At 44.2% G+C, this 71,476-nt stretch overlaps 17 non-coding genes across 17 annotated transcripts; all 17 read right to left on the reverse strand.

Annotated features, from left to right (window-relative positions):
* Positions 1 to 7,741: 7,741 nt before the first annotated feature.
* Positions 7,742 to 7,823, reverse strand: trnas-gcu (transfer RNA serine (anticodon GCU)). Its single transcript has one exon. It is a non-coding gene; the product is annotated as a tRNA-Ser (tRNA).
* Positions 7,824 to 8,067: 244 nt separating this feature from the next.
* Positions 8,068 to 8,156, reverse strand: trnar-ucg (transfer RNA arginine (anticodon UCG)). Its single transcript is given in 2 exon segments — positions 8,068 to 8,103; positions 8,120 to 8,156. It is a non-coding gene; the product is annotated as a tRNA-Arg (tRNA).
* Positions 8,157 to 10,091: 1,935 nt separating this feature from the next.
* trnas-gcu (transfer RNA serine (anticodon GCU)) lies at positions 10,092 to 10,173 on the reverse strand. Its single transcript has one exon. It is a non-coding gene; the product is annotated as a tRNA-Ser (tRNA).
* A 244-nt stretch (positions 10,174 to 10,417) lies between these two features.
* trnar-ucg (transfer RNA arginine (anticodon UCG)) lies at positions 10,418 to 10,506 on the reverse strand. The gene is given in 2 exon segments: positions 10,418 to 10,453; positions 10,470 to 10,506. It is a non-coding gene; the product is annotated as a tRNA-Arg (tRNA).
* A 1,937-nt stretch (positions 10,507 to 12,443) lies between these two features.
* trnas-gcu (transfer RNA serine (anticodon GCU)) lies at positions 12,444 to 12,525 on the reverse strand. The gene has a single exon. It is a non-coding gene; the product is annotated as a tRNA-Ser (tRNA).
* Positions 12,526 to 12,769: 244 nt separating this feature from the next.
* trnar-ucg (transfer RNA arginine (anticodon UCG)) lies at positions 12,770 to 12,858 on the reverse strand. The gene is given in 2 exon segments: positions 12,770 to 12,805; positions 12,822 to 12,858. It is a non-coding gene; the product is annotated as a tRNA-Arg (tRNA).
* Positions 12,859 to 14,794: 1,936 nt separating this feature from the next.
* trnas-gcu (transfer RNA serine (anticodon GCU)) lies at positions 14,795 to 14,876 on the reverse strand. Its single transcript has one exon. It is a non-coding gene; the product is annotated as a tRNA-Ser (tRNA).
* Positions 14,877 to 15,120: 244 nt separating this feature from the next.
* Positions 15,121 to 15,209, reverse strand: trnar-ucg (transfer RNA arginine (anticodon UCG)). Its single transcript is given in 2 exon segments — positions 15,121 to 15,156; positions 15,173 to 15,209. It is a non-coding gene; the product is annotated as a tRNA-Arg (tRNA).
* A 1,937-nt stretch (positions 15,210 to 17,146) lies between these two features.
* On the reverse strand, positions 17,147 to 17,228 carry trnas-gcu (transfer RNA serine (anticodon GCU)). Its single transcript has one exon. It is a non-coding gene; the product is annotated as a tRNA-Ser (tRNA).
* Positions 17,229 to 19,497: 2,269 nt separating this feature from the next.
* Positions 19,498 to 19,579, reverse strand: trnas-gcu (transfer RNA serine (anticodon GCU)). The gene has a single exon. It is a non-coding gene; the product is annotated as a tRNA-Ser (tRNA).
* A 244-nt stretch (positions 19,580 to 19,823) lies between these two features.
* Positions 19,824 to 19,912, reverse strand: trnar-ucg (transfer RNA arginine (anticodon UCG)). The gene is given in 2 exon segments: positions 19,824 to 19,859; positions 19,876 to 19,912. It is a non-coding gene; the product is annotated as a tRNA-Arg (tRNA).
* A 1,934-nt stretch (positions 19,913 to 21,846) lies between these two features.
* Positions 21,847 to 21,928, reverse strand: trnas-gcu (transfer RNA serine (anticodon GCU)). The gene has a single exon. It is a non-coding gene; the product is annotated as a tRNA-Ser (tRNA).
* A 244-nt stretch (positions 21,929 to 22,172) lies between these two features.
* Positions 22,173 to 22,261, reverse strand: trnar-ucg (transfer RNA arginine (anticodon UCG)). The gene is given in 2 exon segments: positions 22,173 to 22,208; positions 22,225 to 22,261. It is a non-coding gene; the product is annotated as a tRNA-Arg (tRNA).
* Positions 22,262 to 23,874: 1,613 nt separating this feature from the next.
* trnas-gcu (transfer RNA serine (anticodon GCU)) lies at positions 23,875 to 23,956 on the reverse strand. Its single transcript has one exon. It is a non-coding gene; the product is annotated as a tRNA-Ser (tRNA).
* A 244-nt stretch (positions 23,957 to 24,200) lies between these two features.
* On the reverse strand, positions 24,201 to 24,289 carry trnar-ucg (transfer RNA arginine (anticodon UCG)). Its single transcript is given in 2 exon segments — positions 24,201 to 24,236; positions 24,253 to 24,289. It is a non-coding gene; the product is annotated as a tRNA-Arg (tRNA).
* A 1,934-nt stretch (positions 24,290 to 26,223) lies between these two features.
* trnas-gcu (transfer RNA serine (anticodon GCU)) lies at positions 26,224 to 26,305 on the reverse strand. Its single transcript has one exon. It is a non-coding gene; the product is annotated as a tRNA-Ser (tRNA).
* A 244-nt stretch (positions 26,306 to 26,549) lies between these two features.
* trnar-ucg (transfer RNA arginine (anticodon UCG)) lies at positions 26,550 to 26,638 on the reverse strand. The gene is given in 2 exon segments: positions 26,550 to 26,585; positions 26,602 to 26,638. It is a non-coding gene; the product is annotated as a tRNA-Arg (tRNA).
* Between the last annotated feature and the right edge of the window lie 44,838 nt (positions 26,639 to 71,476).

Raw genomic sequence — 71,476 nt, forward strand, 5'->3', positions numbered from 1 at the left:
GAGGATGTAAGTAGCAGGTGAATATGGAGGAAGCAGTGCATGTGGTGTAATTAGACTTCGAAAAGGCATTCGATAAATTGCCACATAATAGGTTACTGCAAAAGATAGAAGCTCATAGGTTTGGGAGTAATGTATTAACATTGGCTAAATAACAAAAAACAGAGAGTCGGAATAAATGGGGTGCCGCAGGATCTCGGCTTTTGGGTCCTCAACTATTTACAATCTGTATTAATGTCTTGGATGAAAGGACCGAGTGTAATTTAGCCAAATGTGTTGAATATACAAAGATAGATGGAAAAGCACATTGTGAGGAGGACATAAAACATCTGCAAAGTGAGATAGACAGGCTAATGAGTGGGTAAACATTTGGCAGACGGCGAATCATGTGCGATATTGTGAGGTTATCCACTTTGGCAGAAAAAATAGGAAACCAAATTAAATTTTAAATTGAGAAAAGTTGCGAATGCTGCAGTACAGAAAGACTTGGGGAGCCTTGTGCATGAAGCAAAAAAATATTCTTATGCAGGTGCTGCAATTAATCAGGAGCAAAAATGGAATGTTGGCCTTTATTGCAAGGGGGATAGAGTGTAAAAGCAGAGAAGTCCCGCTACAAATTTACAGATTATTAGTGAGGCTTCACCAGGAGTACTGCATGCAGTTTTGGTACCTGTAGTTATGAGGGATATATTTGCATTGGAGTCTGTTCAGAGAAGGCTCACTAGAATGATTTCGGAGATGAGAAGGTTGACCTATGCAGATAGGTTGGGTAGGTGTGGGCCAGTATTCATTGCAGTTTCAGGGGAATGAGCGGTGATGATATCGAAACTTGTGAGATAATGAGGGGGCTCGAAAAGGTGGATGCACAGAGGATATTTCCACTCATAGGGGAAATTAAAACGATGGGACGTAGTCTCAGAATAAAGAGCCGCCCATATAAAACTGAGATTATAATGTTTTTCACTCAGAGGGTTGTAAATCTATGGAATTCTCTGTTCTAGATAACTTTGAAGGTTGGGTCATCAAATATATTTCAGGTGGGGATGGACATATTTTTGAACAATAAGGGTTATGGTGTGCGGGATGGGAAGAAGAGCTTAGTCCATGATCAGATGAGCCGTTATCAAATACAATGACAGAGTGAGCTCGAGCGGCCAAATGGCTTACTTCTCTTATTTTTTATGGTTTCATGTTCTTATCATATAAAACGATAATTTGATACCAAACCACAGAAGGAGAAATTAGACTAGATGAGCAAAAGCTTGGTCACAGAGCTAGGTTAAAAAGCGTCCTAAAGTCGTGGGGAGAGGAGGAGAGGTTTGAGAAGGAATTCCAGAGATGAGGGTTAAGGCAGCTGAAGGAATGTCCAGCGATTGTTGAACGATTATAATCAGGGATATTCAAGATGGCTGAATTAGAAGAGTTCCTATATCTCCAGTGGTTATGGGGATGGAGGAGATTAATGGCATTGGGAGGGGCGGGGTCATAACGGAGATGTGAAAACAACAATGCCAATTTTGAAATCCAAGAATTGCTTCAGCGCGAGCCAATATCGGTGAGCGAGCATCAGGGTGCTGGGTAAATGGGATTGATGGGAATTTGGATACAGCCAGAGAGTTTTGGAACGACCTCAAGTTTACGTAGGGTAAATCGTGGGAGGCCAGTAAGGAGAGCGTTGGAGTAGACAAGTAAGATAACGAAGGCATGGTCAGGATTTCAGCAGCCGATTGGTGAAGGTAATGGCAGTGGCGGTCGAAATAGCGAATGGGGGACACTCCTCAAGGAGACAGCTCGCGAGCAAAAGTTTGGCACCGAAGTGGGAGGGAGTTGGTGAAATGCAGTCAACGGCATAGATTAAGAGCCTCAGCTATAGTTTAATTTAATGGAATTATGAGCTTTTCTGTGGAGGACAAGAGGCAACGAAGTTACCTGAGTGCAGCAGAAAAGCAGGAAAGGAGGACGAGAGGAAACGCTTGCATTGTGTTTGGTCTCCCGAACTTCTCATATTTCAATAAGTGAATGGTTCACATCCGCTGTTGGAGTGTAAATAATGGAAGTGATATAAATATTATCAGGGCTTTAATCTCTCATTAGATGAATGTTAAGTGCAGATGCGATGTGACTTAAATAATAAGGTGTGTGATTCTTATATAAATCAGAACGTTATCGGAAGTTTGCAGGTTCGCGTCTTGCCCTGGATGCATTATACACTTGTTAATTCTATTTTAACTTTATAAAACCAAACCTCATGTCAAATCATTAGCTTGATGAACAGTTGGCGAACAGCGGTGTACATAAAAGGTAATATTTCACGAATCTCCAGAAAAATATATTCCACTGAGGAAGAAACGGCGAAAGAGAAAAGATGGCCTTCCGTGGATAACAAAAGAAATAAAGGACGGAATCCAATTAAAAACAAGGACAGACAATGTGGCCAAAACTGGTGGGAGGCTGAAGATTGGGAAGCGTTTAAAAGCCAACAATTGTTGACAAAAAATGATTAAGAATGGGAACATAGACTAGATGCACGAAAGATAAAAACAGATAGCAAGAGTTTCTGTCGCTATATAAACATTAAAATCGTGGCTAGTTTAAATCTTGGTCCCTAATAGGACGAGACCGGGGAGTTAATAATGGGAAACATGGAGATGGCAGAAACTCTGAAAAAATATTTTCTATTAATCTTTACGTGAGAGGACACGAATAATATTCCAACAATGGATAGTCAAGGGGCCAGTAGGTCACGCGGCCGTTGCCAGCACCATCCATTGTGTTGTTGTGTATATTGCGAGCAAATTCGGGACAACTGCAATATCAAGGAGTGGATTTTGGAAAAGATGAGCATATTTCGAGTCAATGAACAGATGCACTGCGATCTGGGTGCGCACCGGCGCAGGCAAGCCCAATATAAATTAGAACACAACAGTTTAACAATTCGGTTATTGCAGCTGAAATCATACTCCTTCTCAAACTATGCAGGATGACCCGGGTTTTTGAGAAAATCCGTTATAACGGGAAAGATTATGAACCGGAACTGACAACAAGCCCATTTAAACAGACACAGAATGATCCGGGACTGCAAGGACATCCCTTTGACCCAGATGCAGAATAACCCTTGACTGACAGCAGTTCCCTTTTTTTCAAGAATAAAGTCAGATTTCGATCATCCCTGAAGGCATTTGTGCATAGAGGCTCAGGACCACGCGGGGCAGAGACTGTTATTGAAGCCACAGGTGATAGACAGGCAGGAAGGAGGGAGGGACGTAAAACCAGCCCAGTCTGAAATATATAATTATTTAACATTTTAAGAAAATAAATGCATTTAAATTGTATTTAAAAAAAAATTAATTTGAGTTGTTTTAAATAAATAAATAATTGATTCATAATCTATGTATTTTTTGATTGAACGAAGGCTGTGTGACTAGAAGAATTCCATTGGAAATGAGGGGTGCAGTCAATAAATACCCAAACACAGTAAGCCCATGGTGGAAGACAAGCCATGAGGGAAGATGTGGGCTACAAGGGCGATGTTTTAAAGTCGGGTGTGTCTTTCTGCTGGATCTGACAGCAGCTGCTTGTGCTGTGAAAGAGGTCAAATGTAAGAGAGCCCAGCGCAGGCAGAACAGAAAAAGCATATTTATTTTATAAGTTAAAAATTTGGGATTATATATAAATATGCACATATATATATACATGTATAAACAAAGTCAGTCAGTCAGACATGTCTTGTCTTGGATTGATTTAATTTGAATTTGAAAATAAGTATGGAGGATGTCATCATGTCACACAGCCCACACGCAAGCCCTGCCTAAAATCGCTATATTTCTAACTTGTGTATTTTCCATTCTTTCAGATGTGGAATAGCAAAATCCCACAGCAGTTTCATCTACCATCAGAGAGTCCGCGAAGGAGTGGCCAATCAAATCAGTATGGTTTCAAGTTGCATGTAATGCATTTTTTTCACTTGACAGTAAGATCGCACAGCACGTTTGCACACACTCTAGCTTACACAAACAAACAAACAAAATAAAATTCCTTAATCTCCAAAGGCAGGTTTTGAAATTTGAAATTGGAAATTCGGGACAGACAGCACATCCCTTTTAAACAGACACAGAATGATGAGGGTCTGATAGCACACCATTTTAAAGAGACAGAGAATGGTCTCGGACAGAGAGCACATCCCCTTAAAAGGGACACGGAAATAGAATGAATAAAAACAGATAAATATGTAAAACTCGGCAGGTCGTGCAGATTTCGTGGAGGAAGAATCCGTTTTCACGATCTGTCGGATAATCATTCCGATATTTCAAAAAAAGTTAAAGATTACAGATGTTTTCAACAAAAATAGCGCCTGGAAAAAATACGCAGCGAGAAAGGTCAAATGAGAACGTCTGTGATATAGTGGAACGCAGGAGTGATTAAATAATACATGGCACAATGGAGAAAGGCGAAGTGGGTGGTAATCGGGCAATAACGTAACAAAGGATGGTCCAGAGGAGGTGTTCGTGGGAAAAGCAGAACCATTACCAGACAATGGGAGCGGTGCTTATCATCCGATATGTTGAACCTAATGTTGAGGCCAGAAGACGAGAACATGCCTACAAGAAAGGGTGTCAGCGCCTTTTAATCAGACCAGGCAGCTTTGCCAGCCCGGATTGATTTCCTGTCCGCTTTGAATTCGGCAGCCAAGGGACGAATTCTTAAGTCAGCTTCTCTCATCTTTTCAGCTCGAGAGAAACAGGACGCACTCATATTCAGGGCAGAGGTGCAGATTGACGCTGAATGTATGCTTATCCCAATTGAGGTGAATTTATTCGTACAGACAGGAAGATGTACTGATCAAGTATTGGCCGGAACCAAACAAGGGTTTAGGTGATGCAACGAGGCACAGAGCCGAGTACCTCTGAGATATTTTAACTCTACTCACTTTGGCGGGTTTCACTTTGCTCTGAGATTTGGATGCTGATGGAACATCGTCGTAAAATCACACCTTTTAACGTGAAATACGTCTGTTTTCTCACATGTCGAGCGGCTGTTAGAAGCGGAAATTTGAGCAAAACATGGAGGGGATCGTCGGGATTTGGCCCGTGACCTCTCGCATTTCAAATGTGATTATTCCAAAGCGAGCATCATAACCGTGGACCAACGAGCCGCCGATAGTGAAAAGCGCAGCTCTCAGATTCTGACGTTGGTGAGAAACGATATTCGGCCGATCGTGCTTGTGCTGTCCCTCAGTGACCTATCTAATTAGTGCCCCTCGACATTTTCCTGCAACTGTTCTCCTTTTAACGAATATAATATTAATTTGAGACATGACATGAGGAAAGTGCAGCATCCCTGTCATTCAAAGGGGAATTTGGCGATGAGATCAAATGTGAATGTCAAAAAGTGGTGAAGCTGCAAGCCAACGACGACGAGAATGGGATTCGAACCCATGCGTGCAGTCCATCTCCTTAACCTCTCGGCCACCTCGTCTCTGCTATAAGACATCGTCAGCCATTCAAGCTCCTGCTTTTTGTATCCAAACAGAAATAATGTGCAAGTAAGTCCACTTCACAGCTTGCTCTGCCCGCCCATGCAGATCGACAATGATGAAAACTTGCCATGAGTTTCTTTCAGCAAACAGCCTTCCTTCACTTCAGGTGAGTGACTGGAAGAGATGGTTGGTTTCTCGGCAGAATCACAACAAAGGATATAAAATTTCACGTAGCGAGCTAAGTTGACCACGGCAGGACTCGAACGTGCAATCTTCTGATAACTTTGGGGCTGTAATCAAAGTCAGACGCCTGATCCATTAGGCCATGCGGCCGCTGCCAGCACCATTCATTGTGTTGTTGTGTGTATTGCGAGCAAATTCGGGGCAACTGCAATATCAAGGAGTGGATTTAGGAAAAGATGAGCATATTTCGAGTGAATGAACAGATGCACTGCGATCTGGGTGCGTACCGGCGCAGGCAACCCCAATGTAAATGGGAACACTATAGTTTAACAATTCGGTCATTGCAGCTCAAATCATACTCCTTCTCAAACAATACAGGGTGACCCGGGGTTATGAGAAAATCCGTTTTAAAGGGAAAGATTATGAACCGGAACTGACAACCAGCCGATTTAAATAGACACAGAATGATCCGGTATTGCAAGGACATCCCTTTTACCCAGATGCAGAATGACCCTTGACTGACAGCAGTTCTCTTTTAAAAGAATAAAGTGAGATTTCGATCATCCCTGAAGGCAATTGTGCAGTGGGGCTCAGACCACTCGGCGCAGAGACTGTTATTGAAGCCACAGTTGATAGACAGGCAGGAAGGAAGGAGGGAGGGACGTAAAACCAGCCCAGTCTGAAACACACAAACAAACTAAAATTCCTTAACCTCCAAAGGCAGGTTTTGAAATTTGAAATTGGAAATCCGGGACAGACAGCACATCCCTTTTAAACAGACACAGAATGATGAGGGTTTGAGAGCACACCATTTTACAGAGAGAGTGAATGATCTCGGACAGACAGCAAATCCCCTTAAAAGGGACACGGAAATAGAATGAATAAAAACAGATAAATATGTAAATCTCGGCAGGTCGTGCAGATTTTCTGGAGGAAGAATCTGGTTTCACGTTCTGTCGGATAATCAATCCGATAATACAGGAAAAAGTTAAAGATTACAGATGTTTTCAACAAAAATAGCGCCTTGAAAAAATATGCAGCGAGAAAGTTCAAATGGGAACGTCTGTGATACAGCGGAACGCAGGAGTGATTAAACAATACATGGCACAATGGAGAAAGGCAAAGTGGGTGGTAATCGGGCAATAACGTAACAAAGGATGGTCCAGAGGAGGTGTTAGTGGGAACAGCAGAACCATTACCAGACAATGGGAGCGGTGCTTATCATCCGATACGTTGAACCTAATGTTGAGGCCAGAAGACGAGAACATGCCTACAATATAGGGTATCACCGCCTTTTAATCAGACCAGGCAGCTTTGCCAGACCGGATTGATTTCCTGTCCGCTTTGAATTCGGCAACCAAGGGACGAATTCAAAAGGCAGCTTCTCTCATCTTTTCAGCTCTAGAGACACAGGACGCACTCATATTCAGGGCAGAGGTGGAGATTGACGCTGAATGTATGCTTATCCCAATTGAGGTGAACTTATGCGTACAGACAGGAAGATATACTGATCAAGAAACGGCCGGAACGAAACAAGGCTTTAGGTTATCCACCGATTCACAGAGCCGAGTACCTCTGAGATATTTTAACTTTACTCAGTTTGGCGGGTTTCACTTTGCTCTGGGATTTGGATGCTAAGGGAACATCGGCGTAAACTCACACGTTTTAACGTGAAATATGTCTGTTTTCTCACATGTCGAGCGGCTGTTAGAAGCGAAACTTTGAGTAAAACATGGTGGTGCTCGTCCGGGATTTGGCCCGTGACCTCTTGCATTTCAAATGTGATCATTCCGAAGGGAGAATCATAACCGTGGACCAACGAGTCGCCGACAGTGAAAAGCGCAGCTCTCAGATTCTGACGGTGGTGAGAAATGATATTATGGCCCATCGTGCATGTGTTGTCTCTCAGATACCTATCTAATTAGTTCCCCTCGCCATTGTACTGCAACTGTTCTCCTTTTGACGAATATATTATTAATTTGAGACATGACATGAGGAAAGTACAGCATCCCTGCAAGTAAAAGGGGAATTTGGCGATGAGGTTAAATGTGAATGTCAAAAAGTGGTAAAGCTGCAAGCCAACGACGACGAGAAGGGGATTCGAACCCATGCGTGCAGAGCACAATGGATTAGCAGTCCATCGCCTTAACCTCTCGGCCACCTCGTCCATGCTATAAGACATCGTCAGCCATTCAATCTCCTGCTTTTTGTATCCAAACAGAAATAATTTGCAAGAAAGTGCACTTCACACCTTGCTCTGCCCGTGCATGCAGATCGACAATGATGAAAACTTGCCATGAGATTCTTTCAGCAAACAGCCTTCCTTCACGACAGGTGAGTGACTGGAAGAGATGGTTGGTTTCTCAGCAGAATAACAATAAAGAATATAACATTTCAGTAGCGAGCTAATTTGACCACGGCAGGGCTCGAACCTGCAATCTTCTGATAACTTTGCGGTTGTAATCGAAGTCAGACGCCTTATCCATTAGGCCACGCGGCCGCTGCCAGCACCATTCATTGTGTTGTTGTGTATATTGCGAGCAAATTCGGGGCAACTGCAATATCAAGGAGTGGATTTCGGAAAAGATGAACATATTTCGAGTGAATGAACAGATGCACTGCGATCTGGGTGCGCACCGGCGCAGGCAACCCCAATGTAAATTGGAACACTATAGTTTAACAATTCGGTCATTGCAGCTGAAATCATATTCCTTCTCAAACAATACAGGATGACCCGGGTTGACGAGAAAATCCGTTTTAAAGGGAAAGATTATGAACCGGAACTGACACCCAGCCCATTTAAACAGACGCGGAATGATCCGGGATTGCAAGGACATCCCTTTTACCCAGATGCAGAATGACCTTTGACTGACAGCAGTTCCCTTTTCAAAGAATAAAGTGAGATTTCGATCATCCCTGAAGGCAATTGTGCAGTGGGGCTGAGGACCACTCGGCGCAGAGACTGTTATTGAAGCCACAGTTGATAGACAGGCAGGAAGGAAGGAGGGAGGGACGTAAAACCAGCCCAGTCTGAAACACACAAACAAACTAAAATTCCTTAACCTCCAAAGGCAGGTTTTGAAATATGAAATTGGAAATCCGGGACAGACAGCACATCCCTTTCAAACAGACACAGAATGATGAGGGTTTGAGAGCACACCATTTTACAGAGACAGAGAATGATCTCGGACAGACAGCAAATCCCCTTAAAAGGGACACGGAAATAGAATGAATAAAAACAGATAAATATGTAAATCTCGGCAGGTCGTGCAGATTTTCTGGAGGAAGAATCCGGTTTCACGTTCTGTCGGATAATCAATCCGATATTACAGGAAAAAGTTAAAGATTACAGATGTTTTCAACAAAAATAGCGCCTTGAAAAAATATGCAGCGAGAAAGTTCAAATGGGAACGTCTGTGATACAGCGGAACGCAGGAGTGATTAAACAATACATGGCACAATGGAGAAAGGCAAAGTGGGTGGTAATCGGGCAATAACGTAACAAAGGATGGTCCAGAGGAGGTGTTAGTGGGAACAGCAGAACCATTGCCAGACAATGGGAGCGGTGCTTATCATCCGATACGTTGAACCTAATGTTGAGGCCAGAAGACGAGAACATGCCTACAATATAGGGTATCACCGCCTTTTAATCAGACCAGGCATCTTTGCCAGACCGGATTGGTTTCCTGTCCGCTTTGAATGCGGCAACCAAGGGACGAATTCAAAAGGCAGCATCTCTCATTTTTTCAGCTCTAGAGACACAGGACGCACTCATATTCAGGGCAGAGGTGGAGATTGACGCTGAATGTATGCTTATCCCAATTGAGGTGAACTTATGCGTACAGACAGGAAGATATACTGATCAAGTATCGGCCGGAACGAAACAAGGCTTTAGGTTATCCAACGAGTCACAGAGCCGAGTACCTCTGAGATATTTTAACTTTACTCAGTTTGGCGGGTTTCACTTTGCTCTGGGATTTGAATGCTAAGGGAACATCGGCGTAAACTCACACGTTTTAACGTGAAATATGTCTGTTTTCTCACATGTCGAGCGGCTGTTAGAAGCGAAACTTTGAGTAAAACATGGTGGTGCTCGTCCGGGATTTGGCCCGTGACCTCTTGCATTCCAATGTGATCATTCCGAAGGGAGAATCATAACCGTGGACCAACGAGTCGCCGACAGTGAAAAGCGGAGCTCTCAGATTCTGACGGTGGTGAGAAATGATATTATGGCCCATCGTGCATGTGTTGTCTCTCAGATACCTATCTAATTAGTGTCCCTCGCCATTGTACTGCAACTCTTCTCCTTTTGACGAATATATTATTAATTTGAGACATGACATGAAGAAAGTACAGCATCCCTGTAATTAAAAGGGGAATTTGGCGATGAGGTTAAATGTGAATGTCAAAAAGTGGTAGAGCTGCAAGCCAACGACGACGAGAATGGGATTCGAACCCATGCGTGCAGAGCACAATGGATTAGCAGTCCATCGCCTTAACCTCTCGGCCACCTCGTCTCTGCTATAAGACATCGTCAGCCATTCAATCTCCTGCTTTTTGTATCCAAACAGAAATAATGTGCAAGAAAGTCCACTTCACAGCTTGCTCTGCCCGTCCTTGCAGATCGACAATGATGAAAACTTGCCATGAGATTCTTCAAGCAAACAGCCTTCCTTCACTTCAGGTGAGTGACTGGAAGAGGTGGTTGGTTTCTCGGCAGAATCACAACAAAGAATATAAAATTTCAGTAGCGAGCTAAGTTGACCGCGGCAGGACTCGAACCTGCAATCTTCTGATAACTTTGTGCTTGTAATCGAAGTCAGACGTCTTATCCATTAGGCCACGCGGCCGCTGCCAGCACCGTTCATTGTGTTGTTGTGTATATTGCGAGCAAATTCGGGGCAACTGCAATATCAAGGAGTGGATTTAGGAAAAGATGAGCATATTTCGAGTGAATGAACAGATGCACTGCGATCTGGGTGCGCACCGTCGCAGGCAACCCCAATGTAAATGGGAACACTATAGTTTAACAATTCGGTCATTGCAGCTGAAATCATATTCCTTCTCAAACAATACAGGGTGACCCGGGTTTATGAGAAAATCCGTTTTAAAGGGAAAGATTATGAACCGGAACTGACAACCAGCCCATTTAAACAGACACAGAATGATCCGGTATTGCAAGGACATCCCTTTTACCCAGATGCAGAATGACCCTTGACTGACAGCAGTTCTCTTTTAAAAGAATAAAGTGAGATTTCGATCATCCCTGAAGGCAATTGTGCAGTGGGGCTGAGGAACACGCGGCGCAGAGACTGTTATTGAAGCCACAGGTGATAGACAGGCAGGAAGGAAGGAGTGAGGGACGTAACACCAGCCCAGTCTGAAACACACAAACAAACTAAAATTCCTTAACCTCCAAAGGCAGGTTTTGAAATTTGAAATTGGAATTCCGGGACAGACAGCACATATCTTTTAAACAGACACAGAATGATGAGGGTCTGATAGAACACAATTTTAAAGAGACAGAGAATGATCTCGGACAGACAGCAAATCGCCTTAAAAGGGACACGGAAATAGAATGAATTAAAAACAGATAAATATGTAAAACTCGGCAGGTCGTGCAGATTTTCTGGAGGAAGAATCCGGTTTCACGTTCTGTCGGATAATCAATCCGATATTACAGGAAAAAGTTAAAGATTACAGATGTTTTCAACAAAAATAGCGCCTTGAAAAAATATGCAGCGAGAAAGTTCAAATGGGAACGTCTGTGATACAGCGGAACGCATGAGTGATTAAACAATACATGGCACAATGGAGAAAGGCAAAGTGGGTGGTAATCGGGCAATAACGTAACAAAGGATGGTCCAGAGGAGGTGTTAGTGGGAACAGCAGAACCATTACCAGACAATGGGAGCGGTGCTTATCATCCGATACGTTGAACCTAATGTTGAGGCCAGAAGACGAGAACATGCCTACAATATAGGGTATCACCGCCTTTTAATCAGACCAGGCAACTTTGCCAGACCGGATTGATTTCCTGTCCGCTTTGAATTCGGCAACCAAGGGACGAATTCAAAAGGCAGCTTCTCTCATCTTTTCAGCTCTAGAGACACAGGACGCACTCATATTCAGGGCAGAGGTGGAGATTGACGCTGAATGTATGCTTATCCCAATTGAGGTGAACTTATGCGTACAGACAGGAAGATATACTGACCAAGTATCGGCCGGAACGAAACAAGGCTTTAGGTTATCCAACGAGTCACAGAGCCGAGTACCTCTGAGATATTTTAACTTTACTCAGTTTGGCGGGTTTCACTTTGCTCTGGGATTTGGATGCTAAGGGAACATCGGCGTAAACTCACACGTTTTAACGTGAAATATGTCTGTTTTCTCACATGTCGAGCGGCTGTTCGAAGCGAAACTTTGAGTAAAACATGGTGGTGCTCGTCCGGGATTTGGCCCGTGACCTCTTGCATTTCAAATGTGATCATTCCGAAGGGAGAATCATAACCGTGGACCAACGAGTCGCCGACAGTGAAAAGCGCAGCTCTCAGATTCTGACGGTGGTGAGAAATTATATTATGGCCCATCGTGCATGTGTTGTCTGTCAGATACCTATCTTATTAGTGCCCCTCGCCATTGTACTGCAACTCTTCTCCTTTTGACGAATATATTATTAATTTGAGACATGACATGAGGAAAGTACAGCATCCCTGTAAGTAAAAGGGGAATTTGGCGATGAGGTTAAATGAGAATGTCAAAAAGTGGTAAAGCTGCAAGCCAACGACGACGAGAATGGGATTCGAACCCATGCGTGCAGAGCACAATGGATTAGCAGTCCATCGCCTTAAACTCTCGGCCACCTCGTCTCGGCCATAAGACATCGTCAGCCATTCAATCTCCTGCTTTTTGTATCCAAACAGAAATAATGTGCAAGAAAGTCCACTTCACAGCTTGCTCTGCCCGTGCATGCAGATCGACAATGATGAAAACTTGCCATGAGATTCTTTTAGCAAACAGCCTTCCTTCACTTCAGGTGAGTGACTGGAAGAGATGGTTGGTTTCTCTGCAGAATCACAACAAAGAATATAAAATTTCAGTAGCGAGCTAATTTGACCACGGCAGGACTCGAACCTGCAATCTTCTGATAACTTTGCAGTTGTAATCGAAGTCAGACGCCTTATCCATTAGGCCACGCGGCCGCCGCCAGCAGCATTCATTGTGTTGTTGTGTATATTGCGAGCAAATTCGGGGCAACTGCAATATCAAGGAGTGGATTTAGGAAAAGATGAACATATTTCGAGTGAATGAACAGATGCACTGCGATCTGGGTGCGCACCGGCGCAGGCAACCCCAATGTAAATTGGAACACTATAGTTTAACAATTCGGTCATTGCAGCTGAAATCATACTCCTTCTGAAACAATACAGGATGACCCGGGTTTACGAGAAAATCCGTTTTAAAGGGAAAGATTATGAACCGGAACTGACACCCAGCCCATTTAAACAGACGCAGAATGATCCGGGATTGCAAGGACATCCCTTTTACCCAGATGCAGAATGACCCTTGACTGACAGCAGTTCCCTTTTCAAAGAATAAAGTGAGATTTCGATCATCCCTGAAGGCAATTGTGCAGTGGGGCTGAGGAGCACTCGGCGCAGAGACTGTTATTGAAGCCACAGTTGATAGACAGGCAGGAAGGAAGGAGGGAGGGACGTAAAACCAGCCCAGTCTGAAACACACAAACAAACTAAAATTCCTTAACCTCCAAAGGCAGGTTTTGAAATTTGAAATTGGAAATCCGGGACAGACAGCACATCCCTTTTAAACAGACACAGAATGATGAGGGTTTGAGAGCACACCATTTTACAGAGACAGAGAATGATCTCGGACAGACAGCAAATCCCCTTAAAAGGGACACGGAAATAGAATGAATAAAAACAGATAAATATGTAAATCTCGGCAGTTCGTGCAGATTTTCTGGAGGAAGAATCCGGTTTCACGTTCTGTCGGATAATCAATCCGATATTACAGGAAAAAGTTAAAGATTACAGATGTTTTCAACAAAAATAGCGCCTTGAAAAAATATGCAGCGAGAAAGTTCAAATGGGAACGTCTGTGATACAGCGGAACGCAGGAGTGATTAAACAATACATGGCACAATGGAGAAAGGCAAAGTGGGTGGTAATCGGGCAATAACGTAACAAAGGATGGTCCAGAGGAGGTGTTAGTGGGAACAGCAGAACCATTACCAGACAATGGGAGCGGTGTTTATCATCCGATACGTTGAACCTAATGTTGAGGCCAGAAGACGAGAACATGCCTACAATATAGGGTATCACCGCCTTTTAATCAGACCAGGCAGCTTTGCCAGACCGGATTGATTTCCTGTCCGCTTTGAATTCGGCAACCAAGGGACGAATTCAAAAGGCAGCTTCTCTCATCTTTTCAGCTCTAGAGACACAGGACGCACTCATATTCAGGGCAGAGGTGGTGATTGACGCTGAATGTATGCTTATCCCAATTGAGGTGAACTTATGCGTACCGACAGGAAGATATACTGATCAAGTATCGGCCGGAACGAAACAAGGCTTTAGGTTATCCAACGAGTCACAGAGCCGAGTACCTCTGAGATATTTTAACTTTACTCAGTTTGGCGGGTTTCACTTTGCTCTGGGATTTGGATGCTAAGGGAACATCGGCGTAAACTCACACGTTTTAACGTGAAATATGTCTGTTTTCTCACATGTCGAGCGGCTGTTAGAAGCGAAACTTTGAGTAAAACATGGTGGTGCTCGTCCGGGATTTGGCCCGTGACCTCTTGCATTTCAAATGTGATCATTCCGAAGGGAGAATCATAACCGTGGACCAACGAGTCGCCGACAGTGAAAAGCGCAGCTCTCAGATTCTGACGGTGGTGAGAAATGATATTATGGCCCATCGTGCATGTGTTGTCTCTCAGATACCTATCTTATTAGTGCCCCTCGCCATTGTACTGCAACTGTTCTCCTTTTGACGAATATATTATTAATTTGAGACATGACATGAGGAAAGTACAGCATCCCTGTAAGTAAAAGGGGAATTTGGCGATGAGGTGAAATGTGAATGTCAAAAAGTGGTAAAGCTGCAAGCCAACGACGACGAGAATGGGATTCGAACCCATGCGTGCAGAGCACAATGAATTAGCAGTCCATCGCCTTAAACTCTCGGCCACCTCGTCTCTGCTATAAGACATCGTCAGCCATTCAATCTCCTGCTTTTTGTATCCAAACAGAAATAATGTGCAAGAAAGTGCACTTCACACCTTGCTCTGCCCGTGCATGCAGATCGACAATGATGAAAACTTGCCATGAGATTCTTTCAGCAAACAGCCTTCCTTCACGACAGGTGAGTGACTGGAAGAGATGGTTGGTTTCTCAGCAGAACAACAATAAAGAATATAAAATTTCAGTAGCGAGCTAATTTGACCACGGCAGGGCTCGAACCTGCAATCTTCTGATAACTTTGCGGTTGTAATCGAAGTCAGACGCCTTATCCATTAGGCCACGCGGCCGCTGCCAGCACCATTCATTGTGTTGTTGTGTATATTGCGAGCAAATTCGGGGCAACTGCAATATCAAGGAGTGGATTTAGGAAAAGATGAACATATTTCGAGTGAATGAACAGATGCACTGCGATCTGGGTGCGCACCGGCGCAGGCAACCCCAATGTAAATTGGAACACTATAGTTTAACAATTCGGTCATTGCAGCTGAAATCATATTCCTTCTCAAACAATACAGGATGACCCGGGTTGACGAGAAAATCCGTTTTAAAGGGAAAGATTATGAACCGGAACTGACACCCAGCCCATTTAAACAGACGCGGAATGATCCGGGATTGCAAGGACATCCCTTTTACCCAGATGCAGAATGACCTTTGACTGACAGCAGTTCCCTTTTCAAAGAATAAAGTGAGATTTCGATCATCCCTGAAGGCAATTGTGCAGTGGGGCTGAGGACCACTCGGCGCAGAGACTGTTATTGAAGCCACAGTTGATAGACAGGCAGGAAGGAAGGAGGGAGGGACGTAAAACCAGCCCAGTCTGAAACACACAAACAAACTAAAATTCCTTAACCTCCAAAGGCAGGTTTTGAAATATGAAATTGGAAATCCGGGACAGACAGCACATCCCTTTCAAACAGACACAGAATGATGAGGGTTTGAGAGCACACCATTTTACAGAGACAGAGAATGATCTCGGACAGACAGCAAATCCCCTTAAAAGGGACACGGAAATAGAATGAATAAAAACAGATAAATATGTAAATCTCGGCAGGTCGTGCAGATTTTCTGGAGGAAGAATCCGGTTTCACGTTCTGTCGGATAATCAATCCGATATTACAGGAAAAAGTTAAAGATTACAGATGTTTTCAACAAAAATAGCGCCTTGAAAAAATATGCAGCGAGAAAGTTCAAATGGGAACGTCTGTGATACAGCGGAACGCAGGAGTGATTAAACAATACATGGCACAATGGAGAAAGGCAAAGTGGGTGGTAATCGGGCAATAACGTAACAAAGGATGGTCCAGAGGAGGTGTTAGTGGGAACAGCAGAACCATTGCCAGACAATGGGAGCGGTGCTTATCATCCGATACGTTGAACCTAATGTTGAGGCCAGAAGACGAGAACATGCCTACAATATAGGGTATCACCGCCTTTTAATCAGACCAGGCATCTTTGCCAGACCGGATTGGTTTCCTGTCCGCTTTGAATGCGGCAACCAAGGGTTCGAATTCAAAAGGCAGCTTCTCTCATTTTTTCAGCTCTAGAGACACAGGACGCACTCATATTCAGGGCAGAGGTGGAGATTGACGCTGAATGTATGCTTATCCCAATTGAGGTGAACTTATGCGTACAGACAGGAAGATATACTGATCAAGTATCGGCCGGAACGAAACAAGGCTTTAGGTTATCCAACGAGTCACAGAGCCGAGTACCTCTGAGATATTTTAACTTTACTCAGTTTGGCGGGTTTCACTTTGCTCTGGGATTTGGATGCTAAGGGAACATCGGTGTAAATTCACACGTTTTAACGTGAAATATGTCTGTTTTCTCACATGTCGAGCGGCTGTTAGAAGCGAAACTTTGAGTAAAACATGGTGGTGCTCGTCCGGGATTTGGCCCGTGACCTCTTGCATTTCAAATGAGATCATTCCGAAGGGAGAATCATAACCGTGGACCAACGAGTCGCCGACAGTGAAAAGCGGAGCTCTCAGATTCTGACGGTGGTGAGGAATGATATTATGGCCCATCGTGCATGTGATGTCTCTCAGATACCGATCTAATTAGTGCCCCTCGCCATTGTACTGCAACTCTTCTCCTTTTGACGAATATATTATTAATTTGAGACATGACATGAAGAAAGTACAGCATCCCTGTAAGTAAAAGGGGAATTTGGCGATGAGGTTAAATGTGAATGTCAAAAAGTGGTAAAGCTGCAATCCAACGACGACGAGAATGGGATTCGAACCCATGCGTGCAGAGTACAATGGATTAGCAGTCCATCGCCTTAACCTCTCGGCCACCTCGTCTCTGCTATAAGACATCGTCAGCCATTCAATCTCCTGCTTTTTGTATCCAAACAGAAATAATGTGCAAGAAAGTCCACTTCACAGCTTGCTCTGCCCGTGCATGCAGATCGACAATGATGAAAACTTGCCATGAGATTCTTTCAGCAAACAGCCTTCCTTCACTTCAGGTGAGTGACTGGAAGAGATGGTTGGTTTCTCAGCAGAATCACAACAAAGAATATAAAATTTCAGTAGCGAGCTAATTTGACCACGGCAGGACTCGAACCTGCAATTTTCTGATAACTTTGAAGTTATAATCGAAGTCAGACGCCTTATCCATTAGGACACGCGGCCGCTGCCAGCGCCATTCATTGTGTTGTTGTGTATATTGCGAGCAAATTCGGGGCAACTGCAATATCAAGGAGTGGATTTCGGAAAAGATGAACATATTTCGAGTGAATGAACAGATGCACTGCGATCTGGGTGCGCAACGGCGCAGGCAACCCCAATGTAAATTGGATCACTATAGTTTAACAATTCAGTCATTGCAGCTGAAATCATACTCCTTCTGAAACAATGCAGTATGACCCGGGTTTACGAGAAAATCCGTTTTAAAGGGAAAGATTATGAACCGGAACTGACACCCAGCCCATTTAAACAGACGCAGAATGATCCTGGATTGCAAGGACATCCCTTTTACCCAGATGCAGAATGACCCTTGACTGACAGCAGTTCCCTTTTCAAAGAATAAAGTGAGATTTCGATCATCCCTGAAGGCAATTGTGCAGTGGGGCTGAGGACCACTCCGCGCAGAGACTGTTATTGAAGCCACAGTTGATAGACAGGCAGGAAGGAAGGAGGGAGGGACGTAAAACCAGCCCAGTCTGAAACACACAAACAAACTGAAATTCCTTAACCTCCAAAGGCAGGTTTTGAAATTTGAAATTGGAAATCCGGGACAGACAGCACATCCCTTTTAAACAGACACAGATTGATGACGGTTTGAGAGCACACCATTTTACAGAGACAGAGAATGATCTCGGACAGACAGCAAATCCCCTTAAAAGGGACACGGAAATAGAATGAATAAAAACAGATAAATATGTAAATCTCGGCAGGTCGTGCAGATTTTCTGGAGGAAGAATCCGGTTTCACGTTCTGTCGGATAATCAATCCGATATTACAGGAAAAAGTTAAAGATTACAGATTTTTTCAACAAAAATAGCGCCTTGAAAAAATATGCAGCGAGAAAGTTCAAATGGGAACGTCTGTGATACAGCGGAACGCAGGAGTGATTAAACAATACATGGCACAATGGAGAAAGGCAAAGTGGGTGGTAATCGGGCAATAACGTAACAAAGGATGGTCCAGAGGGGGTGTTAGTGGGAACAGCAGAACCATTACCAGACAATGGGAGCGGTGCTTATCATCCGATACGTTGAACCTAATGTTGAGGCCAGAAGACGAGAACATGCCTACAATATAGGGTATCACCGCCTTTTAATCAGACCAGGCAGCTTTGCCAGACCGGATTGATTTCCTGTCCGCTTTGAATTCGGCAACCAAGGGACGAATTCAAAAGGCAGCTTCTCTCATCTTTTCAGCTCTAGAGACACAGGACGCACTCATATTCAGGGCAGAGGTGGAGATTGACGCTGAATGTATGCTTATCCCAATTGAGGTGAACTTATGCGTACAGACAGGAAGATATACTGATCAAGTATCGGCCGGAACGAAACAAGGCTTTAGGTTATCCAACGAGTCACAGAGCCGAGTACCTCTGAGATATTTTAACTTTACTCAGTTTGGCGGGTTTCACTTTGCTCTGGGATTTGGATGCTAAGGGAACATCGGCGTAAACTCACACGTTTTAACGTGAAATATGTCTGTTTTCTCACATGTCGAGCGGCTGTTAGAAGCGAAACTTTGAGTAAAACATGGTGGTGCTCGTCCGGGATTTGGCCCGTGACCTCTTGCATTTCAAATGTGATCATTCCGAAGGGAGAATCATAACCGTGGACCAACGAGTCGCCGACAGTGAAAAGCGCAGCTCTCAGATTCTGACGGTGGTGAGAAATGATATTATGGCCCATCGTGCATGTGTTGTCTCTCAGATACCTATCTAATTAGTGCCCCTCGCCATTGTACTGCAACTGTTCTCCTTTTGACGAATATATTATTAATTTGAGACATGACATGAGGAAAGTACAGCATCCCTGTAAGTAAAAGGGGAATTTGGCGATGAGGTTAAATGTGAATGTCAAACACTGGTAAAGCTGCAAGCCAACGACGACGAGAATGGGATTCGAACCCATGCGTGCAGAGAACAATGGATTAGCAGTCCATCGCCTTAACCTCTCGGCCACCTCGTCTCTGCTATAAGACATCGTCAGCCATTCAATCTCCTGCTTTTTGTATCCAAACAGAAATAATGTGCAAGAAAGTCCACTTCACAGCTTGCTCTGCCCGTGCATGCAGATCGACAATGATGAAAACTTGCCATGAGATTCTTTCAGCAAACAGCCTTCCTTCACTTCAGGTGAGTGACTGGAAGAGATGGTTGGTTTCTCAGCAGAATCACAACAAAGAATATAAAATTTCAGTAGCGAGCTAATTTGACCACGGCAGGACTCGAACCTGCAATCTTCTGATAACTTTGCGGTTGTAATCGAAGACAGACGCCTTATCCATTAGGCCACGCGGCCGCTGCCAGCACCATTCATTGTGTTGTTGTGTATATTGCGAGCAAATTCGGGGCAACTGCAATATCAAGGAGATGATTCGGAAAAGATGAACATATTTCGAGTGAATGAACAGATGCACTGCGATCTGGGTGCGCACCGGCGCAGGCAACCCCAATGTAAATTGGAACACTATAGTTTAACAATTCGGTCATTGCAGCTGAAATAATACTCCTTCTCAAACAATACAGGATGACCCGGGTTTACGAGAAAATCCGTTTTAAAGGGAAAGATTATGAACTGGAACTGACACCCAGCCCATTTAAACAGACGCAGAATGATCCGGGATTGCAAGGACATCCCTTTTACCCAGATGCAGAATGACCCTTGACTGACAGCAGTTCCCTTTTCAAAGAATAAAGTGAGATTTCGATCATCCCTGAAGGCAATTGTGCAGTGGGGCTGAGGACCACTCGGCGCAGAGACTGTTGTTGAAGCCACAGTTGATAGACAGGCAGGAAGGAAGGAGGGAGGGACGTAAAACCAGCCCAGTCTGAAACACACAAACAAACTAAAATTCCTTAACCTCCAAAGGCAGGTTTTGAAATTTGAAATTGGAAATCCGGGACAGACAGCACATCCCTTTTAAACAGACACAGAATGATGAGGGTTTGAGAGCACACCATTTTACAGAGACAGAGAATGATCTCGGACAGACAGCAAATCCCCTTAAAAGGGACACGGAAATAGAATGAATAAAAACAGATAAATATGTAAATCTCGGCAGTTCGTGCAGATTTTCTGGAGGAAGAATCCGGTTTCGCATTCTGTCGGATAATCAATCCGATATTACAGGAAAAAGTAAAGATTACAGATGTTTTCAACAAAAATAGCGCCTTGAAAAAATATGCAGCGAGAAAGTTCAAATGGGAACGTCTGTGATACATCGGAACGCAGGAGTGATTAAACAATACATGGCACAATGGAGAAAGGCAAAGTGGGTGGTAATCGGGCAATAACGTAACAAAGGATGGTCCAGAGGGGGTGTTAGTGGGAACAGCAGAACCATTACCAGACAATGGGAGCGGTGCTTATCATCCGATACGTTGAACCTAATGTTGAGGCCAGAAGACGAGAACATGCCTACAATATAGGGTATCACCGCCTTTTAATCAGACCAGGCAGCTTTGCCAGACCGGATTGATTTCCTGTCCGCTTTGAATTCGGCAACCAAGGGACGAATTCAAAAGGCAGCTTCTCTCATCTTTTCAGCTCTAGAGACACAGGACGCACTCATATTCAGGGCAGAGGTGGAGATTGGCGCTGAATGTATGCTTATCCCAATTGAGGTGAACTTGTGCGTACAGACAGGAAGATATACTGATCAAGTATCGGCCGGAACGAAACAAGGCTTTAGGTTATCCAACGAGTCACAGAGCCGAGTACCTCTGAGATATTTTAACTTTACTCAGTTTGGCGGGTTTCACTTTGCTCTGGGATTTGGATGCTAAGGGAACATCGGCGTAAACTCACACGTTTTAACGTGAAATATGTCTGTTTTCTCACATGTCGAGCGGCTGTTAGAAGCGAAACTTTGAGTAAAACATGGTGGTGCTCGTCCGGGATTTGGCCCGTGACCTCTTGCATTTCAAATGTGATCATTCCGAAGGGAGAATCATAACCGTGGACCAACGAGTCGCCGACAGTGAAAAGCGCAGCTCTCAGATTCTGACGGTGGTGAGAAATGATATTATGGCCCATCGTGCATGTGTTGTCTCTCAGATACCTATCTAATTAGTGCCCCTCGCCATTGTACTGCAACTGTTCTCCTTTTGACGAATATATTATTAATTTGAGACATGACATGAGGAAAGTACAGCATCTCTGTAAATAAAAGGGGAATTTAGCGATGAGGTTAAATGTGAATGTCAAAAAGTGGTAAAGCTGCAAGCCAACGACGACGAGAATGGGATTCGAACCCATGCGTGCAGAGCACAATGAATTAGCAGTCCATCGCCTTAACCTCTCGGCCACCTCGTCTCTGCTATAAGACATCGTCAGCCATTCAATCTCCTGCTTTTTGTATCCAAACAGAAATAATGTGCAAGAAAGTCCACTTCACAGCTTGCTCTGACCGTGCATGCAGATCGACAATGATGAAAACTTGCCATGAGATTCTTTCAGCAAACAGCCTTCCTTCACTTCAGGTGAGTTACTGGAAGAGATGGTTGGTTTCTCAGCAGAATCACAACAAAGAATATAAAATTTCAGTAGCGAGCTAATTTAACCACGGCAGGACTCGAACCTGCAATCTTCTGATAACTTTGCGGTTGTAATCGAAGTCAGACGCCTTATCCATTAGGACACGCGGCCGCTGCCAGCGCCATTCATTGTGTTGTTGTGTATATTGCGAGCAAATTCGGGGCAACTGCAATATCAAGGAGTGGATTTCGGAAAAGATGAACATATTTCGAGTGAATGAACAGATGCACTGCGATCTGGGTGCGCACCGGCGCAGGCAACCCCAATGTAAATTGGAACACTATAGTTTAACAATTCGGTCATTGCAGCTGAAATCATACTCCTTCTGAAACAATACAGGATGACCCGGGTTTACGAGAAAATCCGTTTTAAAGGGAAAGATTATGAACCGGAACTGACACCCAGCCCATTTAAACAGACGCAGAATGATGAGGGTTTGAGAGCACACCATTTTACAGAGACAGAGAATGATCTCGGACAGACAGCAAATCCCCTTAAAAGGGACACGGAAATAGAATGAATAAAAACAGATAAATATGTAAATCTCGGCAGGTCGTGCAGATTTTCTGGAGGAAGAATCCGGTTTCACGTTCTGTCGGATAATCAATCCGATATTACAGGAAAAAGTTAAAGATTACAGATTTTTTCAACAAAAATAGCGCCTTGAAAAAATATGCAGCGAGAAACTTCAAATGGGAACGTCTGTGATACAGCGGAACGCAGGAGTGATTAAACAATACATGGCACAATGGAGAAAGGCAAAGTGGGTGGTAATCGGGCAATAACGTAACAAAGGATGGTCCAGAGGGGGTGTTAGTGGGAACAGCAGAACCATTACCAGACAATGGGAGCGGTGCTTATCATCCGATACGTTGAACCTAATGTTGAGGCCAGAAGACGAGAACATGCCTACAATATAGGGTATCACCGCCTTTTAATCAGACCAGGCAGCTTTGCCAGACCGGATTGATTTCCTGTCCGCTTTGAATTCGGCAACCAAGGGACGAATTCAAAAGGCAGCTTCTCTCATCTTTTCAGCTCTAGAGACACAGGACGCACTCATATTCAGGGCAGAGGTGGAGATTGACGCTGAATGTATGCTTATCCCAATTGAGGTGAACTTATGCGTACAGACAGGAAGATATACTGATCAAGTATCGGCCGGAACGAAACAAGGCTTTAGGTTATCCAACGAGTCACAGAGCCGAGTACCTCTGAGATATTTTAACTTTACTCAGTTTGGCGGGTTTCACTTTGCTCTGGGATTTGGATGCTAAGGGAACATCGGCGTAAACTCACACGTTTTAACGTGAAATATGTCTGTTTTCTCACATGTCGAGCGGCTGTTAGAAGCGAAACTTTGAGTAAAACATGGTGGTGCTCGTCCGGGATTTGGCCCGTGACCTCTTGCATTTCAAATGTGATCATTCCGAAGGGAGAATCATAACCGTGGACCAACGAGTCGCCGACAGTGAAAAGCGCAGCTCTCAGATTCTGACGGTGGTGAGAAATGATATTATGGCCCATCGTGCATGTGTTGTCTCTCAGATACCTATCTAATTAGTGCCCCTCGCCATTGTACTGCAACTGTTCTCCTTTTGACGAATATATTATTAATTTGAGACATGACATGAGGAAAGTACAGCATCCCTGTAAGTAAAAGGGGAATTTGGCGATGAGGTTAAATGTGAATGTCAAACACTGGTAAAGCTGCAAGCCAACGACGACGAGAATGGGATTCGAACCCATGCGTGCAGAGAACAATGGATTAGCAGTCCATCGCCTTAACCTCTCGGCCACCTCGTCTCTGCTATAAGACATCGTCAGCCATTCAATCTCCTGCTTTTTGTATCCAAACAGAAATAATGTGCAAGAAAGTCCACTTCACAGCTTGCTCTGCCCGTGCATGCAGATCGACAATGATGAAAACTTGCCATGAGATTCTTTCAGCAAACAGCCTTCCTTCACTTCAGGTGAGTGACTGGAAGAGATGGTTGGTTTCTCAGCAGAATCACAACAAAGAATATAAAATTTCAGTAGCGAGCTAATTTGACCACGGCAGGACTCGAACCTGCAATCTTCTGATAACTTTGCGGTTGTAATCGAAGTCAGACGCCTTATCCATTAGGCCACGCGGCCGCTGCCAGCACCATTCATTGTGTTGTTGTGTATATTGCGAGCAAATTCGGGGCAACTGCAATATCAAGGAGATGATTCGGAAAAGATGAACATATTTCGAGTGAATGAACAGATGCACTGCGATCTGGGTGCGCACCGGCGCAGGCAACCCCAATGTAAATTGGAACACTATAGTTTAACAATTCGGTCATTGCAGCTGAAATAATACTCCTTCTCAAACAATACAGGATGACCCGGGTTTACGAGAAAATCCGTTTTAAAGGGAAAGATTATGAACTGGAACTGACACCCAGCCCATTTAAACAGACGCAGTATGATCCGGGATTGCAAGGACATCCCTTTTACCCAGATGCAGAATGACCCTTGACTGACAGCAGTTCGCTTTTCAAAGAATAAAGTGAGATTTCGATCATCCCTGAAGGCAATTGTGCAGTGGGGCTGAGGACCACTCGGCGCAGAGACTGTTGTTGAAGCCACAGTTGATAGACAGGCAGGAAGGAAGGAGGGAGGGACGTAAAACCAGCCCAGTCTGAAACACACAAACAAACTAAAATTCCTTAACCTCCAAAGGCAGGTTTTGAAATTTGAAAGTGGAAATCAGGGACAGACAGCACATCCCTTTTAAACAGACACAGAATGATGAGGGTTTGAGAGCACACCATTTTACAGAGACAGAGAATGATCTCGGACAGACAGCAAATCCCCTTAAAAGGGACACGGAAATAGAATGAATAAAAACAGATAAATATGTAAATCTCGGCAGTTCGTGCAGATTTTCTGGAGGAAGAATCCGGTTTCGCATTCTGTCGGATAATCAATCCGATATTACAGGAAAAAGTAAAGATTACAGATGTTTTCAACAAAAATAGCGCCTTGAAAAAATATGCAGCGAGAAAGTTCAAATGGGAACGTCTGTGATACATCGGAACGCAGGAGTGATTAAACAATACATGGCACAATGGAGAAAGGCAAAGTGGGTGGTAATCGGGCAATAACGTAACAAAGGATGGTCCAGAGGGGGTGTTAGTGGGAACAGCAGAACCATTACCAGACAATGGGAGCGGTGCTTATCATCCGATACGTTGAACCTAATGTTGAGGCCAGAAGACGAGAACATGCCTACAATATAGGTTATCACCGCCTTTTAATCAGACCAGGCAGCTTTGCCAGACCGGATTGATTTCCTGTCCGCTTTGAATTCGGCAACCAAGGGACGAATTCAAAAGGCAGCTTCTCTCATCTTTTCAGCTCTAGAGACACAGGACGCACTCATATTCAGGGCAGAGGTGGAGATTGGCGCTGAATGTATGCTTATCCCAATTGAGGTGAACTTGTGCGTACAGACAGGAAGATATACTGATCAAGTATCGGCCGGAACGAAACAAGGCTTTAGGTTATCCAACGAGTCACAGAGCCGAGTACCTCTGAGATATTTTAACTTTACTCAGTTTGGCGGGTTTCACTTTGCTCTGGGATTTGGATGCTAAGGGAACATCGGCGTAAACTCACACGTTTTAACGTGAAATATGTCTGTTTTCTCACATGTCGAGCGGCTGTTAGAAGCGAAACTTTGAGTAAAACATGGTGGTGCTCGTCCGGGATTTGGCCCGTGACCTCTTGTATTTCAAATGTGATCATTCCGAAGGGAGAATCATAACCGTGGACCAACGAGTCGCCGACAGTGAAAAGCGCAGCTCTCAGATTCTGACGGTGGTGAGAAATGATATTATGGCCCATCGTGCATGTGTTGTCTCTCAGATACCTATCTAATTAGTGCCCCTCGCCATTGTACTGCAACTGTTCTCCTTTTGACGAATATATTATTAATTTGAGACATGACATGAGGAAAGTACAGCATCTCTGTAAATAAAAGGGGAATTTAGCGATGAGGTTAAATGTGAATGTCAAAAAGTGGTAAAGCTGCAAGCCAACGACGACGAGAATGGGATTCGAACCCATGCGTGCAGAGCACAATGAATTAGCAGTCCATCGCCTTAACCTCTCGGCCACCTCGTCTCTGCTATAAGACATCGTCAGCCATTCAATCTCCTGCTTTTTGTATCCAAACAGAAATAATGTGCAAGAAAGTCCACTTCACAGCTTGCTCTGCCCGTGCATGCAGATCGACAATGATGAAAACTTGCCATGAGATTCTTTTAGCAAACAGCCTTCCTTCACTTCAGGTGAGTGACTGGAAGAGATGGTTGGTTTCTCAGCAGAATCACAACAAAGAATATAAAATTTCAGTAGCGAGCTAATTTGACCACGGCAGGACTCGAACCTGCAATCTTCTGATAACTTTGCGGTTGTAATCGAAGTCAGACGCCTTATCCATTAGGCCACGCTGCCGCTGCCAGCACCACTCATTGTGTTGTTGTGTATATTGCGAGCAAATTCGGGGCAACTGCAATATCAAGGAGTGGATTTAGGAAAAGATGAACATATTTCGAGTGAATGAACAGATGCACTGCGATCTGGGTGCGCACCGGCGCAGGCAACCTCAATGTAAATTGGAACACTGTAGATTAACAATTCGGTCATTGCAGCTGAAATCATATTCCTTCTCAAACAATACAGGATGACCCGGGTTTACGAGAAAATCCGTTTTAAAGGGAAAGATTATGAACCGGAACTGACACCCAGCCCATTTAAACAGACGCAGAATGATCCGGGATTGCAAGGACATCCATTTTACCCAGATGCAGAATGACCCTTGACTGACAGCAGTTCCCTTTTCAAAGAATAAAGTGAGATTTCGATCATCCCTGAAGGCAATTGTGCAGTGGGGCTGAGGACTACTCGGCGCAGAGACTGTTATTGAAGCCACAGTTGATAGACAGGCAGGAAGGAAGGAGGGAGGTACGTAAAACCAGCCCAGTCTGAAACACACAAACAAACTAAAATTCCTTAACCTCCAAAGGCAGGTTTTGAAATATGAAATTGGAAATCCGGGACAGACAGCACATCCCTTTTAAACAGACACAGAATGATGAGGGTTTGAGAGCACACCATTTTACAGAGACAGAGAATGATCTCGGACAGACAGCAAATCCCCTTAAAAGGGACACGGAAATAGAATGAATAAAAACAGATAAATATGTAAATCTCGGCAGTTCGTGCAGATTTTCTGGAGGAAGAATCCGGTTTCACGTTCTGTCGGATAATCAATCCGATATTACAGGAAAAAGTTAAAGATTACAGATGTTTTCAACAAAAATAGCGCCTTGAAAAAATATGCAGCGAGAAAGTTCAAATGGGAACGTCTGTGATACAGCGGAACGCAGGAGTGATTAAACAATACATGGCACAATGGTGAAAGGCAAAGTGGGTGGTAATCGGGCAATAACGTAACAAAGGATGGTCCAGAGGAGGTGTTAGTGGGAACAGCAGAACCATTACCAGACAATGGGAGCGGTGCTTATCATCCGATACGTTGAACCTAATGTTGAGGCCAGAAGACTATAACATGCCTACAATATAATGTGTCACCGCCTTTTAATCAGACCAGGAAGCTTGGCCAGCCCGGATTGATTTCCTGTCCGCTCTGAATTCGGCAACCAAGAGATTAATTCAAAAACTAGCTTCTCACATCTTTTCAGCTCTGGAGAAACAGGACGCACTGATATTCAGGGCAGAGGTGGAGATTGACACTGAATGTATGCGTATCCCCATTGAGCAGAGCTGATCGCACAGACAGGAATATATACTGATCAAATATTGGACGGAACCAAACACGGGATAAGGTTATCCATCGAGTCACAGAGCCGAGTACCTCTGAGATATTTTTACTTTACTCAGTTGTGTGAGTTTCACTTTGCTCTGGGATTTAGACGCTGTGAGAACAATCGGCGCAAAATCAGACATTTTAATGTGAAACATGTCTGTTTTCTCACATGTCAAGCGGCTGTGAGGAGCGGAAATTTGACTAAAAAATGGCGGGGCTTGTCACGGATTTGGCCCGAGGTCTCTCGCATTTCAAATGTGATCATTCCTAAGCGAGAATCATACCTCGAGACCAACGAGCCGCCGACAGTGAAGAGCGCAGCTCTCAGATTCTGACGGTAGTGAGAAAATATGTTAGGCCCATCGTGCTTGTGCTGTCACTCAGAGACCGATCTAATTAGTCCACCTCTCCGCAGTCCTCCAAATGTTATCCTTTTGACGAATATATTATTAATTTGAGACATAACATGATCAAAGTGCAGCATCCTTGTCAGTGAAAGGGAAATTGGGCGATGAGGTTAATGTGATTGACAAAGTGACCAGGGGAGTCAAAGCTGAACACAAGTACGACGAGGATGGTATTGGAACCCATGCGTGCAGAAGAAAATTGATTTGGAGTCCAACGCCTTAACTTCTCGGCTACCTCGTCTCTTATTCAACCAAGCGTCAGCCTTTCAATCTCCTTCTTTTTGTAGCCCAACAGAAATAATGTGCAAGAAAATCCACTTCACAGATTGCTCTGCCCGTGCATGCAGATCGACAATGATGAAAACTTGCCATTAGATTCTTAAAGCAAACAGCCTTCCTTGACTTCGGGTGAGTGACTCGAAGAGATGGTTGGTTTTTCGGCAGAATCGCAACAAATATAACATTTCACGCAGCGAGTTAATTGACCGCGGCAAGATACGAATCTGCAATGTTTTGATAAGTTCGCGGTTATAATCGAAGTCAGACGCCGTATCCATTAGACCACGCGGCCGCTGCCACCATCATACAATGTGTTGTTTGTATATTGCGAGCAAAATAAAGGAGTGGATTGAGGAAAAGTTGAGCATATTTCGAGTGAATGAACAGATGCACTGCGATCTGGGTGCGCACCCGGCGCAGGCAACCCCAACGTAAATTGGAACACAACAGTTTAACAATTCGGTCATTGCAGCTGAAATCATACTCCTACTCAAACTATACAGAATGACCCGGGTTTATGAAAAAATCCGTTTTAAAGGTGAAGATTATGAACTGGAACTGACAACCAGCCCGTTAAAACAGTTACAGAATGATCGGTAACTGCAAGGACATTCCTTTTACCCAGATGCAGAATCACCCTTGACGGAACGCAGATCCCTTTTAAAAGAATGAAGTGAGATTTCTATCATCCCTGAAGGCAAGTGTGCTGTGGAGCTCAGGACCACGCGGGGCAGAGACGGTTATTGAAGCCACAGATGATAGACAGGAAGGAAGGAGGGAGAGAAGTAAAACCAACCCAGACTGAAAGCCAATTTAGAAATATATATATAATAAACATTTTAAGAAAATAAATACATTTAATTTTGATTTGCAAAAAATTGAATTGAGTTGTTTCAAATAAATAAATAATTGATTCATAACCTAGATATTTTTTGATTGAAGGATGGCTGTGTGAGTGGAAGAATTCCATTTGAAATGAGGGGGTGCCTCTTATCAACAAAGGCAGACATTGATGTGGAGATTCAGCATCGCCTCCAGTGCTCCAGTGCAGCCTTCGGACGCCTGCGGAAAAGACTGTTTGAAGACCTGGCCCTCAAATCTACCACCAAACTCATGGTCCACAGGGCTGTAATAATACCCGCCCTCCTGTATGGGTCTGAGGCATGGACGATGTGCAGAAGGCACCAACGATGTCTCCGCAAGATCCTGATAATCTCCTGGGAGGACAGGCGCATCAACATCAGTGTCCTCGACCAGGGTAACATCCCCAGTAGTGAAGCACTGACCACACTCGATCAGCTTCGCTGGGCAGGCCACATAGCACGCATGCCAGATGTGAGACTCCCTGAGCAATGCTTTATGCGGAGCTTCTTCATGGTAAACGAGCCAAAGGAGTGCAGCGTAAACGTTATAAGGACACCCTCAAAGCCTCGCTGGTAAAGTGCGAAATCACCACTGACACCTGTGAGACCCTGGCAGCAGATCGCCCGAGGTGGAGAAAATCCATCCGGGAGGGCGTTGAGCTCTTTGAGGCTCGATGCAAGGAGCATGAAGAACCCAGGCGCACGCAGCAGATCGAGCGTGCGGCAAACCAGCCCTACCGACCACTTCCCCTGATGAATGTCTGTGCCACCTGTGAAAGGGACCGTGGCTCTCGTATCGGAATGCTCAGCCATCAAAGAATTCAGTTTGGGAGTGGAAGCAAGTCCTCCATAGGAACCCTGGACCTGATGGCTTATATCCTGTGGATAAAACCAATGCATCCATAGCATATAAGCCATCAGGTCCAGGGGACTTGTCCGCCTTTAGTCCCATTATTTTACCTCATAATAGTTCATTAGTGGTAATGATAGTATTAAGTTCCTCCATCCACATAGCCCTTTGATTATCCACTATTTGGATGTTTTTACTGACTTCTAACGTGAGAACTGAAACAAAATATTTTTTCAAAGTCTCTGCCATTTCCCTGTTCTCCATTATTAATTCCCCAGTCTCATCCTCCAGGAGACGAACATTTACTTTAGCCACTCTTTTCATTTTTACATAGCTGTAGAAACTCTTACTATCTGTTTTCATAATTCGTTCAAGTTAACATTCATAATCTACCCTCTTTTAATCATATTTTTAGTCATTCTTTGCTGGCTTATAAAAATGGCCCAATCCTCTGGACTCGCACGAGTGGATGATTGGGTGAGCTTGACGGAACAGGTGGCTTAAAAGTTGCTGCAAAATATTTCAGAACAATTACACCTCAAATGACCTCCAAACAGTGCGGATTACGTGCCAATGCCGACAGCTACTGATTCATTGTGAACAGGGCTCCAATTTCCTCAGAAGCAATTCGATTATATTCCTAATCCAACGATTGAACTAACCAGCCACGGCAGCTAGCACGTCGCATTTTTTTAAACACACACTGAATGAAGCAGCACTGAGAGCGCAACCCTTTTAAACAGATAAAGACTGATCCGAGACTGACAGTACAACAACTTGATGTCGCTGTATTACACAACAGAAAGCGGGAATGGCTGAATCGCTTTCGGCGGGAATTAAATGATGTACTCCCTGCTTGTCTCAGCTAATCTGCTCGTTGGTCAAGGACTATGATTGTCACTTATATAGGAAAATAATGGAACCCTTACTAATGGAGAAAATAGAAGAACTTCTAGAAACCAAAAGTATAAAAATGAATAATCAGCATGGATTTCAACAGGGAAAGTACTGCTGGACCAAACTCATAATTTTTGAAGAGGTTAAAGAGAGGTGAGACATTGATCATGCAATAAGTGTAAGGTATCTAGATTTTCAAAAGACCCTCGCTATGATACCCAATAATAGCCTGCTGAGCAACGTCAGGGTCTCAGCAGCAAAATGCATAGCGAGCTAGCTTCAAGACTGAAATCAGAGTTTGGAGGTAAAAGACAGATATTCATATTGGCAGAAGATGGGTAGTGGTGTTCCAAAAGGATCAATGCCGGATCCACTATTGTTCACAATTTATATTAACGTTCACAATTTATATTAACGATTAGAATTTGGAACTAAAAACAGAATTTCCAAAGTTGCCAATGATACCAAATTGGAGGAAATTTATGCTGAGGAGGACTGCAATAAATTAAGGACAACATTAATAAACACGCAGAATGTGCATATAATTTTCAATTAAGTTCCACACACATACATGTGAGGTATTACATTTTGCTAGGAAGAATATGGAGGTCATTTATTTCTTGGCACAAACGACTCTCGGTGGGGTAGAGGAACAATAGGATCTCTGAGTAAAACTACACAAATCACAAAAATTGTGACAGAGTTTAGCAAGACAAAATTAAGGTAACTAAGCAGTGGAGGTTATTTCTAGTCGTACATAATTGCAAAATAGGAAGGTTATGCTAAACCTGTATTGAACCTCGTTTAGACCACACTTAGAGAACTGCATGCAGTTCTGGTCATCCTATTATAAAGATGATATAGAGGCATTTGGGAGGGTGCAGAGAAGATTTACAGGGATGCTACAAGAAATGGGAGGTTATTCATAAGCGGCAATAATGAACAAGCTGGGTCTCTTTTCTTTTGAAGATTGATCAAGAGGGGTGACCTAATAGATTTATTTAAAATTATGAAAGATTTTGACAGAGTGTTTACAGAGAGAATGTTTCCACATGTGGGGAAGAGCATAACTGGAGGCCACTAATATAAGATAGTCATCAAGATATCCAGAAATCAAATAGAGAATTCGGAAGCAACTACTTTCTGGAAAGAGGGATGAGAATGTGGAACTCAAAAGCGTAGGAGTTGTTCAAGCGAATAGTAGAGAGACATTTAAGGAGAGGCTATACAAGCATATGAGGTAGAAATGAATAGATGGCTATGCTGATAGATTTAAATCAAGAAAAACTCCAGAATATTCGAGTGGAACGTAAATGCTGGCATGGTCAGATTAGCCAGAAAGGCAGTATACGCTATGCTGTCCTTTGTAAGCCTATTTAATTCAGTTATCTGCAGCATTATGCATTGGATTCAATGACAAGCTCTCTGAGTATAGGTAGGAGTGTCTGGGTCACTGTAAGAACTTTCTGTTTCTGTGTAATAGTTTCTGGGTCTCTTTAGGTGCTGTCTGGGTCTGTGTTGCAGCTGCCTGTGTCAGATTTTGAGCTGACTGTGTCTGTTTAAGTGTTGTCCGGGTTTGTGTAGGAGCGTCGGGGTTTGTGTTGCAGCTCCATGTGTCTGTTTTGGAGCTGACTGGGTCTGTGCAAGAGTTGTCTCTGTTTGTGCCGCAGAGTCTGCGTCTGTGTTGGAGTGTGTCTGTCTGTGGTTGATCTCCCTGGGTCAGTGTGGTTCGGCATTGAGATTTTTGATTCAGTAACGGTACTGTCTTGATCTTTAAATGAGCTGTCTGCATCTCCGAAGCGAGCTGTCTGGCTCGGTGCACGATCAGTCTGGTTCTTTCTCGGAACAGTCTGCGCCCGTGTAAGAACTGTTTATCTCTGTGTTAGAGCTCTCTTGGATCTGTGTTGGTGATGCCTTGGCCAGGGTAGAGCTGTCTATGTCTATGTAGGAGGTAATTAATCTGTTCGGAGATCCCTATGTCTCTGAAAGGAGCTGTATGGGTCTGTGTAGGAAAGTTTGTGTCTGTGCTGTTAATCCCTGCTTCAGTGTAGCACCTGCCTGGTTCTGTACAGGAGCTGTGTATTTCGCGAAGGAAATATCAGTGTCTCTGTCGAAGCTCTGTGGAAATGTGTTGGTGTTGTCTGCGGCTGATGAGGACATGTTTGCTCCTGTGTAGGTGATGTTGGGTCTCTGAAATGAACTGTCTGAGTCAGTACACAACCATTTTGTTGCTGTGTATGCGCTTTGCCTCTCTGCACAGGAGTGTATGGATCTATGCAGTAATGTCTGACTCGGTGTAGGATCAGTATTCCTCTGTGCGGGAGCTCCCTGGGTCTGTTTAGCCGCTGTCTGTGTCGGTGCAGGAAAAGTCTGAATCTGTGAAGGTAGAGTCTGGGACTGTGAAAGAGCTGTCTGAATATGTGTTGCAGTTGTCTGGGTCTGTGAAGGAATAGTCTGGGGCTGTGAAATTACATAGAAATCTAGAAAACCACAGCGCTGAAGGAGGCCACCTCGGCCCATAGTATACATGCCAGCCGACAAAGAGCCACAAGGCCCTTTGATCAACAACCCTGAAGGCTATATATGAACCTGTGAAGTATGACAATGGCGGAAAGATAAACAACGCCCAGACCAATAATTCTGCCCCACACAACTTCTACACCCCTTGCATCGAAAAATTATACAAACCACCCCAAGCCGAGCCATGCGAACGCATGGGAGAACCAAAGAAGCAGAAAAAAACCCAGGCTAATTGTGGGAAAAAAATCTGTTAAAATCCCTCTCCATCTACGCTATCAAAATTAGTCCAAGCGATCAACTTGGTCGTATTGGAATCCCTGCAGTACTTACCATCGTATCTGCAGCAGCCAACAACAGATTATCCAGCCGAATTCCACTTACCAGCTCTCACTTCGTAACTCTGCTGGTTACAGCAAGGACATTGTACTTGACTGTATAAAACATTGGTTAGGCCGCTGCTGGAGTACTGTGTGCAGTTCAGGTCAACACATTTCAAAAAAAAGATGTGATTGCGCTGGAAAGGGTATTCAGGAGATTTACAAAAAAAGTTGCCTGGACTGGAGAATTTTGGTGATGAGGAAAGATTGGAAATGCTGAGTCTGTTTTCTTTGGACCAGAGGAGGCTGAGGGGAGACTATATTGAGCTGCATAACTTTATTTGGGCCCTAGATAGAGTTGGTAGGAAGGTCCTGTTTCCCTTTGCATAGTGGTCAAATACCAGGGTGAATCGATTTAAACTAATTTCGCGGTGGACCAATTTCCCTATCTCGGGCGCCTCCTATCAACAAGAGCAGGCATTGATAACGAGATATATTTTTAACATTATGAAGGTATTTGATCGAGTTGATGTGGAGAAAATGTTTGCTATTGTGCAGGAGTTCAGAACGGGATGTCACTGATAAATTCAGTGGACAATTCAAGAGCAACTTATTTACAAAGAGTGGTTTGAATATATAAGATGCTACACGAGCAGTAGTTGAGGCGAATAGCACCGATTCATTTTAAAGGGAATTACTTAAGCACATGACTGAGAAAGCAATACAACAAAATGCTGATAGGATCAAGTGAAGTAGGGTAGTGTGCAGCATTAACTTCAGCAACACCAGTTAGGTACAATTGTCTCTTACTGTGATGCAATCTCTATATAACGTTATGTAACACACATTTTAAACAACAACAACAACTTATATATCATTAGCACCTTGAAATTAGCGAAACGTCCAAGGCACTTCACAAGAGTATTATGCGATACAAATTTGACACCAAGTCACTAAATACAAATTAGCGCAGGTGACTAAAAGATTGGCCAACCGTGTATGCTTGATAATGAGGAAGAAAGCTGTACATTGTAGGTAGATATCAAAGAACTGGTCAGGGGTTTAATGGAATTCAACCCGGAGAAGTGTTAGATAATGCATTTGTGGAGTGCTTATAGGGAAAGCGAATAAACATTAAATGTTCGGCCACTGATAAGTGTAGAGGTGCAAATGACCTTGGAATGCATGTCCACAGAACCCTTGACGGTAGCAGGGCAGGTAGATAAGATGCTTGTGAAGGATAGACAGAAAGGAAAAGGAGGCGGGGTGGCGTTGCTGGTTAAAGAGGAGATTAATGCAATGATAAGGAGGGACATTAGCTTGGATGATTTGGAAGCTGCAGAATACCAAATGGCATAAATCGCTAGTGGGAATTGTGTACAGACCTCCAAACAGTAGGAGTGAGGTTGGGGACAGCATCAAACAAGAAATAAGGGATGTGTGCAATAAATGTACAGCAGTTACCATGGGCGACTTTAATCTATATATTGATTGGGCTGACCAAACTGGTAGCAATGCGGTGGAGGACGATTTCCTGGACTATATTAGGGATGGTTTTCCAGACCAATATGTCGAGGAACCACCTAGAGAGCTGGCCATCGTAGACTAGATCATGTGTAAGGAGAAGGGACTAATTGACAATCTTGTTGTGCGAGGCCCCTTGGTGAAGAGTGACCATAACATGGTAGAATTATTTATAAGATGGAGAGTGACACAGTTAATTCAGAAACTAGGGACCTGATCTTTAGGAAAGATAATTTCGATGGTATGAGGCATGAATTGGCTAGAATAGACTCGCTAATGATACTTAAACGGTTGACGGTGGATAGGCAATGGCAAACATTTAAAGACCACATGGATGAACTTCAACAATTGTACATCCCTGTCTGGTGTAAAAATACAACAGGGAAGATGGCTGAACCATGGATAACAAGGGAAATTAAGGATAGTGTTAAATCCAAGGAATAGTTATATAAAGTGGCCAGATAAATCAGGAAACCTGAGGACTGGGAGAAATTTAGAATTCAGCCAAGGAGGACTAAGGGTTTCGTTAAGAGGGGGAAAAAAGAGTACGAGACGAAGCGTGCCGGAAGCATAAAAAATTACTGCCAAAGCTTCTATATCTTTGTGAAGAGAAAAAGATCAATGAAGACAAACGTAGTTCCCTTGCAGTCGAATTCAGAAGAATTTATAATGGGGAACAAGGAAAAGGCAGACTAATTGAACAAATACTTTGGTTCTGTCTTCACGACGGAAGACACAAATAACCTTCTGGATGTACCAGGAAACCGAGGGTCTAGCGAGAAGATGGAACTGAAGGATATGCTTATTACATGGGAATTTGTGTTGGGGAAATTGATGGGATTTAAGGCCGATAAATCCCGGGGGCCTCATAGTCTGCATCACAGAGTTCTTAAGGAGGTGTCCCTAGAATAGTGGATGCATTCGTGATCATTTTCCAACAGTCTATCGAATCTGGATCAGTTCCCATGGACTGGGTAATGTAACACCACTTTTTAAAAAAGAAGGGTTAGAGAAAATGGGTAATTATAGATCGGTTAGCCTGACATCAGTCGTGGGGAAAATGTTGGAATCAATTATTAAAGATGAAATCGCAGCGCATTTGGAAAGCAGTGACAGGGTCGGTCCAATTCAGCATGGATATATGAAGGGAAAATCAAGCTTGACAAATCTTCCAGAATTTTCTGAATATGTAACTTGCAGAGTGAACAAGGGAGAACCAAAGGATGTGGTGTATTTGGACTTTCAAAAGGCTTTAGATAAGGTCCCACAGAAGAGATTTTTGTGCAACATCAAAGCACATGGTATTGGGGATAATGTACTTACGTGGATAAAAACAGAGAAACAAAGAAAATAGGTGCAGGAGTAGGCCATTCGGCTATTCGAGCCTGCAACGGCATTCAATCAGATCATAGCTGACCATTCCTTCAGTACCGCTGTCCTGCTGTCTCCCCATATCCCTTGATCGCCTTAACCGTCAGGGCCATATCTAACTCCCTCTTGATATATCCAATTAACTGGCATCAACAACTCTCTGCGGCAGGGAATACCACAGGTCAACAACTCTCTGAGTGAAGACCTTTCTCCTCATCTCAGTCGTAAATGGCCTGCCCCTTATCCTAAGACTGTCTCCCCTGGTTCTGGACTTCCCCAATATCGAGAACATTCTTCCAGCATCTCACCTCTTCAGTCCCTTCTGAATCTTATATGTTTCTATGAGATCCCCTCTGATCCTTCTAAACTCCAGTGAATAAATGCCCAGTTGATCCAGTCTCTCCTCATATGACAGCCCAGCAATCCCTGGAATCAGTCTGGTGAACCTTCGCTGCACTTCCTCAATAGCAAGTACGTCCTTCCTCAGACTAGGAGACCAAAACTGAACACAATTTTCCAGGTGAGGCCTCATCAAGGCCCTGTACAACTGCAGTAAGACCTCCCTGCTCCTATATACAAATCCCCTAGCTACGAAGGCCAACATACCATTTGTCTTCTTTACCACCTGCTGGACCTGCGTGCCCACTGTCACTGACTGATGAACCATGACACCCAGGTCACGATGCACCTCCCTTTTTTCTAGTCTGCCCCCATTCAGATAATATTTTGCCTTCGTGCTTTTGCCCCCAAAATTGATAACTTCACATTTATCCAAGATTATACCACATCTGCCATGTATTTGGTCGCTCAGCTAATCTGTCCACGTCACCCTGCAGCCTCTTAGCGTCCTCCTCACAGCTCACACCGTCACCTAGTTTAGTGTCATCCACAAACTTTGAGATATTACACTCTATCACTTTATTCAAATCGTCAATGTACATTGTAAAGAGCTGGGGTCCCAGCACTGAGCCCTGCGGCACTCCACTAGTCAGTGCTTGCCATTATGAAAATTACCCGTTTATCCCGACTCTCTGCTTCCTGTCTGCCAACCAGATCTCTATCCACGTCAGTACATTACCACCAATACCATGCACTTTGATTTTGTACACCCATCTCCATTGCAGGATCTCGTCAAAAGCCTTTTAAAAGCCCAAATATATCACATCCATTGGTTCTCCTTGTGCACTCTACGAGTTACATCCTCAAAAAATTCCAGAAGATTCGTCAAGCATGATTTCCCTTTCATAACTCTATGCTGACTCGGTCCGATCCTGTCACTGCTTTCCAAATGGGCTCCTTAATGATTGATTCCAACATTTCCCCCATTACGGATGTCAGGCTAACCAGTTTTTAATTACCAGCTTTCTCTCTCCCTCCATTTTTAAAAAGTGGCGTTACATTAGCTACCCTCCAGTCCATAGGAACTGATCCAGAGTCGATAGATTGTTGGAAAATTAACACCAATGCATCCACTATTTCTTGGGCCACTTCCTTAAGTACTCTGACATGCAGACTATCAGGACTCGGGGATTTATCGGCCTTTTATCCCATCAACTTCCCAAACACAATTTCACACCTAATAAGGATATCTTTCTGTTCCTCATTCTCACGAGACCCACTGTTCCCTAGTACATTCGGAAGGTGATCTGTATCTTCCTTTGTGAAGACAGAACCGAAGTGTCGAGAACTGGTTGGCAGACAGGAAGCAGAGAGTCGAGGTAAACGGGTCCTTTTCAGAATGGCCGGCAATGACTAGTGGAGAGCCTCAGGGCTCAGTGCTGGGACATCAGCTCTTCACAGAATATATGAATGTTTTGGATGAAGGAATTGAGTGTAATATCTCCAGATTTGCAGATGAAACTAAATTAGCTGGCGGTGTGAGCCGTGAGGAAGATGGTAAGAGGCTGCAGGTTGACTTGGACAGGTTAGAAGAGTGGGGAAATACATGGCAGATGTAGTATAATGTTGATAAATGTGCGGTTATCCACTTTGATGGCAAAACAACGAAGGCAGAATATTATCTGCATGGCGGCAGATTAGGAAAGGTAAGGTGTAACGGGATCTGGGTGTCATGGTTCATCAGTCATTGAAAATTGGCATGCAGGTACAGCAGGCTATGAAGAAGGCAAATGGTATGTTGGCCTTCATAGCTAGGGGATTTGAGTATAGGAGCAGGGTCGTCTTACTGCAGTTGTAAAGGGCATTGCTGTTACCTCACCTGGAATATTGTGTTCATTTGTGGTCTCGTAATCTGAGGAAGGAAGTTCTTGCTTTTGAGGGAGTGCAGCGAAGTTTCACCAGACTGATTCCAGGGATGGCTAGACTGACATATGAAAAGAGACTGGATCAACTGGGCCTTCATACACTGGATTTTAGAAGGATGAGAGGGGATCTCGTAGAAACATGTAAGATTCCGACGGGACTGGACAGGTTAGATGCGGGAAGAATGTTCAAAATGTTGGGAAAGTCCAGAACCAGGGGACACAGTCTTCGGATAAGGGGGAGGCCATTTAGAACGAAGATGAGGAGAAACTTCTTCAGTCAGAGAGTTGTTAACCTGTGGAATTCCCTGCCGCAAAGAGTTGTTGATGTCAGTTCATTGGATATATTCAACAGGGAGTTACTGTGGCCCTTATGGCTAAAAGATTCAAGAGGTAGGGAGGAAACAGGAAAGCGGTACTGAGGGAATGATCAGCCATGATCTTATTGAGCGGTGGTGCAGGCTCGCAGTGTCGAATGGCGTACTGCTGAATCTATTTTCGATGTTTCTATGTTGAGAAGCAACACGAAATACTTGCCTTCATTAGATGAGCCATAGAATACAAGATCGGGGAAGTTATGCTTCAAATGTATAAAACTCTAGTTGGGCCACCGCTAGATTATTGCTTGCTTCTCTGGTCACCGCATTACAGGAATGATCAGACAGCACTCGTGAGCATACAGGTTAGATTTAGGCGGATGGTGAATTTAGCTCTGAGTAAATATTGCATCGGCTGGGTTTGTTTTCTTTGGAACAGAGGAGGCTAAGGGGGTCCGTATTGAAGTGAATAAAATTATGAGTGGCCGTGATCGAGTGCATAGAAAGGATGTATTTCCCTTAGCAGAGTGGCCAACAACCAGGTGTCATAGATTTAAAGTAATTGGTAGGAGGTTTTCCGGAATTTGAGGTACACTGTTTTCAGCCAGGTCTGGTGAGAGTCTGGAACCCACTCCTGAAAGTGATTTAGAGGCAGAAGTCCTCACCACTTTTAAAAGTCCTTGAATGTGCACTTCAATTCCAGTAACCTAAAAGGCTATGGACAAAGAGCTGGAAAGTGGCATTAGTCTGGATAGGTCAGAATTTAGGTCATGATCTGGTGTTTCTTCGGCAGCCCAGTGCATTTTGCAGCAAATCAATACTTCGGAGAAGGGAAACTGCGTTCCCTGCAATTCCTGCTACACAACTGGCTCCAATCCCACCCACATTTCCATTGACTTCTCTTAGAACCTGAGTCTATTACACAGGAACAAGAGCAAGCCATCGAACCTGTTACAGAAGGACAGCAGGGTTCCATTAGCCGCTCGAGCCAGTTGCAAGGGACAAGAGGAAGTAATTCAGATCCTTGGGCTTTTTAAACAAGAATAGTAGAACGCCTTCGGTCGCTCGTACCTGCTGCATAGATGTCGAGGAGGCACACTTTACTGTTACACAGAATTAGCTGGAGGCCATTCAGCCGCACTGCACTGTTGCACAGGGAATGGAGGAGGCCATTAACGCCTCAAATTTGAGCCTTAGGAGAGGCAGAAGCCGATCAGTTCCTTGAGCTTGCTCTACTAGAAGAGTATAAGTCCATTTAGATCCTAGAACATAGAAACATAGAAAACGGGAGCAGTAATAGTCCATTCGGCCCTTCGAGTCTGCACCGCCATTCAATATGATCATTGTTAATCCTCTATCTCAACACCATATTCACGCTTTTCCCCCATATCACTTGATGTCTTTTGTGTCTAGAAATCTATCTCCCTCTGAAGTATATTCAGTGACTCGGCATTCACAGCCTCCTGTGGAAGGGAATTCCACAGCTGCACAACTCTCTGAATGAAAAAAAAATCTCACCTTCTGCTTCCTAAATTTCCTACCCCCGTATCCTGAGACTGTGACCCCTTCCCAATCAGGTGCATCATCTTCCCCGCATCCAGTCTCTTCAACCCTTTCAGAATGGTATAAGTTTCAATGAGATCCTCTCTCATTCTTCTAAACTCCACAGAATACAGGCCGAGTCGACCCAATCTCTGCTCATACGACAGTCCTGCCATCCCAATAATCCATCTGGTGAACCTTCGCTGCACTCCCTCTATGGCAAGTATATCCTTTCTTGTGATTGGGATTACGGAGACGTGGCTCCAGGATGATCAGGGCTGGGAACTCAACATCCAGTATTCAACATTCAGGAAGGATAGAATAAAAGGAAAAGGAGGTGGGGTAGCATTGCTGGTTAAGGAGGAGATTAAGGCAATAGATAGGAAGGATATTAGCTTGGTTGATGTGGAATCTATATGGGTAGAGCTGCAGAATACCAAAGGGCAAAAAACGTTAGTGGGAGTTGTGTACAGACCTCCAAACAGTAGTAGTGATGTTGGGGAGGGCATCAAACATGAAATTAGGGGTGCGTGCAATAAAGGTGCAGCAGTTATAATGGGTGACTTTAATATGCACATAGATTGGGCTAACCAAATTGGAAGCAATACGGTGGAGGAGGATTTTCTGGAGTGCATAAGGGATGGTTTTTAAACCAATATGTCGAGGAACTAACTAGGGGGGAGGCCATCTTAGACTGGGTATTATGTAATGAGAGAGGATTAATTAGCAATCTCGTTGTGCGAGGCCCCTTGGGGAAGAGTGACCATAATATGGTGGAATTCTGCATTGGGATGGAGAATTAAACAATTAATACAGAGACCATGGTCCAGAACTTAAAAAAGGCTAACTTTGAATGTATGAGGCGTGAATTGGCAGGGATGGATTGGCGAATGATACTTAAGGGGTTGACTGTGGATGGGCAATGGCAGACATTTAGAGACCGCATGGATGAACTACAACAATTTTACATTCCTATCTGGCATAAAAATAAAAAAGGGAAGGTGGCTCAACCGTGGCTATCAAGGGAAATCAGGGATAGTATTAAAGCCAAGGAAGTGGCATACAAATTGGCCAGAAATAGCAGCGAACCTGGGGACTGGGAGAAATTTAGAACTCAGCAGAGGAGGACAAAGGGTTTGATTAGGGCAGGGAAAATGGAGTATGAGAAGAAGCTTGCAGGGACCATTAAGACGGATTGCAAAAGTTTCTAAAGATATGTAAAGAGAAAAAGGTTAGTAAAGACAAACGTAGGTCCGCTGCAGTCAGAATCAGGGGAAGTCATAACGGGGAACAAAGAAATGGCGGACCAATTGAACAAGTACGTTGGTTCGGTATTCACGAAGGAGGACACGAACAACCTTCCGGTTATAAAAGGGGTCGGGGGGTCTAGTAAGGAGGAGGAACTGAGGGAAATCCTTATTAGTCGGGAACTTGTGTTGGGGAAATTGATGGGATTGAAGGCCGATAAATCCCCAGGGCCTGATGGACTGCATCCCAGAGTATTTAAGGAGGTGGCCTTGGAAATAGTGGATGCGTTGACAGTCATTTTCCAACATTCCATTGATTCTGGATCAGTTCCTATGGAGTGGAGGGTAGCCAATGTAACCCCACTTTTTAAAAAAGGAGGGAGAGAGAAAACGGGGAATTATAGACCGGTCAGCCTGACATCGGTAGTGGGTAAAATGATGGAATCAATTATTAAGGATGTCATAGCAGTGCATTTGCAAAGAGGTGACATGATAGGTCCAAGTCAGCATGGATTTGTGAAAGGGAAATCATGCTTGACAAATCTTCTGGAATTTTTTGAGGATGTTTCCAGTAGAGTGGATGAGGGAGAACCATTTGATGTGGTATATTTGGACTTTCAGAAGGCGTTCGACAAGGTCCCACACAAGAGATTGATGTGCAAAGTTAGATCACATGGGATTGGGAGTAGTGTACTGACATGGATTGAGAACTGGTTGTCAGACAGGAAGCAAAGAGTAGGAGTAAATGGGTACTTTTCAGAATGGCAGGCAGTGACTAGTGGGGTACCGCAAGGTTCTGTGCTAGGGCCCCAGCTGTTTACACTGTACATTAATGATTTAGATGATGGGATTAAATGTAGTATCTCCAAATTTGCGGATGACACTAAGTTGGGTGGCAGTGTGAGCTGCGAGGAGGATGCTGTGAGGCTGCAGAGCGACTTGGATAGGTTAGGTGAGTGGGCAAATGCATGGCAGATGAAGTATAATGTGGATAAATGTGAGGTTATCCACTTTGGTGGAAAAAATAGAGAGACAGACTATTATCTGAATGGTGACAGATTAGGAAAAGGGGAGGTGCAAAGAGACCTGTGTGTCATGGTACATCAGTCATTGAAGGTTGGCATGCAGGTGCAGCAGGCGGTTAAGAAAGCAAATGGCATGTTGGCCTTCATAGCAAGGGGATTTGAGTACAGGGGCAGGCAGGTGTTGCTACAGTTGTACAGGGCATTGGTGAGTCCACACCTGGAGTATTGTGTACAATTTTGGTCTCCTAACCTGAGGAAGGACATTCTTGCTATTGAGGGAGTGCAGCGAAGGTTCACCAGACTGATTCCCGGGATGGCGGGACTGACCTATCAAGAAAGACTGGATCAACTGGGCTTGTATTCACTGGAGTTCAGAAGAATGAGAGGGGAACTCATAGAAACATTTAAAATTCTGACAGGGTTAGACAGGTTAGATGCAGGAAGAATGTTCCCAATGTTGGGGAAGTCCAGAACCGGACGTCACAGTCTAAGGATTAGGGGAAAGCCATTTAGGACCGAGATGCGGAGGAACTTCTTCACCCAGAGAGTGGTGAACCTGTGGAATTCTCTACTACAGAAAGTTGTTGAGGCCAATTCACTAAATATATTCAAAAAGGAGTTAGATGAGGTCCTTACTACTAGGGGGATCAAGGGGTATGGCGAGAAAGCAGGAATGGGGTACTGAAGTTGAATGTTCAGCCATGAACTCATTGAATGGCGGGGCAGGCTAGACGGGCCGAATGGCCTACTCGTGCACCTATTTTCTATGTTTCTATTTTTCTATGAAACCAAAAACTGCACACAATACTCCAGATGCGGTCTCACCAATGCTCTGTAGAACTGTAGTAACACATCTCTACTCATTTACTCACATCCTCTTGGAATGAAGGCCAACATACCATCTGCCTTCCTAATTGCTTGATGCACCTGCATGTGTGCTTTCAATCGACTATTTTACAAGGACACCAGGTCCCTCTGCCCATCGATCCTGTTTCCTGTCCAATTTTCAATCCATGCTAGTATATTACCCCCAATCATATATGTTTTAATTTTGCACACTACATCTTACGTGGGACTTTATCACAGGGCTTCTGAAAATCCAAATACCCTATATCCACTGGTTCTCCCTTAACTTTTCTACCAGTTACATCCTCAAAAACTCGAGTAGGGTTTGTCAAACATGATTTTCTTTTCATGAATTCATGTTGACTTTGTCTACTCCCTTTGGTATTATCTCAGTGTTCCGTTATAATATCCTTTAGTATAGATTCTCGCATTTTCCCTGCAACTGGTGTTCGGCTAACCGGTCTGTAGTTCCGTGTTTTCTCTCTCCCTCCATTTTTAAACAGTGGGGTTACATTTTCCACCGTGCAAACTGCAGGAACTGTTCCATAATCTATTGATGTTTGGAGGTTCTCAACCAATGCATGCACTATTTCCATTGCAACCTCTTTTAGTACTCTGGGATGCAGATCATCAGGCCCTGGGGATTTATCGGCCTTCATTCCCATTAGTTTCCTCAGCATTATTTTCTTACAAATAATCATGTCCGTTAATTCCTCTTGCTCACTAGACGTTTGGTTCACAAGCATTTGTGGGATGTTACTTATGTCCTCCCTGAAGACAGAACCGAAGTATTTATTTAATTGTCCTGCCATTTCCTTGTTCCACATTATAAATTCCCCCGTTTCTGTCTGTTAAGGGCCTACATTTGTCTTCACTAATCTTTTCCTTTTTACGAACTTGTAGAATCTACTGCAGCCGGTTTTTATATTCCTTGCAAGTTCACTCTTATACTCTATTTCTCGCCTCTCAATCAATCTCTTGGCACATTTTTGCTGAATTCTAAATTGTTCCCCATCCTCAGGCTTGTACTTTTTCTGGCAACTTTGTATAACTCTTCTTTGAACCTAATACTATCCTTAATTTATTTTGTTCACCATGGTTGGGCCAGCATCCTTTTTTTTTACACCAGAAAGGAAAGTATAACTACCGCAATTGATACATTCGTTCCTGAAATGTTAGTCCTTGCCCATCCACCAACATGACGCTTATTGACTCTTCCCAATCTATCATACCCCATGCAATTCATTCCCCATGCATTCGTAGTTTCCTTTGCTTAGATTTAGGACCATAGATTCGGATTGGGCTACTTCACTTTCCATCTTAATAACGAGTGTAATCGAGTTATTGCCACTCTTCGCTCAAGGACCCCAGACAACTTGACTTTTAATTAACCCCTTCTCATTACACAAGACCCAAACTAGCATATTCTGTTCCCTAGTAGGCTCCGCAAAATACTGGGCTAAAAAACAACTGGTACAAACGCCAGGAATTCATCGGCCACATTATTATTACTTTAATTTATATGTAGTTTAAAGTCACCTTCGATGATGGTAGTAACCTTGTTACATGCAGCTCTAATTTCCTGTTAATGTTATCCTCTACACTACCACAACTGTTTGGAGGCCTATGGACAACTCACACCAATCTTTTCTGGTCCTTCGTTCTCCTTAGCGCCATCTAACTGAATCTACATCTTGTCTTTCTGAGCCGAATACCTTTCTCATTATTGCGCTGATATCATCCTTTACCAACAACGCAACACAATCCTCTCTTCCTTTTTGCCTGTCCTTTCTAAATACCGAATATCATTTGATATTCAGTTCGCAACCTGGTCACCGTGCAACCAAATATCTGTAATAGCACCGAGATTGTATCTGTTTACTTCTGTTTGCGCTGTTAATTCTTCTATCTTATTACAGATGCTTCGTCCATTCAGATACAATGCTTTTGGATTTGTCTTTTTAACATTATTAGAGATCATAACATTTTTTTGCACTATAGCTCGATTTATCTTATCGCTTTTTTTCTTATCAGGATCCTTTTTGTTAGTGCCCCCTTTTGTTTGTATACTCTGTCCCTTCTTGACATAATGTGGTTACATTACAACAATCACTTTCCGGCATTGCTTCATTTTCATTTCTCTTTAGCATTCTAGACTTCTTTGCAACACGACCTCCGCCCAGCCATCCCCCCCGCGGCCCCACATCCCGAACCCCACTCCGCTCTCCCCTTAATAGAACACGTTGCATAGGATTAGGACGCGGCATTTCAGACCAACCGACCTGTTATACAGGAACAGGTGGAGACTAATCAACCCCTAGAACCTGTTACATAGGACGCGGGGGATGACATTCCGTCCCTCAAACTATTGCACAGGAACAGCCTGATTCATTCAGCCCCTCTAGCACATTACACAGCCGGAGGCCTGTGGCACTGGACTAGTAATCCAGTGAGAGAAAATCACAGCCCACCAAGAGAGTAGGACAATTTAAATTCAATTCAATACATCTAGAATTTTAAAAGTATTAATAATATTGACCATTGATGCAACACACCCATCTCGCTCAATAATCTCCTTTAGTGAAGGAAATCTGCCGTCCTTACTGGTCTGTGCCCAAATGTGGCTCCAGATCCAGAGCAACGTGTTTGGCTCTTTATGGCCCTCTGAAAAGGCCTAGCGAGAAACTAATTTGCATAAGGTGGCTAACCATCACCGTCACAAGGGCAATTAGGGAAGTACAACAAAGGCTGCCCTTGCTAGCATTGTCCACATGCTAGAATGAATAAAATAAACAATAGGATCTCTAGATTGCAAAACAGGAAAAAGAAGAACTGCAAGAGAGGTCAGAGAATGTGGAGTCTGGAGACAACGAGATAAATGCATTGCTAGTTGGCTTTAAGACAGAAAGCAGAGAATAGCGGTAAAAGTTATCTTTTTAGAGTGGCAGAAGGTGGGTAGTGCTGTTCCACAAGGATCGGTGCTGGGACCACTGTTGTTTACAATTGATATTAATGACTTCCACCTGGGAATCAAAAACACAATTTCTCAATTTGCGGATGACGCCAAATTATTTGGATATTCAATACTGAGGATGACTGCAACAAATTCGCTCGCGCGAACCTGTTGCATCGAGGAGGAGAAGGCAATGCCAAACCAACGAACCTGTTGCACAGAAATTGTAGGAGGCAATTAAGGCTCTTCAATCTGTTACACAAGAACAGGAGAAGGCCATTAACCGCTTGTTAGCGATGTCAACATGCTTAAATGAATAAAATAAAAAAATAGATTGTTACATGGTTACAAGAAGAGTTGGAATGTGGGATTAGGCGGGATAGCAATTTTCGGACGGTGCGGACATGCTGGGCCGAAGTGGCCTCCTTCCGTGATGAAAGGTTCTCCGAGTCCATGACAAAACATCCCTTTCAAACAGAAACATGATGATTCGGGTCTGGCAGGGCATCCGTTTTAGACGGCGGATATTGATCCAGTGGCGATGAAAGTTCATCGACTTGAAACATTCGCTCTGTTTCTCTCTCCGCAGATTCTGCCTCATCTGCTGAGTGTTTGCAGATGTTTTTCATTTCAGATTACGCATCAACATTATTTTACTTTTGTATTGATGCCCAATTTGACGACTCAGGAGCGCAATGGATAGCACGTTAGATTTTTAATTCTTGGCATATTAAACATTCAAAATTTTGTGCTCGACTCCCACCAGAGTCAGGATTTGAGCCTGGGCCGCACAGTGAACTTTGCATCAAAGCAATACTTCAGAGAAGGCTAACTGTGGTCCCTGCACTTTATGTTGCACAAGTGGCTCCAGTCCTTCCCAAGTATCATCTGAATATTTTGCACAGTAACAGATGCAAGCAATCGAGCCTGTCACACAGGGACAGGTGGAGACCAATGAGTCACTTAACCCCTCAAACCAATTGCAAAGGGCAGGAGGAAGCCATTCAGTTGTGTGCGCCTGTTTTACAAGAAATGTCGAACTCCATTCGGTCGCTCAAACCTTTCGTATAGTTGACCATAAGGCAATGCCAAACCAATGAAGATATTGAGCAGAAATAGGAGGATGTCATTGAGCCTCTCCAGTCTGTTGCACAAGGACAGGGGAAGGCCATTAACCCCTCGAGCCTGAGGCATCGGACTGGCGGAAGCCATTCAGCTCCTTGAGACTTATCTATAAGAAGAGTAGAAGTGCAGTTAGCCATTCGAAAGGCTCAGGATGAGGCATTTGCGACTCAAGAACCTGTTATACAGGAACAGGAGGAGGCTAATAAATCTCCCGATCCTGTTGCGTAGGAACAGGGCACACCATTCCTTCCCTCAACCTGTTGCAAATGAATAGGATGTGTCATTCAGCCCCTTGAGCGCATTACACAGATGGAGGTCAATCATAGTAGCATGATGGTTATGTCACTGGACTAATAATCCAAAGAGAAGAAATCATAGCGCACCACGAGAGTGGAGAAATTTAAATTCAATTAAGTAAATCTGCAATTTTAAAAGTATCAATAATAATGACCATTGTAACAAACTCCTCATCTGGTTCACTTGTCTCCTTTCGGGAAATAATTCTGCCTTCCTTACCGGTCTGGGCCTACATGGGACTCCAAACCCACAGCAATGTCGTTGGCTCTTAACTGACCTCTCAAATGGCCTGGCGAGCCAATCGGTTGCGTAAAGTGACTCACCAACAATTTCACAAGGGCAGATGGAGATGAGCAACAAATCCGGCCCTTGCTAGCGATGTCGACATGCTTGAATGAATAAAATAAAAAAAATAGATTGTTACATCTGAACAAGAAGAGCCTCAAGCCAGGTCAGCGAATGCAGAGTCAGGTGACAACTGGCAGAATGGATAGCTAGCTGGCTTCAAGACAGAAATCAAAGAGTAGCTGTAAAAGTTAGCGTTTCTTAGCCACAGAAGGCAAGGATCGGTGCTGGGACCACTGTTGTTCAAAATTTATATTAAAGATTTAGACCTCGGAATCAAAAACAACATTTCTAAATGTGTGGGTGACACCAAATTAGGAGGGACAGTCAATACGGAGGAACACTGCAACAACTTACAAGAGGACATTAATAAACTTGCAGAATGTGCATATAATTGGCAAATTAATTTCAAACCATATAAATGTGAGGTGTTACATTTAAGTAGGAGAGTTAGTGATGTCACTTATTATTGGCAGGTGCCAGTCTGGGTGGTGTACAGGAACAAAGGGATATCGGAGTACAAATACAAAAACTCTAAAAAATAACGGCATAAGTTAGCAAGGCCATAAAAAGCAAACCAAACACCGTGATTTATTTCTAGACATACAGAATTGAAAAGTAGCGACATTATGCTAAACCTGTATTTAACCTTCATTAGATCACGCTTAGAGTTCTACGTACAGTTATGTTCGCCATATTATCGAAAAGGGCAAAAAGGCATTTCAGAGGATGCAGAGAAGATTTCCATGGATGATACTAGAACAGCCAGCGTATACAAATCAGGAAAGGATGAACAGGCAGTGTCTCTTTTCTCTTGAAAAAGGAAGGCTGAGGCGTGACATGATACAGACATTTAAAATTATGAAAGATTTTGATGGAGTGGATTCAGTTAGAATGTATCAACTTGTGGGAAACAGAATAACTGGACGCTATCAATATAAGATAGTCACAATGAAATCAAAATCGGGAATTCAGAAGAAACTTATTCACCCAAAGAGTAGTGAGATTGTGTAACTCGGTACCACAGGGAGTGGTTGAAGAAAATAATATGGAAGTACTTAAAGAAGGGCTAGACAGGTATATGAGAGAGAAGGGAATACAGCATTAGGCTGTTGAGGAATGTTGAGCGGAGGCTCCAGTGGAGCATAAAAGACTGGCTGAGGCGAATGGCCTGTTTCAGTGCTGTATATCCGATGTAATCCAATGCTTGACATGAGTGTACTTGACTCCATTCCGCAGAATACTACCCGCCACCACCTCAATGAGAACCCAACACTGCACGAGGTAGAAAACGCCATAAGACAGCTAAAAAATAACAAGGCTACGGGGACTGATGGAATCATTGCTGAGGCACTAAAGTATGGCGGTGAGGCACTGCTGGCGCGAATACATGACCTTCTTTCTCTCATCTGGAGAGAGGAAAGCATGCCGGGAGATCTTAGTGATTCAGTGACCGTGAACATCTTTAATAAGGCAATAAGTCCGACTGCAGCAACGAAAGGAGAATCTCCCTGCTATCAGCCACTTGGAAATTCGTCACTAGCCTCCTCCTCAACTGAATTCTCCCTGTGGCCGAGGAGCTCCACACGGAGTTGCAGAGCGGATTTCGTCCCCTCCGGAGAACAATGGAACATGATCTTTTGCAGCACGACAGCGGCAGGAAAAGTGCAGGTAACATGGCCTTCTTCGACCTTACAAATGCCTTTCCCACTCTCAACCACGAGAGCCTAAGGAGCGTCTTCCTCTGTTTCGGACGCCACCAAAGGTACGTCACCATCCTCCGCCTGCTGCACGATGACATGCAGGCCGTGATCCTTACCAAAGGATCCATCACAGACAGAATCCACTTCCGGACCGGGGATCATGCAGTCTGCGTCAACGCTCCAACCCTCTTCTCATTCTTCCTCGCTGCCATGTTCCACCTCACAGTCCACAAGCTCCCCGCTGGAGCGGAACCTAACTACAGAACCAGGGGAAACCTGTTCATCCTTCGACATCCCTAGGCCAGATCCAAGCCCATCCCAACCTCTGTCGTGAGCTACAGTACGCGGATGACGCCTGCGTCTGTGCTCACACAGAGGCTGAACTCCAGGACATAGTCGAGGTATTTATTGAGGCACACGAAAGCATGGCGCTTGCGCTAAACATCAGTAAGACAAAGGTCCTCCATCAACCTGTCCTCGCTGCACAGCACTGCTCCCCAGTCATCAACATCCATGGTCCGGCCCTGGACAACGTGAACCAATTTATTATTTCGGGCGCCTCCTATCAACAAAAGCTGACATTGACGACAAGATCCAACAACGTCTCCAGTGCGCCAGTGCAGCCTTCGGCCGCCTGTGGAAAAGTGTGGTTGAAGACCAGGACGTCAATACTTTCACCAAGCTCATGGTCGACAGGCCGTAGTAATACCCGCCCTCCTGTACTGCTCAGAGATGTGGAACATGTAAAGTAGACACCGCAAGTCGCTGGAGAAATACCACCAACGATTTGTCCGAAAGATCCTACAAATCCCCTGGGAGGACAGACGCACCAAATGTAATATCCTCGTCCAGGCCAACATACCCAGCATTGTAGCACTGACTACACATGATCAGCTCCGTTGGGCAGGCCACATAGTTCGCACGCCAGACATGAGACACCCAAAGCAAGCGCTCTACTCGCAACTCGTCCACTGCCAACGAGCCAAAGGTGGGCAGTGGACACATTCAAAGCCTCCCTGATAAAGTGTGACATTCCCACTGACACTTGGGAGTCACTGGACCATGACCGCCCTAAGTGGAGGAAGTGCATCCGGGAGGGCACTGAGCTGCTCGAGTCTCATCCCCGAGAGCATGCAAACATCAAGCGCAGGCAGCGGAAAGAGCGTGCAACAAACCAGACTCGACGCCCACCCTTTACTTCAAACACTGTCTGTCCCACTTGTGACAGAGACTGTGGTTCTCGTATTAGACTGTACAGGCACCTACCAACTCATGCTAAGAGTGGAAGCAAGTCTTCCTCGATTCCGAGGGACTGCCTATGATGATGATGATGATGTGAGGCTATTGCACAGGAAGAAGCCTTTCAGTACCTTCAACCTTGTACGCAGGAGCAGGCTATTCATCCCCTCATACATGTTAAATAGTAACAGGTGGCCACCATTCAACTTTTCAAGCGTTTTAAATAAGAACAGGAGATGGGTCATTCGGCACTTTCCAGACAGTTTTATAGTTATAGGAAAAGGCAATTCTGCCCCTCGAATCCGTTGCCTAGGAACAGGAGGTTGTCATTAAGCCCATCGATGCTCATACACTAGAAAAAGAGGAGGACATTCAATCTCCCGAGCCGGTTACATTGGAACAGGAGAAGAATATTCAACCCACAGAGGCTGGTTAATCAGGAACAGGAGGAGTTCATTCACTCCCTCAAGCTTGTTAGACAAGATAGCAGGAGGGCATTCAGCCACTCGAGCTTGTTACACAAGAATAGGAGGAGGCCATTCATCCACTTGAGCCTGTTACGCTGGAACGGGTAGAGGCGATTCAGTCCTTCGAGCCTGTGGCAGTGGAACAAGAGGACGTCATTCAGCCCCCATAAATTGTTACACAGAAGCACACTATTCGGCCCCTCCAAACACTTACATTGGAATAGAGGGGATGATTAAACGCTGTTCAGCCTATTACACATCAACAGGATACATAGAAACATACAAACATCGAAAATGGATGCAGGAGTAGGCCATTCGGCCCTTCGAGCCTGCACCACCATTCATATCATGATAGCTGATCATGCAAGATCAGTACACAATTACTGCTTTCTCTCCATACCACTTGATCCCTTTAGAAGTAAGTGGCACATCTTACTCCCATTTTGAATATATCTAACGAACTGGCTACAACAACTTTCTGTGATAGAGAATTCCACAGGTTCACAATTCTCTGAGTGAAGAAGTTTCTCCTCATCTCAGTCCTAAATGGCTTACCCCTTATCCTTCGACTCTGACCCCTAGTTCTGGATTTCGCTAACATCGGGGACATTCTTCCTGCATTTAACCTGTCCAATCCCGTCATAATTGTATCTGTTTCTATAGAATCCCTCTCATTCTTCTAAATTCCAGTTAATATAAGCCAGTCGATCCAGGTGGAGGCGATTCAAGCCCTCGACCCTTGTATTTAGGAAACGGAGCAGGCTATTCAGCCACTCAAGCCTGTTACGTAAGAGCTGAAAGAGGCTATTCATCCCCTTGCCCCATTTGCATAAATAAAGGATGAAGTTAAGAGTACGGTTGCACAGTGGTTATGTTACTGGTTTAGTAATTCAGAGGCATGTGTACACATTCAACCATGGCAGCTGTGGAATTTGAATTGAATTCATTAAATACATGTGGAATTAAAATGACGTTATCCTGTCGTTCCTCCTCAACTCTATCAGCCTAATGTTGTGTTCCCTTCTCCCTCATATGCATATCTCAATTTTCCTCGCCGCCATGCTCCACCTCACAATCAACAAGCTCCCCATTTAAATTCAGGACCAGTCGGAAGCTGTATAAACAACGCCACCTCCAGGGCAGGTACAAGATCACCGCTACCTCTGTCATTGAGCTGCACTATGCGGACGCCGCCTGCGTCTGTGCACATTCAGTGGCTGAACTCCAGGTTATAATCACTGTATTCCCTGAGGCATATGAAAGCATGGGCCTTACGCTGAACATCCGTAAGACAAAATTCCATCACCAGCCTGCCATCGCCGCACAGCACGGCCCTCCAATCATCAAGGCCCAAGGCACGGCCCTGGATAACGTGGACCATTTCACATATCTCGGTATAAACAAAGGCTTATGTGAATGCAGAGATTCAGCATCGCCTCCAGTGCGCCAGAACAGCCTTCGGCCGCCTGCGGAAAGAAGTGTTTTAAGATCAGATCTTAACAAATCTACGACCAAACTCATGGTTCACAGGGCTGTAGAAATACCCGCTCTCCTGTATGGGTCTGAGGCATGCACGATGTACAGAAGGCACCTCAAGTCGCTGAATATATATCACCAACGATGTCTCCGCTAGATCGTGAAAATCTCCGGGGAGGACAGGCACACCAACATCAGTGCCCTCGACCAGGCTAAAATCCCCTGTATTGAAGCACTGCCCACACTCGATCAGCTTCGCTGTGCAGGCCACATAGTACGCATGCCAGATACGAGACTGCAGAAGCAAATGCTTGCGGCGGAGCTCCTTCATGGTAACCGAGCCAAAGGAGGACAGCATAAACGTTATAAGAACATCCTCAATGCCTCCCTGGTAAACTGCGACATCACCACTGACAACTGGGAGACCCTGGCCGCAGATCGCCCGAGGTGGAGAAAGTCCATCCGGGAGGGCGTTGAGCTCTTTGAGGCTTGATGAAAGCCGCATGAAGAGCCCAGGCGCACGCAGCAGAAGGAGCGCGCGGCAATCCATCCCAACCGACCACTTCCCCCGTCGAATGTCTGTCCCACCTGTGACAGAGTCTGTGGTTCTCGCATCGGTCTGTTCAGCCATGAAATAATTCACTTTGGAGTGGAAGCAACTCCTCCTCAATTCCGAGGGGCTGCCTATGATGATGGGGGAATTTTAGGATTGAGCAAAGTAGACCAATATGTGTTTAAATATGTCTGTGCTGTCAGTCCCGGATCATTCTGTGTCTCTTTAAATGGATATGCTGTCAGTTCAGTTCATTCTTTGTCAGTATAACAGGGATGTGCTGTCTTTCCAGGATCATTCTGTGCGTGTGTCTCCTTAATATTAGTGTGATTACAGCTGTGAAGACCGAATTTCTAACGCCATATATTTGAATGCGAAATGGGTTTCTTTGCTTAGGAGTGAACCCAGTTGACAGCGCGTCTGTTGAATAATTCAAAATGTATTTATATTTGAGTAAAACCCTTTCTCTAATCATAGCTGAAGCCCTGAAAAAGCTTCCAATTCTCTCCACAATAAAGTGACCAGCTGTGGACACATTGCCGAATGGATAAGGCATCCGCGTTCAGTTTTAATTGTGATGTTGTCAGAAGATTGCAGGTTCGGGTTGTGCTCCGGTTGTTTAACTCACCTGGCAAAACTTATTCTTCTGTGTTCCGAATCTCCCCAAAAAGCGACGAATTCTGACAGTTACTCAACTGAAATTATGAAAACGCCTGCTAACTGAGACTGATTCTGCGTTTTCCACATTGTCGATCTGGGGGCAGCCGCAAGGCATGCGACGAACATAAGAAAATAAGCATTAGTAGAAAGGATCGGCCATTCTGCCCTTCGAGCATGCTCCGCAATGAAATCACCTCCTATTCTTCTAAACTCTGTAGAATATAGGCCTAGTCTACTCAACCTCTCCTCATGGAAGATAACATTGCGGTTTCGAGTCTGTTGAGGTCGGTTTGCCCAGTGGCTTCCAACGTGGAAAGGAACTGTTTTTACCCGACTATTTCTAGCAGTCTCTGACCTTACGTAACGGACTTAGCGAAATTAATTTTGCTCACAGAAGCTGACTGTCAGTTTTTCACATTGTTGATCGGCGTGCACGGGCAGGTCTTGTGGTAAAGATAACTGTCGTGCACGTTTTCTCTTTGAATGTCATTTCTTTAAAAATCTTTGTCAGTTCACTCCAGACGACTGATCTGAAGGAAGAAGTGAGGAAAAGTTACATATCCGATCCGGATCTCTGTTCCACCTGCATTCAGAAGTGAAGAATGCCAATAGTCAATGTTCATTTTAACAAGACGTGAACAATGCTGGGGCAGAGACAAGTGGTTTTAAGGAGATTTGGATTCAATGCCAATTGTATGTAAGTTTCAGTCAAATTCTAGGATGATTCATCAGCATCAAAAGTTTACCACAATAAATGAGCACAACGGTTTTGGCGGCCAATGCCTTCACGTCCCGTCTACTGTCGAAGACAACTCAGCCATTCAATCTGGTGCTGTTAGTCTCCAACCAGAAATACTCTGCTAGAATGTCCCCCTCACCTTCAAAGTCCTGCCCGGGCAACCAGATTGACAAAGTTCAAAATGTAGAATCAGATTCTGCAAGCAAAATGACTTCAGGAATGCTATAAACTACCTGATCGAATGAAGCCTTTTACTCTGATCAGACAGCCTGGCGACGCTGGTTTGATTCCCAGTCATTACAGAATCCTCCACGTATAGACCACATTCGGCGTACTGTGTGCAAATCTGGACTCCATATTATTTACAAAATTGATATAATGGAACTGGAGAGGAAAATGAGATGATTTACTCGGAGGATACATGAAATGCGAGGATATATATGAGGAAAGGATGAACAGGCCGCGTCTCTTTTCGCTTGAAAATAGAAGTCTGAGGGTGACCTAATAAAGGTCTGCTCGGCATGAAAGGGTTTGATTGGTTAAATGCACAGAGAGAGAGTTTCCAAATGTTGGCAGAACCGTCACTGGAGGGTATCAATATAAGATCGTCACCAACAAATCCAACAAAGAATTCACAAGAAACTTATTTATCAGAGATTGAGAATGTGGAACTCACTATCACAGGGATTTGTAGAAGCAAGTAGGATATAATCATTTAAGGGACAGTTAGATAAGTATATTTGCGAAAAATGAATATAGTGTTATTCTGATGAGAGGATGTCAAGTGGACCATAAAGGTGGGAATCGACTGGTTGGGTCGAATGGCCTGCTCCTGCTCTGTATATCCTAAATAATCGTATGCATTCGGCACAAATGATAATAATTCAAAGACCAACTCCTTATAACTTCAGCACTAGAGAATGGGCACTGACTAAAATACAGTGCTGAGGATTTTTCAAGATTATTTTGAGATTGACGGTGAATTTAAAAATATCCAAAATCAGGCGAGTTCCTGAGTGCTCAATGGAACACGGGTGTCAGACGTCAAGTCGACACAGCGCCGCATACACGGGGAAACATTTAACTTTACTCAGTTGATTATTTTTCATTAGTTGCTCATGTGAAGCTCTGAGATTTCGGAAAATGTGGGGAAAAAGGAGCAAATTTATAAGTTTATCTTTACTTTTATCTAAAAGCCATCGAGGCTCGCTTATTAATTTGAGAAATTTCATGAGCTGAGTGTAACATGCTCGGTAGAAAAATATGAATTTGGACATGAGCTTCAAGGTAAAAGTACAATGAAAAAAAACAGATCATGAAACATTCCACAAAAAACTACGAGAATGGAATCCGAACCAACACGTGCAGAGTATAAGGGATTAGTAGTACATCGACTGAACCACAAAGCCACCTCGTCTGAGGCTTAAAGTGTGATCTGCCCTTCGGTTTCCTGTTTTTTGCAAGCAAACATATATACCCTGCGACAAAGTCCAGTTCACCACTTGTCTGGCCCGAGCATCCAGGTCGACAAAGTTCAACGTCTACAATCAGCTTCTGTAAGCAAAAGCCCTTCCAATACTTCAGGTGAGGCAGTATCAGAAATGGGCAGTTTTGAGACAGTTTCATAGCAGAATAGACAAGGTATTACCCGGTAAGTTATACAGCCCCGACAGGACATGGTTAGCACCGAAGTCAGACGCCTTATCCATTGGGCCACAGCCAACTGCCGTTGCCAGAAGATGTTTTGTATTTGGAACATAAGAACATAAGAAATAGGAGCAGGAGTAGGCTATTTGGCCCTGTTCAGCTATTCAATAAGATGATGGCTGATCTGATAATGGAATCAGAACCACTCCCCTGTCCGCACTCCATAACCCTTTACCCAATTATTGCTCAAAACGCTTTCTATCTCCGATTTAAATATATTCAGACCAAGCCTCCACAGCGCTCTGGGTCATTGTTTAACAAAACTCTGAGAGAGGAAATGTTTCCTCATCTCAGTTTTAAATAGGCGGCACATTATTTTAAGACGATATCCAAACGCACCACATCGACTTGTTCCCCCGTATCCACTCTGCTCGATATATCGTCAAAGATTTGCAGGATATTTGTCAAACATGACTTCCCTTTCATAAAACCATGTTGACTCTGCTTGATTCAATCATGTTTTATCAAATGTCCTGCTACTGCTTCCTTAATAATGGACTCCAGCTTTTTCCCAACGACAGATGTTAGTCTAACTGGTTTATAGTTTCTTGCTTTGCGTCTGCCTCTTTATTTAAATAGGGGCTTTACGTTTGTGGTATTCCAATCCGCTGGGACGATCCTAGAATCGAGGGAATTTTGGTAGATTACAACCAAACCATCCACTATCTCTGCTGCCTTTTCTCTTAAGACCCTAGGATATAAGCCATCAGATTCAGGGGACTTGTCCGCCTTTAGTCCCATTATTTTACCTCAGATTACTTCATTAGTGATAATGATATTATTAAGTGTCTCACTCCCTATAGCCCATGGATAATCCACTATTGGGATGTTTTTAGTGACTTCTACCGTGAGAACTGATACAAAATATTTGTTCAAAGTCTCTGCCATTTCCATGTTCTCCATTATTAATTCCACATTCTCATCCTCCAGGAGACCAACATTCACTTTAGCCAATCTTTTCCTTTTTATACACCTGTAGAAACTCATACTATCTAATTTTATATTTCGTGTAAGTTAACATTCATAATCTATCCACTTTTAATCATATTTTTAGTAGTTCTTGGCTGGATTTAAAAAATGTCCCAATCCTCTGGACTCACACGAGTGGATGATTGGGGGAGTGTGACGTAACAGGTGGCCAAAAAATTACTGCAAAATAATTCAGAAGAATTTCAGCTGCAATGAACTCCAATCAGAGCGGATTACGAGCAAATGCCTCCACCTACTGATTCACTACGAGTAGGGCTCGAACATACTCGGAAACAATTCCATTAAATTCCGAATCTAACGATTTAAGCAGATTACCACTGCAGATAGCACGTTGCATTTTTAAACACACACCTAGTGAAGCAGCACTGACAGCACAACCATTTTAAACAGACAAAGACTAATCCGAGACTGACAGTACAACTTGATGTCACTGTATTACGCAGTAGAAAACGGGGTAGGCTGAATCACTTTCGGCGGAAAATAAACTGCACTCCCTGCTTGTCTCAGCTAATCAGCTCGGTGGTCAAGGGTATAATTGTCTCTTAGATAGGAAAATATTGGAACCCTTACTAATGGATGTTGTAGCGGATTTTTGGACATATACTTGACCAGTATACGGGACAAAAACATTTGTTTTATTTTTCCCCTTTAATTAATTTTGTAAGGGACAATACTGATGTAATATGCTTTATATAAAAAATACAGTTAGACTTTAAGGTATGCTGGCCTTGAGTTATGGAGATAGGAAAGTGAGATAATGAACGACTGGAGAGATAATTAAGTGGGATGTTTTTCTATACCGGTGTCAAAGCGTCTGCCCTTGTTTATAATGCTCTGTCACAATGCAGCCTGGTTTATATCAAAAAACCTCAGCCTTGGAGGAAAAGCTTTGTAAACCTTGTAATTCGATGATAGAGCATGTGATGTAAAGTGACGTAATTTGTAAGATAAAAGAACCTCACTGGAAATACCAAATTGAGAAGCTGGTTCAAAGACAGAGGCCTTTAACACTTCTCCCAAAGCTTTGTCTCCGATTTAATAAACCTCTCTTTATATATTATACAGTCTCGGAAATATTTTTCCACAAAAAATGGCGTCACGAAAGGATACTGTCCGATCAGACGTGATCACTTAAGTCAGTATCTGGAATCTCGTGTTAGAGACTGAAAAGAGAGGTGTACGGGCATGACGGGATAGTGCATAAGATACGAGTAAGTAGATAGCGGGAAGAGGCTGACTAACAGTTTGATTTTTCCCTTTGGTAAATAAGGTCGGTGCAGAAGGGAACTGATCACTCCAACCTAGAGCCGAAAAACTCCGGTGGTAAGGAAACACGGTAGCTTTGTTGCGAAGACAAAGAGTCTCCAAAGCGTAGTCGTGGTCGTGAGTATTACAGGAACAAAGGGAAACGTCCGAGACTGGCGAAGATGGAAGGTAAGGAAGGAAATGTAAAACGCGGGCCGCCCGGGTCGTTAATTAATTCCTATATGACCGATCGACAGGTCTTAATCAAGAAAATGCAAAAGGACGGTTCGGATGTATCCAAGAAAGATAAATCTAAAAAAGCCGGAGTATTATTGGTGCATCAGTTAGGTGGACTATTTGAACAGGTTAAGGAGGTAAAAAGAAAATGGATGAAAAAAGTAAACAATTAAACCAGGCACAAAGGAAAAATTTAGAGTGGGAAAAGAAATGCCTGGCGCTGGAACAACAAATCCAGGATCGATCTCAATGGGGGGGATCGCTGCCCCCTTACGAGAATTATCAATGCGAAGCAACCGCCCCGGGTCAGGAAGATTTAGAAACCCTCCCGGTGGCGCCGGTAACTAGAGGGGGGACGGCTGTAAATCCCACTGCGACCTATAAGCCCTTTAACCCCGGCGAAAGACAGCAGATAATACCCTCCCTGGGTAAATTACAGCCCCGATGTGCGAATATTAAAATTTTGGGCAGAGATGGATACAGTTTGGGTGGGCCACCAACTACACCTCAGAGATATCCACCAACTAGTCCGAGCGGCTTGCCCGGCAGATCGGTGGAGAGTAGTGGCCGGAGGAGCCGCGGTAGCAGCCAATGTCAACTTTTCAGGGGGAAGTTGGACACACGTGGTACCTTTAACCACCGAAGTAGATGGTCAACAGGCGGCCTTTGTCCCTTTTAAAACCGAGATCCAACGCGTTTTAGGTAATGCCCCTACTAATTGGGGTAAAATTACTACAACCAAACAGCAAAAAGTGGAAGGAGCCTTAGAGTATGGGGAACGATTGTTCCAGATAAATCAAGAATGCTCTGGACAGGGAAAGCCAGGCTGCGGTGAGCGAGCATTTATCCAGGCATATTAATAGCCTCAGAAACCAAGGAAGGACATCAGGCAACCCTATACTTAGTATTAAGGACCCTGGAAACGGAGGGCCTTAAGGTTAACCCCAAAAAGGCCCAGGTAGGAAAATCCCAGGTCCTGTACCGAGGGTACTGCCTCTCAAAGGGGCTGAAAGAAATGCCCTCGGATAGGAAAAAGGTTGTCAAGGACATGCCTCGAGTAGTAACGGTAAGGGGGGTGAGGAACGTACTGGGCCTCTTTAATTACAGCCGGAACTTTATGTCTGATTTTGCAAAAATTGCTGAGCCAATACAAAGTTTAGTGAAAGGGGGGAAACCGGCCCTAGACCTCATAGAGTGGGGCTCTGAACAAGGACAGGCGTATAGTAAACTCAAGTCAGAACTAGTCTTCGCACCTGGATTGGGACTGCCTGACATGGGTAAGGATTCCCACATCCACTGTAACAATGAAGGTGGGTTCTATATGGCCGTGGCCACCCAAGATCACGGGGATAAAAGGAGACCTATAGCCTATTACTCTACCACCGAAAGCTCGGTGTTGATTGGGTTATCCAGATATATAGCCGCGCTACATTGCGCAGCTTGGGCGGTAAAAATTAAGTGAGCCTGTGGTGATGACTGGAAACATCATTCTCCACACTAAACACACATTGGTAGAAATGTTAAACACAGGAAAACTGAGAACCGTATCTAATATAAGAGGGACAAAGTGGGAAGCAGTCCTCTTAACACCCAACAAAGCGGTAACCATAATTAGGGATGTTGGAAACAATCCCGCAGACGGTATGATGGGTGAAGGGGAACCCCACTTTTGTGAAGAGGTATGTGAGGATATGGAAGACGATAGAATAAAAGACGCCCCCCTTCAAACTGCAGAACAAACCTTGTTTGTGGACGGCTCACGAAAATATGTAGATGGATTACCTCATACCGGATGGGCCGTAGTTAACCAGGATCTAGATAGAGTTGAATCAGGGCGAATTAATGGGGGGGTCGTCCGCTCAAGTGGCAGAACTGGTAACCCTTACCCGGGCACTGGAATGATCGGAAAATAAGATTGTAATATCTATACGGACAGTAGATATGCTTTCGGGGTAGTACACGATTATATGACAGCATGAGGGAGAAGGGGTTTTATCACAACTAGCGGACATCCCATAAAGCATCAGCTGAGAATAGAAGCTCTTTTAGCAGCCAGTAATAAACCAAAACAGGTAGCGGTTATTAAAATTAAAGCCCACAGGAGGGAGTCAGACCGAACCAGTCCAGATTGGCTGAGTCACCAGGGAAATAAAGCTGCATTCGTAGCTGCACAGAAGGCATTAGAACAGGAAGAGTGTGAGGAAGCCTCAGTCAGTGCCGCTGCGGCCCGAGACGAACAGATACGTATTGAGAAAATACACCAGGACACTTCGGAGGAGGAAATAGGTACATGGACAAAGCAGGGCGCAACACAAGGGAAGGATAACGTTTGGAGACGAAACGACGAGGTAATGGCGCCTGAATGCATACAGGATACCTTATTGGAGTTGCATCATGGCCTGTCTCATTCAGGACGAGAGACCATGACCGGGAGTCTTGGAAGAGATTGGTGGTGGAAAGGGATGTGGAGAGATATCGCCAAATATTGCCATCGATGCGTTACGTGCGCACAAAATAACCCAGGCAGGCCCATTAAAATTAAAATGGGACACCAGCCCCGTCCACGGGGGCCATGGGAACACGTACAAATTGATTTCACAGGTCCTTTGCCCCCATCCCATGGAAAAAGATATTGCCGAGTGATTATAGATCAATTTACCCGGTGGGTGGAAGCATTCCCCACACGTGATTGCACTGCCTCAACAGTGGCAAGGATATTGACCGAGCAGGTGATTCCCCGATGGGGAGTGCCTCAACAGTGGCAAAGATATTCTGACCAAGGCACCCACTTCATCGGGAAAATTGCAAAAAACAATATGCCAGCTGATGGGCATAAAACAACAATTCCACATCCCCTACCACCCGCAGAGTTCTGGGATGGTAGAGCGCATGAACCATAACCTTAAGAACGCCCTGGCAAAGGCCATGAAAACGTCAGGAAAAACGTGGACAGAAGTATTACCCATTATATTGATGAAGTTAAGAGCCACGACAAATCGGACAACCGGATTAACCACTTATGAACTAATGACAGGAAGGGCGATGCAAAAACCAGATAACATCATAACAGGGGGGGGCCGATGTAGGCCCATTAAAAGACAAAATAAAACGGTATGGTTTGGAATTAAGTACTCAATTAAAAGGGATGTGTAAATTAGTTCGGGACAATCAGGAAGCAGAGCTTACAAAGCTCCCTGAAGTCCCGTTGGCGGGAAGTCGCGTTATGGTAAGGGTCCTCCCGGGAAAATCGGGGTTTGCCCCAAAAATGAAATAGACCGTATGAGGTTATAATCAGCAGGGATACTTGTGCCTGCATCGATGTTAAAGGGAACGGACAATGGAAGCATCGGACCCAGCTTAAGGTTTTTGAACCAGCCGTTTAGCACACGTATTAGTTGTTGTTGTTTGTCTATTTACAGATTGACAGCGAGAGATTCTTCAAGCAAGCCACACGGCCATTTTGCCTTTGACTATTTGTTAAATATCGAGTAATAAGATGAAACTATATATTGCAATCGGTGAGATTATCATAGTTCGTGTTAGGTCCGGCCTGCTAGCTGGACCAAAACGAGAGTTACATGTGAATACCTTTTTGTACATGTCTTATGCTTATGCGCAAAATGAGAACTTTTCCAGTGGCTGGGTATGTTCGCACATCCCCATACATAGCAAAGGAGGCATCCCTTTGAGGTCAATCTCCCTTAACATCTCGGAAGTAGCGGAGTGGGTAATGCGACAAAACGGTACAGGGGAAGTAAATGATACTTGGAACTAGAGTAGGGATAAAGAAACGTGGAGATCGGGGAGGTTACCTTTTGGATGCATTGAAGGATGGCACCAGCCGGAATACAATAGTCGGTACGACCCCCGTTCCTGGTTTTGACCAAAACCTCAGGAGTTGGAAGGCCCACTGCTGACATTTGTTTCACTAGAACCCTGACTGGTGAGGAATCAGGTTTTGTAGCAGGATACTTTAACCTCACCAGGTGGAACATAATAGCCAGCGAAACAACAAACCAGGGGTTCTTTGAAATAGAGGGTTTGAAGAATCAGACAAGTAGCCAGGACCTGGACCCTAAGATTAGGTGGCGATAGGGGCTGAGAGAGAGATTGGGATCGAATCTAACAGCATACAATGGCACTTATTTTGTGTGTGGGCATAAGGCCTACCTCTGGTTACCACAGGACTGGAGGGGTTCCTGTTATTTGGGATATGTGGTCCATCTTTTCAGACGGATACATACTTTAGCAGAAGTACAGACACCAGGTCGACTAAGACGAGATCTTACCCCGGTAGAGAGGCTATTTGGGGTCATGATGCTCACATTCGGGATAGGACGCACCATAGATGAATTACATAACCTAGAGAGGATACTGGAACAGTTAGTTAACGGGACTGCTGAAGCAATGGAGGGCATAACGGCTGAAATGGTAGCCATACGCACAATGGTACTCCAGAACCGAATGGCCCTAGATTATATACTAGCACAAAGTGGGGGTACATGTGCCTTAATTGGAGCTGAATGTTGCACTTACATTCCCGATAATTCAGAAAACATAACCAACCTCGCTGATCACATAAGAACGGAGTTAAAGAAGTTATCCACGACAGCAGGAGGATCTGGCTGGTTTGACTGGCTGTTAGGGGAATCCTGTGGCTCCTATCTTATGCATGGAGTAATTATTCTGGTTGAAATAATAATTACTTGCTGTCTGATTATCGGGTGTTTTAATATCTGCTGTAAAGTTATGATGGCCCGACTGATGCCAGTAGCCAGTGTAATCGCCGAAGAAGAAGCACACCTGATGGAAATATCTGAAGACACAAGGATGAAGAAACAGACGACGATGACACCGACCACCATCTTTGAAGGTTAGCCTAGAGCTACAGGCAAGGTGGACATACGGAACATCAGGGAAGTAACATATCCCAAAGGACGAATATATGACACCATGCTACTATCATTGTGGTCATCTGGATTTCGTGAACATCCTCCAGGACCAAAAGGGGGAATATTGTTGGAGCAGATATTTGGACATATACTTGCCTAGTATACTGGACCACATATTTGTTTTAATTTTCCCCTTTAATGAATTTTGTAAGGGACAATACTGATGCATTATGGTTTATATAAAAAGAAAACACAGTTAGACTTCAAGGTATGCAGGCCTTGAGTTATGGAGATAGGAAAGTGAGATAATGAACAACTGGAGAGATAAGTGGGGGTATGTTTGTCTATACCGGTGCCAAAAAGCCTGCACTTGTTTATAATGCCCTGTCACAATGCGAGGATGGTTTATATCAAGAGTTCAGCCTTGGATAGTAATTGTATGAACAGCTTTGTAAACCTTGTAATGCGATGATTTGACTGAAGAACTGGTGCTAAAGCATGTGTTGTAAAGTGACGTAATTTGTAAAATAAAAGAACCTCACTGGAGATACCAAATTGAGAAGCTGGTTCAGAGACAGGGGTCTCTAACACTTCTCCCAAAGCTTTGTCTCCGATTTAATAAACCTCTCTTTATATATTATACAGTCTCGGAAATAATTTTCCACAACATGTCTGTGGGAAAATATTTCAGACATCAGTGTGCTGGAAAAGCACACACATATCCGAGTGAGAGTGTTCCAGTGCACTGACTGTGGAAAGAGCTTCAATCAGTTACACAGCTGAAAAAATATTGCACCATTCACAGCGGGGAGAAACTACACGTGTTCTGTGTGTGGACAAAACTTCAACTGATCATCCAACCTGGGAGACACAAGGACACCTGCATCATGGAGAAACCGTGGGAATGTGGAGACTGTGAGAAGGGATTCAGTTCCCCGTCTGATCTAGAAATTCATTGTCACAGTCACACCGACGAGAGGCTGTTCACCTGCTCTGTGTGTGGGCAGGGGTTCACTCAGTCATCCAACCTGATGAAATTCCAGCGAGTTCACACTGGGGAAGTGTGGGAAGGGATTCACTCAGTCATCTGAATTGCGTGTTCACATGTCCTACTATTATTACTGCTGTTAATCGCATCCTGACTGCATCGTGTTCGTTCTGTCAGTTGGGATTTGTTTCTGCTGATATTACTCAGCCGAAAACTGGGATGGAGTTTAATATTTTGATATTTCAAATAATACAATGTTTCGATATTTGAAATATCCATGATAAGATGAGATTAATTGATGTCCTGTTATATTTTGGTCCTTTTCTCCTTTCTATCTCTAGATTGATTCAGTTCTCATGCTTTGGTTACTCTCAGGGAGAAGTCCCAGTTCCTTATACCTTCCGAGTGCCGCTCTTTGCCTTGGTGTCCAGAGTAGGGATAGCTATCACGCCTGGGATCACTAAACACAAAAAACAGTCTGTTAATCCCTTTCAGCTACAGGACTTAGCTCGTTCCTGGAAGCATCTCTCTCACCTTCGATGTGTGAATAGAGAATCGTGCAAATCTGGTTTCAATTTAAATTTGAATCCACTCAGTAAATGTATTTAAATAAAAATGTACAAGTAAACCCTCACATCAAGTAATTGACAAAGGTTTACAGTCAACAAGATGAAGAAGTAAAAACATCACGGCCCAATAAACCAGCTCTATATTCACAGGAGAAAGTCTGTCATCTAAGTACTCGAATGTCAGTTGGTGAGATGAGAGACTGAATCACTTTCCACACTCAGCTGGTAAACGGTCTCTCCCTGATGTCTTTCCACCCAACGTGCATCTGCATCCATTCCCACTGTCCCCACATTTACAGTGTTGAGTCAGCTGGCCACACGAGTCTCACATGCTAGACGATTGGTTGAAGGTGCATCCACACACAGAACACGTGTCCTGTTTCTCACAGCTGTGATTGGTGTTTTTCCAAAGGCTGATGATAGGGTGATCCTCATCAATCCGGTGAATCTCTCAAATCTTGCCGTGATGTTTGGTTTCAGTTTCCCAGCTGTCGACCCTCACCTTCTAATACCCTTCAAATTGAGGTTACAAACGTTGTCACTTTAAGGACAGGATACACATTTCCACTGTGGTAGGCATCAGAGTCGAGTCCAGTCCTGCCCTCAAATTACAACCACACACTTCCCAGTTGAGGTAATTTCCCAGTTAAGGTCATGGGATCGGTATCAAGAGCAGGGGCACTGGGTCATTTTTAATCATATTTAGCCCACTCGTACCGAGGACAATTATAACCCCTAAACTGCTGCCTTTGCTGAGATCAACTAACAGCACAGATCAAGGAACGAACTTGGGAAGTTCCCAGTCAATATTGCAGAGTGTTCTAAAATTTGGGGGATGGGGGGAGGGTTAGAAATAATAGTTTGAAACACATTTTACTTCAGCTTTAAACGAGACTTTCGTCACACTGCACAATTCTGAAGTCTTTCCAAATTCAAGTCAAATGGATCATCAAAAAGAGTGTGACATTTTAGAAAGGCGCAAGTCACTGAAATCGACAGCTTTTCAATCACTGCACAGTACAGAAGGGAACAACTGTTAATGGGAGTTCGGTTTGTGAAGTCCCCCGACACTCCGAGATAAACAGCACTGTTCCTTTAAGTGTAAATAGGCAGTGAAAAGGGAGTCCGAGTCCCTTTAAATATCTGCTCCATTCCCCCAGGTTTGGGAGGAGCAAACGCGCGCGGTCTCCTTATATCCTCACACAGCAAGCACCGCCGGTGGGCTCCCGCAAGGTCCTAAAGACCGAAGTAAAATACACTTCTGGTTCAGCACAACAACTGAAAAGTGCACACACAAAGTCTTTGCTATATATGCGTGTGTGTGTGCGTGTATGTAAACAAAACACATCATTCTTAATGTTTGACAGTGAATTCCGCAGAGATAAGCTATTGACTTCGCCAGTTATTTTCCAGCATTTTATTTGCTCTTATTTACAATGTAATTGCAGAGTATTTAATCCCTTTACCATTTATTGATGACCCATTGTCTTGTGTGCTCTTGATTCGAAAGTGATGTCACACTGACCATTCCGTTACCAAGGTGACCACTTGTCCGCAGTATATTGTGGGAGAGGGGATTAAATCTCACCCAGGGTAATAAGCAGCCTCCCACCAGTCTCTGCATTTTATTGCCCAGTGATCACCTCACCATTACACAGAAGGTCCTGAGATTTACCTCCATTGTGGATGATTTGTGTAATGATGTTAAAAATTAAATTGTAGGTTAAAAGAGGAGTTGGGTGAGGAGGGTTTGGAGAGAAGGCGTAAAAGAGGAGTTGGGTTGAGGGTTTGAGAGAAATGCGGTGATAGAGAAGTTGGGGTGAGGGGTTGGGAAGTTGGGTTGAAAGAGTAGTTGTGGAGAGGGAGGTGGAGAGTGGGGAGGGGGAGGTGGAGAGTAGGGATGAAGAAGGTGTATGAGTGAATGGGATTTACAGCCCTTTAATTGCCTTTGCTGAACTATGATGGTTTTTATTTTTCCTTTAAAATGTTTTGTATTGTGTGTTTCACTGAAGTTAGACGTGGGGTTGCAGTTACTTGCAGGCACTGGACTGTTTCTGGTGAATTAATGTGGGCAGTGATAATTGGGAATAGATTTGAGTGGGATCATTCTGTGCTAAATGCGTGGCTGGGCGTCGGGTTTGCCCTCAGTCCCAGTGACGAGGTGTTGTTGACTCCAAATCCAGGGACCACATACATTGTGACTCCAAATCCAGGGACAACTTACATTGAGTCATCAAATCCAGGGACCCCTTACACTGAGGCAACAAATACAGGGACCAGTTACAATGAGACATCAAATCCATGATGAATTACATCGTGACACCAAATATAGGGATTACTAATACCGTGACAACAAATCCAGGGACCAATAACACTGAGGCACCAAATCCTTGGACCACTTACACTGAGAATTTAGAATTTCATCAGATATATGGGACAGAAAAGGGCCATTCAGACTAACCAGTCTGTGCCGGTGTTCATGCTCTGCTCGGTAATTAGAGAGCCTCAGTATGGGGAATGGCCATGCCGCTGAAAGCAGCTCTAGTTAGGGGGAAACGTGTGGTAATGAATGAAGATATGATGGTGGAATCAGACGGTGACTGGTGAGGCCTGATGAAAGATTATTGTCAGAAGCCCTTTTCAAGCAGGCTGATGATTAAATGTAACCAGCACAACAACTGTACCCGTCTCATATTGTCCCAAAATCCACAAATCTAATGTCACTAATTGATTTTTCTGTGAGAAAAGTAGAGATGTAAAAGTGAGGAAATGAGGCTTGCGGAGAAACGAAGGTTTCTTGAATTACACATTGTGAGGCTGTTTTGTGACTCGTCTGTGAGAGGTTAAAAACATGAAATGGAAAAGGGCAAGTTCAGTGACACTTATATTGCCAATAGTGCTTTCTACGTTAATCACTATATCCTAAGCCGAATATCATATTGACTATCCCAATCACTGATCCCAATCGTAACACATAGCCACAAACCACACCCACTAACCACTAAATCTACATCTAAACCCAGCCCCTAATCAATGCTAAGAACATAAAAATAGGAGCAGAAGTAGGCCATCTGGCCCCTTGAGCCCGCTCTGCCATTCAATAATATCATGGCTGATCTGATCTTGGCCTCAATTCCACTTCTCTGCCCTCTCCGCATAATGCTTGACTTCCCTATCTTTCAAAAATCAGTCCATCTGCAACTTAAATATATTCAATGACCCAGCGTCCGTTGCTCTCTGGGGTAGAGAATTTCAAAGATTAACGACTCTCTGAGAGAAGAAATTCATCCTCATTTGCGTTTTAAATGGGCGACACCTGATGCTCAGATTTTGCCACCTAGTTCTCGATTCCCCCCACAAGAGGAAACAGAGATCAGTGGGGAAGCTAAAGACCCGATAACGGAAGTGTTCAAACAATTATTTTGATGCAAACAATTTCTGCAAGGTATGTTCGTAACAAGTAATTATAATCAACTAACCCATCAAAATTAGCAAAGACAATTACAAAGACCAGAACATTTCAAAGGCGATCACATGCAGTATGTGTGGAGATCTATTAACCGTATTCAAAAATCGTTAACAATATGGAAAATAAGAGAGTTCCAGTCTTAAGCAAGATAGTTCTTTCAAGGAACGTCAAATGTGTGTAAAGTGAGACACGCCGGTTCAGTGTATCACATCCACAAGCCGTATGCTCAAACGAAACAAGCTTGGGATTTGATGTGGCAAAAGATGAACTGCGTGAGAAGTGAAATAATCTAGAGTAAGAAAAGGCGCAAAATGGAAGGGAAGGGAACATGAATTAGTCTCCCGTGCAGCGGCATGGTCCCGGCCTGCATGACCATTAGCAGGTCGGGGCCATCAGAGGGAGCAGTGTGCGGCGGTGGCATTCCATTGTAGGATGGTGATGGCTGCAAAGTCACGTCGCTAATTGCAGTGTGGGCAGGCACAGCAGGAGGGGCGAAGGAGCGACAAGAGATTATAGAAGGACGTGAACCGGGCCCAGGAGAGGCATGAGTCTGGGGCCCAGAAGGGGCAAGTGCATAGTGGGAGCATGGCCCAGACCAGACTGCTATATGTGTGCGCTCAGTCTGTGCAGCAGAGCTGGTCTCCAGTCGTCTGGGGTAATCCTTGCCTCTGTACAAAGACCGAGCTCTGTCGAGCCAGTGTGGTGGCTGGTGTGCAACGGCCACCACACGTTCAAAAAAATCCAAACACAGCCAGCTTCCACCCTTCAAAATGTAGCTCGGGATCTGCAATATTAGTTTCTTCATTAAAATACCTGTGAACTCATTCTTTTTTGGCGTGGAAGCAAGTCATCCTCGCTTCCAGGGACTGCCTGTGATGATGATGATGGTTATGGAGAAATGAAATATTGGACACACGGTGTTTGAAACAATATTGAGAAGAACATTAATCTCCAGCTCAGGTACAGGGTTACTCAGAGCAGCAGAAAGAAAGTCAGTGCCAGAATGAACATGGTTCAGTGGCCAATGAGGGCCCAGTAAATCCTGTCCTATTCATTGATTGGCTGTTCCTATTTACCCAGCATTCCCCGCGATGGAGAATGTGCCGACCCCAGACTTCAGGGGCCCAGTGCGCAGGCGCGGGAACTGGCTGTATTCGGAACATGCGCGGTGCGTGTAATGGCGGAGCGGCTGTGGTGAAATTTGCTCCGCAAAACAGCTCAATTTCAGCGGGGCGGAGGTGAGTAATGGACCAGCGGGTAGGTGGGAGGCTTCATAAACAACTGGTGCCCGCCGGAAGCCCGGAATAATAACCGGAATATCGGTGGCTGCAGACTCGAGGCTTTCTACCGGTCACAGGCCCGGGGTAACGGCGGCCATCTTTGTACAGGAAGGCAGCGTCAGTCCTCCGACATCTTGGTTCAGTGAGCACGAAAGCGCATGCGTGGCCATCTTGGTAAAGTAACAGCTGAGTTATATTCTCGACACCTTGGATTTCTCACCATCTCCGAGAGGCGCTGCTCAGTGCTAAGCTTCTGGTTACAT

This window comes from Pristiophorus japonicus, unplaced genomic scaffold (assembly GCF_044704955.1).
Source record: "Pristiophorus japonicus isolate sPriJap1 unplaced genomic scaffold, sPriJap1.hap1 HAP1_SCAFFOLD_668, whole genome shotgun sequence".
Taxonomy (NCBI): domain Eukaryota; kingdom Metazoa; phylum Chordata; class Chondrichthyes; family Pristiophoridae; genus Pristiophorus; species Pristiophorus japonicus.